The 69,319-nt window shown below is 45.5% G+C and overlaps 2 protein-coding genes across 5 annotated transcripts; one reads left to right on the top strand and one right to left on the bottom strand.

Moving 5' to 3' along the window:
• Positions 1 to 15,815: 15,815 nt before the first annotated feature.
• Positions 15,816 to 36,229, bottom strand: LURAP1 (leucine rich adaptor protein 1; the record flags this gene model as incomplete). Of its 2 annotated transcripts, none has more annotated exons than XM_083447828.1 (2): positions 15,816 to 19,919; positions 36,077 to 36,229. In XM_083447828.1, 2 exons carry the CDS (start codon positions 36,227 to 36,229, stop codon positions 19,218 to 19,220), a joined length of 855 nt encoding a protein of 284 aa, XP_083303954.1. In that variant the 3' UTR covers positions 15,816 to 19,217. The 2 variants fall into 2 exon arrangements, with proteins under 2 accessions (XP_083303954.1, XP_083303953.1); XM_083447827.1 differs by lacking the exon at positions 36,077 to 36,229 and adding an exon at positions 28,131 to 29,140.
• Positions 36,230 to 36,269: 40 nt separating this feature from the next.
• Positions 36,270 to 64,218, top strand: POMGNT1 (protein O-linked mannose N-acetylglucosaminyltransferase 1 (beta 1,2-)). 3 transcript variants are annotated; one of them, XM_083447792.1, is made up of 22 exons: positions 36,270 to 36,525; positions 38,819 to 39,021; positions 43,870 to 43,975; positions 44,563 to 44,678; positions 45,610 to 45,675; positions 46,608 to 46,721; positions 47,797 to 47,914; positions 48,377 to 48,475; positions 48,687 to 48,814; positions 49,875 to 49,945; positions 50,650 to 50,725; positions 51,715 to 51,798; positions 52,244 to 52,285; positions 52,702 to 52,760; positions 53,259 to 53,331; positions 53,512 to 53,640; positions 54,050 to 54,175; positions 55,480 to 55,544; positions 56,231 to 56,275; positions 57,392 to 57,527; positions 57,730 to 57,839; positions 58,848 to 64,218. In XM_083447792.1, the coding sequence occupies exons 2-22, from the start codon at positions 38,908 to 38,910 to the stop codon at positions 58,942 to 58,944; spliced, it is 1,974 nt and encodes a 657-aa protein (XP_083303918.1). In that variant the 5' UTR covers positions 36,270 to 36,525; positions 38,819 to 38,907; the 3' UTR covers positions 58,945 to 64,218. The 3 variants fall into 3 exon arrangements, 2 of the variants coding, with proteins under 2 accessions (XP_083303918.1, XP_083303917.1); XR_014512953.1 differs by having other exon boundaries at positions 36,293 to 36,525; positions 38,819 to 40,336; positions 40,777 to 43,975; positions 56,231 to 56,554; positions 56,920 to 57,527; XM_083447791.1 differs by having other exon boundaries at positions 36,293 to 36,525; positions 38,819 to 40,336; positions 40,777 to 43,975.
• The last annotated feature ends 5,101 nt before the right edge of the window (positions 64,219 to 69,319 follow it).

Genomic DNA, 69,319 nt, shown 5'->3' with positions numbered 1-69,319 from the left:
CTTGTCCCACTGCTTTCTCATGGGGGAAACTGCTCTTTAGCACTCAATCAGAACAAACGGCAAATTGGGTTTTCTCTAGATTGACATTTGCTCCCATTTGGCACTAAAGAATGGGCTTTCAATGGGGCAAGGGGGAAACTGGCCGGGCTCATGCCTAGAAAGCACAGATCAAGCAGAAAAACAGCTCAGACCAGCGCTTTCTAGGCACAGGAGGAGCAGAAGTGTGAACAAGCCACCTTTCTCTCTCTTTCTCTCTCTCTCTCTCTCTCCCAACTTACTAATGAGGTTTGTTAGGTCCCTGCTGATCATCTTCTTAAAGCATCCTGGTTCAGCAATCTAATCTTATAATTTTATTTCCACAATCTGGGATTACTGCAGCATCAGGTTAGTGACATGTGAAGTGGGCTAATTACTAGCAAAAGGGGAGAAAAGAGAGTGGAAAGCTGACGAACAATGGCCTGGACCGAAACATCTGAAGCAAAATACAAACTCCATCTAATCATGCCATGCAATTAAGATAACCCAGCGGTGCATTCCAACCAAGCATCAAACCCCTGCCACATCCTGCAAGTTTCATTACTCATACAATGAAAATATTGCATAGATACACTTCTTTTACTTGAGTCGGTGCCAGCCCTTAGCCCAGTTTAAAAGTTTAAACGGTCCAAGGTAACCAAGAAAGCTGCAGCTTCTTGCATCTCTCACCCCATTCCTCAACTAGTCCAGTGTGGTGTAGTGGTTAAGAATGGTAGACTTGTAATCTGGTGAACCGGGTTCGCATCCTTGCTCCTCCACATGCAGCTGCTGGGTGACCTTGGGCTAGTCACACTTCTCTGAAATCTCTCAGCCCCACTCACCTCACAGAGTGTTTGTTGTGGGGGAGGAAGGGAAAGGAGAATGTTAGCCGCTTTGAGACTCCTTCAGGTAGTGATAAAGTGGGATATCAAATCCAAACTCTCTTCTTCTTCTTTTATCCATTGTTCTTCCCCACTGCTGTAGACACCAGAAAGACCTAACCTTTGCTCCAATGTAAGGGTGGAAGGAAGGTAGCCCATGGAAGATCAGCATAGGAGGTGCAATGGTTGCATCCTTTCCTATTGCTGTAGAACATTTAGGTATTGGATAAAGTTGTACTTAGAGATGATCCATTGAAATGAATGGAGAAGTCACTTAAGTTCATAGGTTTCAATGGGTCTACTCTGAAGATAGGTATGGTTTCTGGGTATGGAAGATAGGTACGGTTTCTGGGTATGGAAGATAGGTACGGTTTCTGGGTGAAACCCTTACTGTAAACACTGGATTTTCTCGAGAACAAGGAATACTAAGATGCGAAGAGGTTTTCATTTTAAACTAAACAAAGCCTGGAAGCAATGTAAAGATCCCCTCGTTCTAGCTAAAGGGTGGAAATGGCTTCCATATGAAGGATGGACCTTCTGCTGTCAGTCTGGAAAGTTGCCACCAAGAGGACTTGACCTCCCTGCTGGATACAATTTGCTGATATAAACACTTCCTGCTTCTTGCTGTAGCCAAGCCAAGTTTCATACAGGGAATCAGAGAGGAGGGACACCCAATTGTGTGGGACTTTCATTGGGAACTCCCCCAAGCATTTGGAGATGGTGTTCCAAGAATCTGGAAGTGGTTTCATTCATTAACTCCTCCCCTCACCACAGAGTGTGTGCACACATGCAGGCAAGCAGACTCATGCACGAGCACATAAACAACACTCCTTCCTCCCACAATAGCTGCTATCCAGAGCCCAGTTGCTTTAAAATGGCCTAGACTCAGCCTGGCCAGGGGCAAGAAGCTTTGTGCACCATTTAATGGAAAAATTAATGCAACCATTAAGGGAAAGGGAAATTCCAGCAAACCAAAAATGGCAACTTATTTCATACAAAATGATTTTGTTTTGCCGGATGCTTCTCAAACAAAGAACATGACTGGGACCCTCCAAAAGCATACACATCTTTATGTAAATATGTTGTTGTTGTTTAGTCGTATAGTCGTGTCCGACTCTTCTTGACCCCATGGACCAGAGCACGCCAGGGGCTTCTGTCCTCCACTGCCTCCCGCAGTTTGGTCAAACTCATGCTGGTAGCTTCGAGAACACTGTCCAACCATCTCGTCCTCTGCCGTCCCCTTCTCCTTGTGCCCTCCATCTTTCCCAACATCAGGGTCTTTTCCAGGGAGTCTTCTCTTCTCATGAGGTGGCCAAAGTATTGGAGCCTCAGCTTCACGATCTGTCTTCCAGTGAGCACTCAGGGCTGATTTCCTTAAGAATGGAGAGGTTTGATCTTCTTGCAGTCCATGGGACTCTCAAGAGTCTCCTCCAGCACCATAATTCAAAAGCATCAATTCTTCGGCAATTAGCCTTCTTTATGGTCCAGCTCTCACTTCCATACATCACTACTGGGAAAACCTTAGCTTTTACTATACGGACCTTTGTTGGCAAGGTGATGTCTCTACTTTTTAAGATGCTGTCTAGGTTTGTCATTGCTTTTCTCCCAAGAAGCAGGCGTCTTTTAATTTCGTGACTGCTGTCATCATCTGCAGTGATCATGGAGCCCAAGAAAGTAAAATCTCTCACTGCCTCCATTTCTTCCCCTTCTATTTGCCAGGAGGTGATGGGACCAGTGGCCATGATCTTCGTTTTTTTTATGTTGAGCTTCAGACCATATTTTGCGCTCTTCCCTTTCACCCTCAGTAAAAGGTTCTTTAATTCCTCCTCACATCAAGGTTGTGTCATCAAGGTTGTGTTAGGATATATGTAAATATATCCTAAGCTAAATATGTTATATGGTTATTTCCCTACATTATTTCATTTAATCGTGCAACATACGTTTACTTGTGACATGTCCATTGAACATGATGTATAATAATATTTTTTTATTGACATACCCTCTTTTATTATTACTATTTGTTTCATAAAATTTATATACCTCTTGACTGTAAAGAAAAACCTCGAAACAGTTTATGTTTCTAATCCAAATGGTTGGCTTGGCATAATTATGCCTACATCTTTATGTAATGCTCCTTACATATAATTTTTTCTTTTGTGTTATTTCTTTATATTCCTACGGTATATCCATTTATTATATTCAACATTTTTCTGTGTATGCTGCATAGGTTTTGATGTAACCCATGATGCTTTATCCTGGATGACTTGTTGTCATCTATGTTATATCTTACTATACTGAAAAATTCCAATAAAAATTGGTTGAGTTAAAAAACAGAAAACCATGTACACCCTTGCTGCTATCCACAATGCAATCTCATGATAGTTTTTACTTGCCTGTACTTAGACACCTGCCTTTGGCAATTGGTATGGACTTGCTGTGTCTCTTCCTGCCACTTCTGGGGTTGCGGCGCTCATCTCGCTTTATTGGCCAAGGGAGCTGGCGTACAGCTTCCGGGTCATGTGGCCAGCATGACTAAGCTGCTTCTGGCGAACCAGAGCAGCACACGGAAATGCCGTTTACCTTCCCGCCGGAGCGGTACCTATTTATCTACTTGCACTTTGACATGCTTTCGAACTGCTAGGTTGGCAGGAGCAGGGACTGAGCAATGGGAGCTCACCCTGTCGCGGGGATTTGAACCGCCGACCTTCTGATTGGCAAGCCCTAGGCTCTGTGGTTTAACCCACAGCACCACCCGCATCCCACTGGGTACTTAGCCTTACCCCCCCCCAAAAAAAAGCCTTAAAAATCTTAATTCCTTTGAAAATATCATGCATACAGTGAGCCTTTTAGGAGCAAACTGGGATTAAAACTCTGTTCTATCCCCAAGTGTTTCCTCTGTCACTGATTAACTTAGATGTATCACTTTGTTTCCCGGAGTAGGAGGTCTCTGATCAAATTTACACACAATGTTTCTTTTACAAGCACCTTTTATTTGGGAAGTTTGTTTTTTCTTGGTGCTTTGTTTCCATATACAGTGGTACCTCGGGTTACATACACTTTAGGTTACAGACTCCGTTAACCCAGAAATAGTGCTTCAGGTTAAGAACTTTGCTCCAGGATGAGAACAAAAATCATGCTCCAGCAGCATAGCAGCATTAGCTAAAGTGGTGCTTCAGGTTAAGAACAGTTTCAGGTTAAGAACGGACCTCCGGAACGAATTAAGTACTTAACCCAAGGTACCACTGTATAAAATGAGAGCAATGTCTTTGGACCTGGTACTCCAGTCCCAAATACAAGAGAGATATCTTTGCAGTGAAGAAAGAGCACTCTAGTCTTCCCATAGTCAGACACATTCCCTTTTAATTATCACTTCACGTATTCCAAGTCACGGGCCTGGCATGTTCTGCAGCTAAGCGCTGGCTCAGATTAAGCCCCATGCTCTTCTAGGTCTCTCTCTGGCAGGGATTCATCTATGGAGAAGACTGCAGTGCTCGGTTACCCCATAAGCACGCAAAATTAATTTGGAACTCCATTTTTCTTGGCCAGGATGAACCCTCCCCACTTCATAGTCTCCTTTTCCCAGAAGCTCACCATCTGAATACATGGAGCAAAAAGAGGAGATGGAAGTCAGAAAGAAAAAGAGAGAGGCTCAAACCTATCCAGGGAAGCGGTGACTGGTGTGGCAACAGATCCTGCTGAGCCCATTAACACTTTATTGACAGCGGATTATGTGATGCACATCTCCTTCCTCCTTTGCTTTGTTAACCATTTCCTTTTCCACCCACTCCCCTTTTTCCTACTCAGGCTAAACCCTGAAACCACGAAGTATTTCAAAGAGCTGGGGATGTTGAACACAAAAGCAAACTCATGGAGTAATTAGTTGATTTTGAACTGTCTCTGCTGCCTCATTCAGCAGCTGCCTGCTCCTTTGCCAAAGTCCTGGGTGACTGTGCCAAGTTGGGCAGGCAAGCAGCTGCTGTGCCAACAAAGCAGCAAAAGAAAGGGGAAAAAGAAAAACCCAAGAGAGCAGCCGAGGCTGATGCCAGGGATCCCAGAAAGATCCCTTGAGATTTCCCACATTGGACTTCCGGTGTCTGTTCCACCAATGATGAGTACATGCACTCTATTCACTTGGAGGGAGGAGAAGGCTCCGGTTATATTTTGGTGCCTGTGTCCCAAAACACCTTCCAGTCATGCCTCAGGCAGAGCTTTGCATTGCTCTGCTTATAAAGCCCACTGGGGATTGCTAAGAAAACTTCTACCTACTATGCTGAAGAGAAGCTAAGGAGGTAGACAATAAACTGCTCATTCTTAATTAATCCCTAGGAGACAGTGAGCAGAAACAGGCTGCTTTTGTGAAGCTCCTGCAAAGGAAGAAGAAGATGTTGAAGCTGTGAAGGACAATGACATCTCACCCCAGATCCAACCCAGTAGAGTAGCTCACTAGCAATGGGTGGCTTGTCCTACTTATCTCCTCTTGCCACAACTTGCTTATCTGTGACCAAGGGCAAGGGGTGCAGGATTCCCCACTGCCAGTGGTCTGCTCAGGTGTAGCAGGGCTGCCAGCAAGGTCCGAGTCTCCTAACTGGCAACTTCAGCCTATCAAATCTCCTGATCTCCCAGGTACTTTAAGCCAGGAGCATACCACAAACAGCCCTCAAGTGTATACAGAAATCAGTACAGTCATTTAAGAGGTGTATAAAATAGGGGGGGGGGGACAGGAATTATTCATAATCAGAAGGAAAATAAAACACAAAACCAGATTATTGGTCTAACTAGTCATGTTTTGGGCAAACTGACATAGCAAAACTAGCAGTGTCACCTCTGACACTGGTTTACCTCTCAGCTGCCCTTACTCCTGGGTGACGTTTGCCCCCCAGTTCCCTTCCTCTGCATTCCAGCCGCAACCCCCTCCCTACCCCACACACCCATGTCCTCAGGCTCCTCTGCTGTCCCCCTCACAACTGCTGTCACCATCCACCTCACCCACTTGCCCACTGCCACCACTGTGCACTGAGCAGCCTGTCACAGGATCCCCCACCCACACACTTCCATGGTAACCATAGAGAGAGGGAAAGTGGCAGGCGAGCACCTGGGCACTGCCATGTTGATGGGGGCAGGGTGGGGAAAGTCTTTGTTGCCATTGGCAACGTCTTGTGAAAGATCCCTGGGCAAGGAGCATCTTTTGGTTCATGTGAGAGTGTGGGACCAAAAAATGGGACATTCCAGGATCCAATCAGAAACAGGGATGGTTTCTGTAATTCCACAGTTTCCCACTCAAATTGGGATGGTTGCAGGGTATGTGTGAGACTGTGTACAAACATTTAAAGGACATTTTGCCCCTCAAAGAATTCTGGGCAGAATATTGTAGTTTACCCTCACAGACTTACAGTTCACAGCAACCCTTAGCAAACTACAGTGCCCATAAATATTTGAGGGGGGAAATGCTTTGAATGTGCTTTAAGGGAATAATGTGTGAACAGTAGCCTGTCCACCTCAAGGAAATGGAAGCTGAGTGAGTAATGTGGTATTTAAAGGGGCAGTCTGAGGGTAGCCAGAGATGCAACACAGAAGCTGCTGCGTTGAGGAGAAAATGAGCATTGCTAGCCAAGGCTTTTATCTTATTGGCTCCTCTGGAGAAAGGTGAGGTGGCTCAAACAGATTATTATATTGACTCTGGGAAGCTTACCAAGACAAAGTTTGAGAGCCTGCTCTCACTTAATCACACAGGCAGGGAAGAAATGGAGCAATTCAAGATGGATTTGAGGCCTAGAAACTGCACTGAGGCTACTTAATGCTGGCACCAGAAGCAGAACTAGTAAATTACATGTGTAAGCCACCAATACTTCCATTATTTTCATTTTATAGTGTTCTCCAGGACAGCTCTGTGATGAAGCCTCAAGGGGGTAGGAATGTATAACACCCCTGACCCCCCTGCTTGTTTGCTTCACTAGTCCAGGCAGCCATCGAGTTGTTACTCACCTGGCTCCTGTACAGAGGTGTCTGCTAACCTTAGGCGTACTGAGATAGTGCTGCCCCTTGATGACAGCATCCATCTCAGTGCTAATCAGCTCTTCGGAAGGACAGCCCGAGCCTGTGAGACCAGGAATGCTGAACGAGCACACCTGACACTCCAATTGCTATGTGTTTCTCCAACAACCCAGAACACTTCCAGGACATCCCAAGTAATACTAATCCCTTCCAGTGAGTACTGTCAACCAACTCTAGGTTGGTCTGTTCTAAAGGTGCAATCTAGTCTAGCATGTAATGGTGGCATGAAACAAGGGCCCTCCCCTAATAACTGGTTTTCAAATATACATGGTGTGTCTATTTAGATATGGTGGCTGATAGCCCCAAGAGGCCTATACTTCCATGCAGTTTCTGTGCATTAATTCTAAGCATTAAAGTAGTTTTAAAGAAAAATCAGCTGCATTGCTAGACTGTGAGAAATGTTAATTGAACAAAATGTTTAATTGACTATAATGTGAGTATGAGAGCCTTGAGACAAATGCAGTGCTGGGATGGATGCTTTGGAAGGGGAGATAATCCCAGCAGCCCTGTGAACTGTCCCAAGGCTTTTAAAAAACGCCTTGACTCTGATAGAAGAATTAGGAAGGATTGGCTGGTCCCTTGCTATATACTGCTTGAGTTCCCCCCATGCCACAGAGAGCATGAGGTGCATTTGCTTGTTTTGAGAGTCGCTGCATTCTTCATTGCTATACGAGACCTCATCTCAACCCATCATAGTAAGGAGGGACAGTATCTATGTGGGTCAGGGAAGATTAAACGGAACAGGCAGTTGTGAGCTCACTGGAAGGGAATTCAAGTCAAGAGACTTGCGGGGGGGCGCCTCTGTTTTCCTGCTGCCAAGGTTCATGCACACACCCTGGACTAGAGAAGTGGGTGAGGTGGCAAAGATATGACCCATATGGTGAGCTGTTTAAAAAAACAACAACCCCACCAAACTCTGTCCCTGACAACTAGCATTTATTAAACACATGTTAGTGTTTAACCTTGTGCTGTCGTCTCAATAAAAGGGATAGGGGAAAAATTTGGCTCAGGTTACTTTGTTATGTGAAACTGCCTAATCTGTGGTTCGCAAAACAACGATCGACCCAAAACACAGCTCTCTGAATTTTGCAATGCTAAGTAATGTGTGCCAAAAATAGGTATATTAAAGAAAAGTGTGTTTAAACATTTGTTATACCAGTGAAAATATAACAGAGTCATTACGTTCAGGAAATTGCTTGGGGGGAAAATGTGTATAATAGGATAAATTGCATATAAAGATGTGCATACTGGGAGAAATGCACAGTAAAATGCTGACAAATTCTCACGATTTACAAATGATAATACTAACTGCAAACTAATCCCCAAAAGTGGACCATTGAATTTAGGTTGGGGGCAAATGATAAGCCAAAATTGACAGATTTGTCCAGCCTTACTCAGTAATCTTGGTTGTAATCCTGTTATCTGAGGCTGTACCTGAGCGATAGTAGCTTGCCTAAAGTGACCTAATGAACTTGTGGCTGAGGTGAGATTTCAGCTGGGATTCTTCTGGTTCACAGCTTACTCTAGCCCTCTGCAGGTGTACGGCTTGGATATGCAAGGGCGAAAATGTGCAGAGGGATACGGTATGTGCATGAGCCCCATTCCCAACGTCACCAGGCATGCCCCCTCCACTTCCATCCTTAGTTGGTGTAAGTTGGTGTTCCAGAACAGGAACTTACAAGAATCCCCTTGCAATTGGAAACTTTTCTCCAAGCAAGAATTAATGGGATAGTATTGTAAAAGTAGCCCACTTCAGGGTTTTACTGCAGGGGTATCTAACACTGTGCCCTCCAGTTGTTGGACTACAACTCACATCAGCCCCAGCCAGCATGATGGGAGTTGTAGTCCAGCAACACCTGAAGGACACAACATTGGCTACCCCTGCTGTCATCTCTTCTTACAGGAATGCTAGAAAATCCACATCAAGAGACAAAACCGAATTGTTTCCTCAAACTCTGAATTTATGCAGCTGATTCCCAGACTTAGGGGCCAAAGATCAGGGAGTTGTTTTGGTTGTGTATTCTTTAATTAAGCAGAATGATGAGTGTTTGTTTTAGAAATGAGACCTCGTGTTCTCATTGATGTAATAAAGGATTGGTAATGTCACAAACACAGTTTTACGATCCTGGACCCGATTCCTAGGTAACCATTGGGACATGTCCTTGAAAGTCCCCTGAGCATAAGGCCTACAATAACCTCGTAGTCCTTTTTATTTAAGCATTTAGACATATTCGATTGATAGGTGCTGTTGGAAAAGATGAGAACTGCTAAGGCACTAGGATGAGAAAATTATGTTTTCTGTTGGGGTGGCAGCGGAGGCTAAGAAACTGGAGATCATAATCTGTAGAGGGCAGGCTCTATCGCTGCTCCTTGCAACTATATTTTAAGAATTTCAAAGTGGATTAAGATTCTGCTCGCTTAAAAAATAATGAGGCAGCTGGGGACTTTAACCACAGCATGCAAACAATAAGCTCTGTTGGTGCTGCTAGATCAACACTTAAAATAAAAGTAAGAAGTGGAACCTGCAACAAAATGTTGCAATGTATTGTCACCTCTAAATCAAGTGCTCCTGTTCAGCGTTTGAGCTAGCTTTTCCTTCCAACCAGAGCTCATTTTCAATGGATTCTCAGCATTCCACAGCTACTGAGCATGCTCAGCTTTATTTGGGTTGGGGGGGATTTTTATGCCCTATGGGGTTGTTGTTGTTGTTGTTTTCAGTTGGCTAGTGCCAGTCCCTAATCTGGCCACCACATTCCACATCTGATTTCTAAATGTGTATCGCTTCTAATTGCTCCCACCTTTCCCAACATGATATAAATTGCCCAATATCCCATGGCTGTGCAGGTGTGTGTGGGTGTGTGAGTGTGTGTATACTGGCTTGGATTGCTGGAGCCTAGGAATCCATTCTCTGCATCAAGGATAATAAATCTGCAAAGCAGAAAGCCAAACAAATGCAGAGGTGATGGGCTGGAATGCTGCTAGGCAACTGCTAGGAACAAGCTTATGCTAGGTTTGGTTTACATTGGTTGCCACGGGCATCCCTGCTGTAGGCCTCTGCTGTGCCAGCCTCTTTTGCCCTATATTGATGTCTTGTCACAGATAAGCAAAGTGTGTTAGAGCCTAGGGAGAGACTGGGAGCTGCCAGAGTTGCACTTTGGTTGTAACTAAGACATATCTCACACCATGCACCCTGGCTACGGCTTGCTAGATGCTGCCATTAGTAATTCTTTGGGTAGTCTAGGAGCAACAGCACCCATCCATTGCCTTGAGGTTTCCTGGGGTGCTGAGGCAAGGAGAGGAGCCCCAAGGATGTTGCACAGCCCAAATAGAGAAGACCCCAAGAAGAGCCTGGAGCCATGCTCAGCCTCAGGCTTTGGTGAGTCCTCGGGGAAACAGAGTCCTACAAATGTGGGTCAGCTACTCTCTGCTTTCCCACTGCTCACACCCAAGCCCCTGCTGTCTTCCAGTTATCTGGTTGGGTGTCTTTCCTCACAGTCTCTCTTTCCTCTATTAGGGCTCTGTTTATAAGCACACTTGCTCCACTGACCTAAGCCCCAGGAGCACAGCCAAGAAGAGAACGGATGTATTCAAACACAAGACAATTGTCTCTTTTTTTCTTCTACTGGTTAACTCATGAGACAGGTGCCGAGCCAGGGGTGGCACAGATCCACGGGTGTGTGGGTGGCCACATATAATGCAATGCACAGCACCGCTTATCGCAAATGCCGATTGGACAATCCCTAGCAAGAAAAAAAAAAGAAATTTGAACTATTTGAGTGAGCAGGGGCGGATTAGATGGAATATTGGAGGAAGGGGGGAGGACAGTGTGGGTGTGTTTAGCATGCCAGCCTCTGCTTTTCTTTTGCTGAAAAGAGTTCTTTCAATTGCTTTTCATCCAATTAGCCAGAGACAAGGGGCTTCTGTACAGCAGCTAGGCTAATGCCCACACTGTCAGCACATTAGGGAGAGACTTGCTTCCAAATGTGCCCCCCTCCATTAATATCCCAGACAATTGTCCCTTTTTTATACACCCTGGCACCAGCTTGGACCCAATCATGCAAATGGGACCTTGTCTCATGGGAGGGGGAGACTGCATGCTCAAGAGAGTCACGGTCGGAGGTTGCTTGCCCTGCCTGGGCCTTGTCTCTTCCTTCCTCCCTGGCCAAGTAACAAACCCCTTAATGTTCCCCAGAGGCAGAGATGGCTACAAATGGAAGCAGAATGTGAAACACTCGGGCTGTGCCCACTTTGCTGGCTCAAAACGCAGCTAATTGTTCTTTTTCTTAGTCTGGATGAAAGCAGGTTTGGAGGAAAACACACCATAAGAAACAACAGATACAGGATAGATAGGGATTGTGGCGAATGTCGTGTACACAGCTCTTCCCAAACCAGTATTGGAGCACAGTGGCTGTAGAGTAACAGGTGTGTTTACACAGCCTCAGAGGCATTCACTGTGAGGAAGGTCCTTTCTCCCAGACTGCTTGTGACTCCGAGGTTCTGTGCCTTTGCACCTTCTCATTTGCTTGGGCTCTTTGGCCTTGAAACAATTTAGCAGCAAGTAAGATTTTGCTGAAATACATCTTAGATTGGGGGCCACTAGGGGGCGCATTGGAAGACGGCCGACAATACCATCTCTCCGACCCACACGGGGTAATTAAGAGGCTGTTATGGGAGTAGGCAGCCTCCCTTGTTGCCCCAAGGAAATGGGGAACACTGCCCTTGCCTGCTGTGCCCATAAATCACCCCCTAATTCGAAAGAAGGGGGTGAGGGCCCTAGGCAGAATGCCCCCGTGTGGACCTCGGCTCTCCTGGACGCTGTCTCTGATCGCGCTCTAGTTGCAGCAATTTGGAATAATTAATTACAAAAGAAGCAAATGCACATATTTCAAGTGAAGAAGGGGAGTGAAGTCTGCTAATTTAAGTGACCTCTGCGAAAGAAGACGACGGGCTGGAGAAACAGGAATATTTTACGATGAAGATACACCAAAGGCGGGGTATGTTGACAATGGGGCTGAATGGGGGGGGGACCTTTTTTACTTTCCTTCTATGTGATTTACAAGAACCCCTCCTCATTAGAATCGTCGGTTGAACTGACCCAAGCAGGATGATTAAGGTCTGTGTGGAGATAAACTTTAACCAAAAGTATGCTTTATGGAGACCGAGAAGCAATAAGAGCTTTTGGGAATGGTGCAGCAATTAATTCGGAGTTGCCATCTTGCCAAAGGATTTATAGCCAGGAGGAAGAACGGATTTGTTTTCAGACTGCATTCCTAGTGAATCTCCTCAGAGGTTTTGAGAAAGGAGGCAGATTGGTGAAGATTAATGACGCTAAGACTGTTTTGATGTATGGAAGTGATGTTATATGGAAAACATCTGGATATGGCTACAGGATAAAAAAAATAATATCCACGCAGGATTACAAACTGTTCTAACCAGCTTGCGGAGACTATCAGAGGTCACAAAGAGAAAGGAAAAATATATGAAAATAACAACAAGAGATGTGGAAAAATAATAAGAAAGGACTGGATAGTACTGTGAACATCATAAGGTTAGATTTGTGGACATTAAAACAGCAGTAAGAAGCAAGAAGTTGATAGGATCCCTTCGGAACTTGAAATATGGGTACCCCCAACAAAAATTTAAAATTCGGCTGTGTAATTTGGAATTTATGTAATTTGGTTTGATTTGATGTGATTGGTCGGTTAATAATTTTTTTTTCTTAAAAAAAAGAAATACATCTTAGATTGCTTGAATGCTTTTATTTTTGTTCAGTAATGCAGGTTCCCAACCACCAATGCTCCTGAACTTTGCCATTATTTTCAGGAAACTGGACTGTTTCTCTCCATTCTGATCAGCTGGCAAACCATTATGTGGTCTCCCAGTCATCCCATATCTATGGTCCCATGTCCAGCTGCAGCAGTAATTTAGCCCATCAGTAATGTAACTGACAACCATAGGCCCACAAGCAGCATTGCCTCTTTTTATTATTAAAAAAAAATCTTTTTATTAAATTTCCAAAAATAAAGAAAAACATTGCATCTTCCTTTCCCAGCTAGGCCCTGAGAACGTTTCCCTCTACTCTGAGGCTCCAGCTGTTTAGGAACAGGGCTCTGGGAGGAATATCCTGCCCTGTTCTGTATAGAAAAACATCTGAGGCTACCTCAGTGTTCATTTAACCATGAATACATTTCAGTTCCCCAAGGATATGTGGGCGGAATTATTTTTAGCTCCAAAGATAGCGAAGCAAGGCCCCCCCAAAAAGGGAAAAATAGAGCGAGGAATTGACTGCTTGAATGGATATTATGCTTTTGAAGAATAGATTCCACAAGGCTACACATCCAAGGAATGTGCTTGCCTGTGGTTAATGTGAATCTCCACCAGGCACCTTGAAGGCATTCCTTTTTCTGGTCAGCCCCTGTTATTATAGTGCACATGCTAGGAGCATATGAATGATCTGAAGTATGTGGTCAATTGCTATAGTCTCCTTACTATTACTTACTAGGGGTGTGCATTTGTTTTGGAGGAATCCTTAGCCAAATCAGGCACATATGTATGGGACAGCTACATATTCCTGCATTGCAGGGGTTGGACTAGATGATCCTTAGGGTCACTTTCAGCTCTACAATTCTATGACTCAGAGAGATTCAGCAGGGTGGGTATCCTCTGATGTGCCCTGCACACCAAACTGAGTGGCTCTCTAGGGATGCCTTGTTGCTCCTGAAATCCCAGAGCATTCAGACTGTCTGTCTCTTTAAAATCATTACATTTCCCCAAGTTCTCCATACAAGGGCAAGTCTATGGCCCATAAGCTGACCTGTATACAGTGGTACCACGGGTTAAGTACTTAATTCATTCCGGAGATCTGTTCTTAACCTGAAACTGTTCTTAACCTGAAGCACCACTTTAGCTAATGGGGCCTCCTGCTGCCACTCCACCACCACTGCACGATTTCTGTTCTCATCCTGAAGCAAAGTTCTTAACCCGAGGTACTATTTCTGGGTTAGCGGAGTCTGTAACCTGAAGCATCTGTAACCTGAAGCGTCTGTAACCCGAGGTACCACTGTACATGAGGCAACTGGTTGTTTTTATATTTGTCTGCCTTGCTTTTAACTTTGTATTTTGTTGCTATTTTATTGTATTTTATTATATGTTACCGTATTTGCATGGTTGCAGTTAGCCACCTTGAGCTCCATTTGTTGGAAAGGTGGAATACAAATTTAATAAAATAAACAAAGTCTTCCATCTCCGATCCGTGCTTGGGAGAAAGAACCCAAAAGGGTACTCTGAGCCAAGCCCTCATTGATGCTTGAGAAAGGGGTAATGCAACAGGCACACCTATAAAACCTCTCTCTGCCTTGCTGACTGTATGTTGCTAGTACAACACTGTCTCCTGCCCAGTTCTTAGTCTTTTGGTCTAGCTCTGACTCAGTGGCTGGACAGCTCCCCTGATGTTGTAGAAATATTGCTCCTTACTGTGCTGGACTCCTCACTGGTAAGTTGAGGAGCCCAAGGCACACAGCTCAGAGTTGGTGGGAACTGAATTAGGGAGGGGTGAAAACACAATTAAATACATTAGCAATTCAGAGTTTACTTAACATTTTATGGAGTAGTTGTCTTTGCATCCAAAAGGAAGTGGAAATCTCAGCTAATTCCACAAAATTTAATATGCTGGGCTCCATCTGCAAGTGATTGTGTCTATATAAGAAAGCAAGGAGACGTCACTGAAGGGAAGACTGGAAATTTTTATTTGATAATATGATTTGCATTATCCACTGGAATGCACTGGGATTTGTTTTTCTCATGCACAATTGTAATTTTAAGAATCAACCTCAAGAGGCCATCATTCCCAGCTATGCAAGAGAAATTTCATGAGTTATAAAATGCTTTGCTCTCTGCAAACAGCACAATGAATTCTCCTAGGTGAGAACACTGGAAAATCCCATCAATTTTGTTATGGGAATGAAAATATTTCAAAAAGGGCCAACATCCTTAAACTCCACCTAGTGATGTGTCCTGTAACAAGATGAACAATACATTAATATTCAAGGCAATTTACTCTGCATTCTAACAATTTGGAGAGAAGCTTCCTTCTGGTCATATTGCCCAGAGAACCTGGATTTCTTTATTTGCCTTATTCTGCAGCATATGGCTTTGTTCTCTGTTTTGAATCATTTGAGGCCATTTCCTGTGCTGGGTTTGGTTTTTCCCAGCCGTGCACCTGCTTGGGACATTCTGTGATCTGGATTGGGTATGTTGAAGCAGCTGCTTGGGCTGTCCAGTCTCTGGGCAGGAAGTTGGACCAGATGAACATTGTCCCCACCCAGTTTTCGAATTCTCAATTTCTGGGCATATTGTCCAAGTTTTACAGCAAGTAGGAGTGAACTATATATTTTAAGCAAACTCATCCCAAATGTGAAGTGTTCACATTGTAAGCATCTGTTTGTTCTTCAGTTGCTTTGAAAGCAAATGTTAATCTGCCACAGTTGTGTGCACTGATTTTGATTGCACATTTATTCGGATGAAATCAAATATGTACGAACTTGTTTTCGAAATGTCATTTTCAGGCTCTGAAGTCAAAGTTTGCCTTTATGAATTGTGACGTAGACTTTATACTGGGCTCTGATTTCTAGTGACAGATGAAATTGGCCATAGGCTGCCTATAAGTTTAACCAACATGGCCTGATAAAGGTGGAACAAAGAACAAGGTGCTTATCACATAACCAAAGTGGTGAATCCAATGAACTTTGCAAGGGCCCCTTTGTAGAACAGTATTTGTTGTTGTGTCACCATTGTAAAATGAATATGGCAGGAAATTAAACAAACCGAAGCAATTCCTGATTTCCAAGCAACCCATTGTTGAAACTTGGGGAAAGAAGCATAAAGGATTTTATTGTTCTTGGGGTTGGAAACATGGGCAGAGGCATTAGACAACATTGCTTGTGGAATCTATTCATAATCTCCACGTCATTCACTGACCCACACTACTGCTGAAAGCTGGCTTTTTGTCCTTTCAAGCCAAGGTGTATACTGACATGCATACAAAAAGCTTTAAGGGTGGATATAACTGACAGATGAAGCAATATAGGTCTCTTCACAGAGGGCAGCCACTGCTGCTACTGCTGCTACTGCTGCTCTCATTTCTGAGTTTGGATTCTTCAGGTTTTTAAGACCACTTAGTTTGTATCAACCCATAGCAGCTCAGAAGAGGATGGGGGGGGGAGAGAGGCATCGGGGGTCAAATTAGATTGGCCATCATCAATCGCATGATTGAAATAAATGTGTCTTGTTCTTTAAATGCATGTAGTTTGTCTTTAAACACGCTGTTTAAATAGCGCGTGCACACACACAGACACACAGTGGTGCAATCAGGATCGGGACTCAAGCATGTGGGGAAAGGACTAACCTTTTCCAGCCCCGTGTCACAGTTTGAATGAAAAATGCCTTCCTCTCTAAATTTTGCTCCCCACCCCCAAAAGTAGCAGTTTGGGAAGGAATAGTATCAGGGTGATAACATAGGGGGAAAGGATTAAAGTCCCCCTCCCCATAATTCAAAGTCGAATCCTTTTGTCTTTTTTTTTTTTTTAAGTGACAGTTGCTGTTATACAATTAAGGGTTCTGTGTAATTTCACCCTTTGCAATTCAGCATTACATGGGAAATCTGTGTGTCTTCCTAGCGGCCTGAGAAAAGAACAAGTCCTTAAGGTTGTTGATGCAACACTTTGTGGTGTTGTGTATGTGTGTGTTTTCCTCCTTAGAATTACGTTGAAACCTTCAGGAGAGGACCGTTGTGACTTCAAAACCAGAATTCAAATGCACAGTGAACTCTGTCACATGGCTGGACACATCTACCTTCATCACACGGCATGCATAACTGAGTGCTGAACGTTGTATTGCAGCTGAGGAACTGGCGCCTTTAAGAATGATGAGCATAACAGACACGGAAAATTTAAGTGAGCCTTCACAGAAAAGATGGTAAGACCAGATTGGCCGGTGTCATTTTGGCACGCAAGGTTCTGAAAGAAAATCTAGGGAGAAGATGGATGCTCCTCAAATACAAAACCATGTTTAAAAGGATTTCAAAGAAAATACCGTGAGGATTGAGAATGTAGCATGCTGTGCTGTGAAAAATGGTTTTGAAACTTGCAGGATGAACGTGCACAGTGGCTCAACAGAAGCACTGCAAAATTATGTAAGGCTGACAGATATCTGGTGTTACTGACAGCACCTGTCCACCCTGCTTTTATGAATTTGACATTGTCTACAATGCTGGCAGGTCAAAAATTGCAGCAATGTGGGGCATGGTGCAGCAGGGAGGAGGGAATAGCAAATGAATTGTCAAACCTTACAGGGAAGAGACTGGAGGATTTGCATCAGAGAGAGTCCAAAATTGGTCCTGTTTCAGTCTTAGCCAAAGTGGGTTAAAGGGACCATTAATTTAAACAAAGGGACCGTTAATTTAAACAAAGCCGAAACTACTTCAGCCTGCTCCTTTTATTCCCTTTCTCAAAAAAAAGGAAGATTAGATTTTTGCTTTAGCAGGAGTCAAACGTTGGCTTTATGACATCCCCACAAAATCAGGTAATTCCATCTCCCTCTTACTACAGGGTAAATTGCATGGGAGAAAAGCTAGTCAACTTCTTTGAATCCACACCAGAAACAAAGCACATGGGGTTGAGGAAAACCCAGGTCCCTGGATATCAGCCTGAAGGTAGTGACAAAAGCATATCTGTCTGTGTCCCTCTGCGGAGCTGACACCGGAAAACATGCTGGCTCCCGAACATTTGAGCACACCCTCAGTTCTTCTCCCCAGGATTTTCATTGATCAACTTCCCCCAATCTGGTGCCCTTCAAATGTTTCCACAACAACAACCCTGTTTGCTCAAGCCAGCATGTAGCAAGGGTCAGGGATGATGGGTGCTATAGTTCAGAAACATCTGAAGGGGAGCAGGCTGGTGAAGGCTGGCCTTGTAAAATGTGTGACCAGTAGAGAGAGGCAGTGTCCTGTCTCCAAGCATGATTCCTGCCCACCCCCCATTCAAGCTTGGAAAGAGATATGGGGCTTGTTTGTGCACCTCCAAGGTACTTAGGCTCCCTGAAAGCGTGGAACTGGGGACAGGGAAATAATCCCCAGAGACATGCTACACCTTCAGTGCAACAGAGGCACTTCTAGACAAACTTCTAGGGGCCACATCTCAGTGGAGGGAAGAGCCAGGGGTAGAAGTGGGCAGAGCAATAAATGTAAATGTTACCATTGTACAGAGTAGGCACAAATACACACACCTCTATCCTCCATCCAAGCAACCAAGAAGCATTTTCAGAGTTCAAGGACACATTCCAGCCAGACAAAAACACCCAAGGAGGATGCAAAGTAGGACTGGTGAGGGCTGTGGCCACAGAAGAATGTAGCTGGGGGAAAGCAGTCTGTAGGGGATCCCTACAGGCCAGACAGAGAAGTCTGGAGGGCTGCGCTTGTCCCCTGGATCTGAGTGTCCCCATTCCTGCTCTAGCCCTTCTCAAGTGCCTTTGATGCACGCCAGGACAGCAGGAATGGTTACTGCCCCCGCCCCCACTCCTCCCTGATTTTCCTCTGCTCCAGCTCAGGTGGAGGCAGCGAAGAGCAGAGAGGAATGCTCATCATGGTGAGTGCTGCAAACAAACCGGAATTTGTTTTCCCGTTCCTTTCTTAAACCTGGGACTTTGCTGAACTATTGAGCAAAGGAGGGATAATCTCCCCATCAAGGTGCATAATAATGAAACAGATGAGAAGGGGAAGGGGTGTCAAAGGCGTGACTCTGCTTCCCATCTGAAATCCACAAACAACTCTCCATTAACATGAACAGGAAGAAGAGGGGGCAGAGTTCTCCCAAGGAAAGCCATGTGGGTTGCATCAAGGTATGTGCGCCTCTTTGCTCTTAAGATGAAGATGTTTCTCCAAACCTCATGGATGCGTGGAAGCAGTGATGTGCCACACATGACAATGCAGCATCTCTCTCAGAGACTAGAAACATTATTGCACAAGACTGAAGGATGCCATGATGGAAGGCCAAGAACCCCTCCAACAGGTATCGCTCGACCCAAGAGCTGTTCCTAGAGGTGGTTAATGACAAGGAAGAACCATGCAACTCTATGTTGTGTCCACCAGCAAATGCAGCAAACAGAAGCAACCGTTTTGGCAAGGAAAACAGATGGTCTAATCCAAAGTGCAAACTACTGTAGCTGCATGAGGCCCTGAGCCCATAACCTGCTAGCCCAGGCAGCAAGTCTGGGATGCTACAAGAATGTCACATCGTCTTGAGACTGAACCCACTGCCAATGGGCATCATACTCCAAGTGCCTCCTGCTATTCAACTTGCAGTTCTCCATGTCAACTTTGCTGCTCCTCAAGGCCTTTGCTGCTGGGCTGCTCAACTGCTTGGCAGCTGCCAAGGGTAAATTAACCTCAATGCTTTGCTCCAGCCCTGGGACATTTCTGCCCAATATCCCATTGGCCATTGGTGGTGACTGCCCAGCAGCTCTGTTTTGTTCACTTGAACTCTGGCTTTTAACAGGGACCTTCTCAAGGCACATTTTGCTTTTCTCCAGCTCTTTCTCACCCTTGGCAGGAAAAGCCCTATCTAAGTCAGTCTTTGATCTTTCCAGCTCGGCTCTGGCCAGTGGCCTGCCTGGGGTGGAGGACATTATGGGTTCCATGGAAGAGCTTTGCCCATACTCGTCCATATCATCAGCAAGTGTGTCCAAATAGCTGCCAATGGAGATACTGTCCAACTTGTCATTGGGGTCTTGAAGGCTGTTCCAGCTGCCCCGCCGGGATGTCTCTTGGCTCTCCACCAGGCTATACTGGCTGCTGGTGAGGCTGCTGCAGCGGCTGGTCAGCGTCCCTTTCTCCTCCAGGAGCCACTTCACCGCCTCTATGCCCTCGTGCACTGCTACTAGCTGCTGTAGGATCTTGATGTCTATTGCTCTCAGGTAGGCCTGTGGGATAGGAAAGAAAATGCAGTATGAAACTATAAGCTGCAGGAGATATGGAATGGAAGACCTTCTGGAAGGTGAACTGGAGATACTTCATATATGTATGTATAGCACAGGAACATGAGAATCTAGCTCAGTCTTGTCTGCACTGACTGGTGGTGACTCCAGAGATTCAGGAAGGGGTTTCTCCTAGCATGATCCTAAGTGGAGATGCTGGGAACTGAAATTGTGGCATTCTGCATGCTATGGCCCTTCCCCTTGGCCACTCAGTGCAAGGGCCCTGCTTCCATGAAGAACCACCAAAGTCTGACGATGCAAATATAAATAAATACAGTAACAATGCCAACTGGCAAGGGGTGGTTCTTGGCACTGGACTTCTCTCAGTTCGGCCAGGAGCTTCTCATGTGTTCCATGTGGCAGGCAACAATGAAAATGAGGAAAAAACCCCAGGTGGCTGAAATGAAATGTAGGGACAACAGAGGTCTCACCAGAATGCCCCATGTATCGCATAAGAATTTACTGCCCCTCAGGAAGACAATTCCCCCCCCCCAAAAAAAACCCTGTTGGGCCTGCAATAAATTTCATTTAAGCTACCTAGAATCCCCCCTTTAAAAACAAAAAACAGCCATTACATCTTTCCTGGTTTTGTGGTTGGGTTTTTCCACAGAAACCATTTTTTCCTGTAGCTACCTCATTTCCACCAGCTCCCTCAAACCTTTCCCCCTCCCAATGCAGTGGCATGGTGAAGATCAGAGGCCTTTGTATATAAACCAGTGGCAAACAGCTCCTAACAAAAAGCATAATCCAGCATTCTTTGATTTAAAAAACACAGTTTATGAATCAGTCCCCAGGTTTCACAAGGAGAAGCTGAGTTCCGTCAAAGTTCTCCCAGTTGTACACAGCATTTGCTCTTGAATGCAGCCAGCACAAAACTCCACGATGCTGTCACAAACTCGGAAGAGAGGCAAGGATCTTGAAAAGCTAGCAAATGATTTGTTTAGAGAAGTTTTGATTTATTCGGCTAGATTCAAAGGCAGTGGTATTGGTAAATGATTCCAGCTGGACAAGATGCCATTGAACTAGCTGATGAGGCATGTGAGCACCATGGACAGAGGAGAAACAGTTCCAACAGCACATAGTGAAACGGGAAAACAAACAGCAGGCCTGTCTTCACCTAGAGACCAAGTGCACCACCGAAGGCCAATGAAGACCAACCCACAGAAAGCATGAAAGCCATCAACTAAAGGCAGCTTGACACATTATGATTTCTGCAGGCAACACCAGCATTACATTAGTGCTTCCCACAGCAGATGTCAAAAGTGCAGGTATAATGTTGACCTGCATCTTTGTGTACAGACGTCTAATCCAATCGGGGTGCATAGCATTTGAAATGTACAGAGTTACTGCAAGAAGCACCAGTGTGATACTTGTGTTTCCTGCAGCAACTCCAACACGAAGAGCTGCTCTGAAATGTATGTATAAACACTGAAACCCTCCTTTTCTTCATCTAAAAGAAAAAGAACTTTAACTAACTAATTGATACCAAAAATCAGTACTGGCGATGACCATTAGAGTGCCAGATTCCAATGTATTCAGTGGAGAATAATTAGTACTAGACCAGATCTGTTTCAGGTACAGATGACTTGAATAGATGTAGATATATTCTCACAGTTTCTGCTCATGAGCTCAGACATGGAATAAATCCTCCTTTTTTGGAGAGCAGAGTTACCGGTAATTGGCCAGGGCACTCATTTGGGCACTTAACAGGGAATGGCGAAGCGTTAATCGTGTCCACTTTTCCTTCGATAATACCCCTTAACTAGTTTTGGGTTACAGGTTTCAAGACATTTTGCATGGGCTTGAGGTGGAAAAATAATATTTACATACCAGCAGTTTTGCACTTCCATTGCAGCTGGTCTTGGAAAGGGGAAGTCTGAATGAACAGATGGAGGAACTGTGACTAAGGAAATACTTGTCCGGGAAGTGCTTTTTAAAAACCAGGAAAAGACCAGAGAACAAATGGCAGGTCTGCAGGACATGGATCCTATTGCACAAATGTATAGTTCTATTTTTGAATAAAGGCAAATAAACAGAACAGCAGCTGTTCTTTAAAGAGATGTGACTGCTTTGTAGTGGCAATTCCCAGTGGGCGGAATGAACGTGTTCAGTCTGAAATTGGATGGATGCAGGCAGTGAGCATAGGCTTCCGAATTGTTTTCCAGAGTCTCTGCTTCCATTGCATCTTTTAAAACATGTTAAGACCTAAATTGCTATAGGTTTAAAGAAAATACAGTGGTGATAGGGCCTACATCTCTGGACTGCACACTTAAATAAAAATGGCTCTGACTGTGGTGCAGATTGTTAGGGGAACAGTCTAAATATCCTACTGCATGTGGACCACAGGGATACTCTGGATATGTCCCCCTGGACCTTATAAAAACGTCTGTGCTGATGTTCCCATAGAGCAGCCTTCGTCAACCTGGTGCCCTTCAGTTGTTCTTAGGCTACACTTCCCAGCAGTCCCAGCCTGGATGGACAACAGTCAGGGTCAGGGATGATGGGAACTGGAGTCCACTAGGATCTGGAGGGCACCACAATGGCTACCCTAATGTGCTAGGAGCTAGAAATATATCTCCATGGTATATCTTCTATGCCCGGGGATGGTAAAATATGTAAGAATTCAATTTGATTGATTAACAAGGGACAGAAAACCACCACAAACTAAGAAGGAAGACAAATTCCTTTATGGGCCAATAATTATGTAAACACACCCAGTTTGATGCTGGCAGAAACATATAGGATGTTCCACTGAATGGGCCATCAGGGTCTTAACTGTGCAGCAGAAGAGTTCTTTGAAGTCCCTTTCCAGGACTGTGTCCAACCAATTCACAAAACAAAAAAACACTTGTTTATTTTTTAGTGTAAGGCCACAATTCATTTCAGTGGTATATTACTGGAAAAACCCTGCCTCTTAATGACTGCCAAGTGAATGATCAGTCGAAGTATAAGCTCACAGCATGTTTCTTAAACTTATTTGTTTACATTCATAACACACCTATCTTTCATCTAGAGCCCAAGCAGGAAGGCATGCAATTCCCAGCTAGTCACCCATCTAGGCATGGACCAGACCCAGATCTGTTTCATTTCAGCAAGGAGGTGGCCTCACGTGCCTTCGGAGTACAATGAGACATTGCATTATTAAGGACGCTAGGCATTGCAGCAAGTACAGGATTCAGGGCACTAAGGCCAGTATTCTAAATACCTTACTCTTAAGTGACTTACTTTTGAATAAACAGAGTAAGGTCTGGGCTGAAAGATTGCAGTGAAGTTATCTGATAGTGGTGGAGCTAGGGCTGTACAAAAAGCAAATTTTAACAACCAGCCACCGAACACGAAGTGGCTCCTTGAAATTGCTAAAACCATTGGGACCTGCAGCTTCTTGTTCCAATCATGTACAGATGACAAACTCCCACCCCATCTCTAAGAACTGCATTAATCCACATTTGGGTACATCTGTGTAACATATTTGCATGGCAAGCACAACATGGGTGGGGATACCATTGCCCTGAGCAAGCTTCCACCCACATATCCAAAGACAGATAAGGAGTCTCATGTGGAAACATGTTCTTCACACATGATTCCATTCTGCCGCTTTCTCTCTTACACACACACACAATTTAGGCTGAGTGGGGATTTCAACCCTGGCCTCACAGGTCCTGCACTCTAATCACTACACCACACTGGCACCAAACATGCAGAACCACATGTTATGTAAAGGTAAAGGACCCCTAACAGTTAAGTCCAGTCACGAACGACTATGGGGTTGCGGCGCTCATCTCGCTTTACTGGCCGAGTTTTTCTGGCTCATGTGGCCAGCATGACTAAGCCGCTTCTGGCGAAACCAGAGCAGCGCACAAAAACACTGTTTACCTTCCCGCTGGAGCAGTACCTATTTATCTACTTGGATGTACTTTCAAACTGTTAGGTTGGCAGGGGACATGTTATGTAGGACATATTATTTTTTGTCCTAAAAACAAGCACCTGTCTATCCCCCCGCCTAATAATCCAGGGCAACAGTAAAAAGGAAGAGGCTAACCCTCCTCCACCAGTATATTAATTATTATTATTATTATTATTATTATTATTATTATTCCACTCAAACACCCACCAGTCCTTGTCCCGTATGGTCATTTCCAATACCTGCCTGTAGGGTGTGTGTGATTCAAATCTCGGCACAACCATGAACTTACAAGTTGGCTTTGAGCCTCACATTTCAATGTAGGACACACCGTACAACATTCCTGTAAGGCAGGGGAGGGAAAATGGTGGCTATGGCTGATGGAAGTTGCAGTCCAGCCACTTGTGGAGGACCCAGGTTCCCCATCCCTACTCTAAGTACATTGAATACCCAAAAGGTACCATATATATAAGTATAAGGTTAAGTGCAAACAGTTACATTGTGTTGTTTCAGATCTAAAGCAATGCAGTGTAACTGTTTACACTTAACCTTAGCCTGAGAAAGAAAGGAAGAATACAGAAATTGAGACAACCCGGTGATTCTGAGTTCTGTGCGCCAAGGCCTCTCAGCTGTCGTATTTATGGGCATGCTAAGTTCCCCTGCTCTCTTACACAGACAAGTACCATATCTGCCTGCATATCTGTTCAAAAGCAAGATGCTAAGGAGAGCTTTAGCAAAATGGGTCATGATTTGCAAATAATGTTGAGTAGTACAAAGAATTGGTTGGGTGTTGTTTTTTTAAAAAACAGATACTGGGATTTCATTCCTCCCTGCTTGATATCTCTCAAGTGATGCTGCAGTGGCACAGTGTTCGCCCCAAAGGCACTTGGTATTAATATTAATTAGTGATTAATGGGGATCAAGCAGCACATTTTCTGGTTTGATCCAAATCCCAACTTTCCCAGGGATTAAGAACAGACACAAACTTCCTCTTTGTGTTTGCCGCTAGTAAAATCAGGTCCCTCTGTCTTTTAGGATTGTAACCAAATTGAGAAATCAGTTGTGCAAAGTACAATTAGAATCCAGCTGCACTGGCTGCAAATTAGTTTCTGAGCCCAACTCAAAGTGTTGATTTTGACCTATAAAGCTTTAAATGGCCCAGGAGCTGCCTCTGCCCATATGAACTGACCAGACCCTGCGATCATCATCTGAGATCTGGAGGATGGCAACATGAGAACAGGCCTTTTCTGCAGTGGCTCCCTGTCTGTGGAATGCTTTCCCTGGGAAGGTTTGGCTGGAGCCTTCATTATACACCTTTAGGCACTAGGCAAAAAAAAAAAATCCTCTTAAACAGACCTTTGGCTGATTAGCATCCAATGCCCTTTTAAATGTGTTGAGGGAGGGGAGATTATTGGTTTGTTTTGGTTCCTACTTATTATGTATTTTGTGCTTTTCATGTTGTAATTTTGTGTTTTGACTCGCCCTGAGATCTGTGGATGAAGGGCAGTATACAAATTTAATAAAATGAATGAATGAATGAATGAATGAATGAATGAAAAAATTGGCCTCATCGGCGTATGTGCAACAAACCCCTGACTTCAGTCTAAATAGAAAATATCCCACTTGTTTCAAAAAGACTTGATCCAATCCAGCAACTGGTCTAACTTAAGGGCGAAGAGCAGGAGTTTTGATGAGGCAAGAAGATCCCAGTGCAAGTTATATCTCAGCTATAGCTCACTAAGTGGTCACAGGTTACTGTCATCCTCTACCTTCATCTCAGTTAGAGGATAGTGAAACTGGGCCATCCACAAATCTTTGCAGAATTCACTACTGCAATTACAGCTAGCTACCCTCTCGCATTCCTGGGGTTAGTAATTGCCCTTTGGGGCAAGTAGCTTGCCAGACCCACTGCTTATTCCACTAAGAAACATCTAGGTATGTGCAAATGGATACAGGCAGGCTACACTGATATTTTATTTTATTTGCATTCATATGGAAGGGTGTGCCCAAGGCAATGGGACTTGCCATATTTGGAAATCAGTCTCCAAAGTTAGCATTAGCTCTGAGCTAATGTATCCCAACTGTTTTCTTCCCCCATTTCTCAGCAACCTTGCAAATAAAAAAACCTCAGCATTTGAAACTGAATGGATGATAAATGAAGCTGAATGCCGCCTTCAACCTCCTCCCCGCAGTCTTTCTACCAGTTCAGAGACCTCAAGAGCATCTTTCTCATGCTGTGGAGCAGATGTATCCCTTAGGCAAAGAGCCAGCCAATCTGTGGAGGACAAGAGGCTGTACCCTTGTATACTATTTTCTCCCTGAGGAAGCAATCCAACAATAAACCACATTTCTTATTGTTCTCTTTTTTTATGCTGATGCCTGGGAAAGGATCACTTCCATGCCAAGATCTAAGTGGAAGATAATAAAAGGCTAAGGATAATTTCATCAGCAATATCTATGGATTAGATTGATATTCCTGCCGTTTATTGCATTTTTGTCACATTAACAGGCAAGTTGGAAAAGGCTCCGGCAGTGGGTATTTGAACTCACCTGGAAGTAAGATCCACTGAAGACAATGAGACTCACTTCTCAGTAGGCATGTATATTGGATTGCATCAAAAGTTTGCAGACAACAACATTTAGCATTTGTACTGTGCATTTAAAGTGTTTGAAGCATTTCATAGTCATTATTTTTTAGCAATTCTCAAAACATTCCTGTAAGGTGGGCCACTGTTAGGATCCCCAATTGCAGAAGAGAGGCTGAGGCTAAGACTGAGTGACCTTAGTAAGCCCATGACTGAGATGAGATTTGAGCCATGAGCTTCTCCGTTCATAGTTCACAATCTCAGCAACAACACTTTGCCAGCCTCTACACACCCATTATATTTATATAGCATTTGTCTGTACATGTGTATATGTATATAGTGCAAACTGCACTCCTACGCATGCTTACTTGGGAGTATGTCCCACTGCATCCAATGGTGCTTTACTTACTCCATTTATCCCTAGCTCTTCAGCATCAGTCCATCACCAAATATCCCATTCTAGCCAATATCTCAAAAACAGACATTATAGAAAGAGCATGTGCTTAATCAGTCCAGATTTCCACGGAAATCAAATTTCCACTGAAACATTGGCTGAATTGACACCATGGGTCCCAAGACCCTCAGTTGGTCTGTGAAACGGGGACTCGGGACTTGAAACGCCTTCCTGCCTCCAGCATCTGAAATGCAGGGAAGCATTCCAGTTGTTGCTCAAACCCCATCGCTCCCAACCAGCATGGCCAGTGGTTGGGGATTATAGGAGTTGTAGACCAACAACATCTGGAGGGCCACAATCCCACAGCCACTCTCTCATGGCAGGAGATGGCAGGAAAAACATAGAAAGGGAAAGACTGGTTGATTATTGCTAGAAGCACCGTTCCAGCAGAGTCACTGACGACAGGCAATACATGGTTTGTGCGCATTAGAACTGGTTTGCTGTGACCTGAGGTTCAAGTGGAAGCAGCCACTTATCACAGATGCTCCAATACTGGAGTTCTTGCATCAGTAGGGGGTTGAGCTGGATGACCTCTGAGACCCCTTCCTATGATTCTAATAATCAGCTACTACATGAATTGGACTGAAAAGATGCACGTATAAATGGTTGGGGTGCAGTTAACAAATGTAATGTGATGCAAATGTAAAGTAACAGATCCTCTGGATAAATGGAGCTCCCTCCCCAGCAAAGAAATGATGCACACTTATTGTCTCCAAACATTTGGGTTTAGAAAACGCAGATTCTCAATCCCAAACTGGAAGGCACAGCAGAGGCAGAACTTGGACAGAGTTGCCCATCACTTCTCTCGCACGCAAAAGGAGGACTGTATGAAGAAGTGGATGGTGGCAAATCCTAGCAGTGAGGATGGGAAGGCACTGTCCACCTACCCCCGAAAGGCCATGTAGCCCAGTGGGTACAGCGTGCGTTTAGAAGGTCCCAGGATCTCTGCCAGAGCTGGGAGGAGACCTCTGCCAATCAGAGCAGGCATGCAGGGCTGGACGGACCAATGGTCTGAGTTCATGGGAAGGCTTTTTTTATATACCACTGAGCTGTTAGGATGGGAATGAATCGTTGCCCTGTTCCACGAGAGCAGGGAGGGCGTGCTTCTAGCTAAATGTAGATTTAGCTAGATAAAAAGAAAAGAGAGGGAGTTTCGAGTCGTGCTTTTCCCCTGTCACCCCACAGGTAACCCCAAAAATGGGGGCAGCAGAACTCACCAGCTCCAGCTTCAGTGCCTTGATCTTCTCTCCCAGGCCGTGGCGCAGACCCCGGCTGGGGCTGCTCCGGAGCAGATGAGCGGCGGGATCCTCCCTGAGCCAGCGGAGCAGCCCGTCCGGGGCCTTCTGCCCTACTTTGCTCTCCAGATCCTTCAGGTCGTGGGGCAGCGGGAGCTCGGCGCAACTCCCCGGGACCTCCATGCCCAGGAGACTGGAGCCGCCTTCAGATTGGGGCAAGGGGCCCTGCCTGGAGCAGTAGGAAGCCAAGGACCCCCCTCCCCAACTCCTTCCCAAAGTCAAAGCGGGCGGGCTCTACATGCGCTCGCAAGTAGCAACGCGCCTCGCTGCTTAACCAATAAATTGGCAGCCAGCGCCTCGGCCTGCACCCCAGCGCACCCCAAAGATCTGGGGCGGGGCCGGGGTGGCTCAGCAGGCGGCAAAGCCTCCCGCCCCAAGGATCCGGGGTTGGCCTCACTCTGCAAACCTCTCGGCTCCCAACTCTCCCCACTTTGCGATCTCTCTTTTATCACTGCTCCCCATCTGGGATTTGGCCAGTTATGAAACCCCCTTTGCTTCGCTCCCGCCTTCCCAAGGAGAGGCGGAGGGCAGCGGCCGCCCTTGCTTTCTCCTTCCAGGACCTTCGGGAGAGGCGGACACCCACTTCTGGCATGAGTTGACAGGGGGCTCCCTGCAAAAGTTGCCGCCCCACGCAGCAGCAGCGGGAGAGCGGGGAAAGGGCTGCCGCCCGAGCTGCGAAGCTGTCTTTTTTCCAGGCAGCCCCGAAGGACAAAAGAGATCCCTCGTCCCTTTAGAGAGTCTCCTCCCGAGCGGGGCCGTCCGGCAAAGGCAGGTCACCCAGTGACGTCCCACGCGGCTCCTGCTGCTGCTGCTGCTGCTGCTGCTGCTGCTGTTTCAGCCTCTCCCACCTGCCCGAGCAGGGATAGGAAAGCACAATGCAGAGAAACAAACTGCTACAAGCCCGGCTACCGTAATGCACCTCGGATAAGCGCATCATGACGCTGCTGCCTTATTTCCCCGCGTGGGGAGCCATACTAATAAATGACACTGGTAGGCAGAACGGTTTAAAAGCTGAACATCCCGTTTAGCCTTCTCGCTTCTCCGTGCTTCTCCGTTGCGCGCTCGCTCTCCACGCTGGTCTTTCTTTCTTTTATTATTACATTGATAGCCTGACTTTCTTCCAAAGTTGAAGGCAAGGTGGCTTGATCTCCCTGCCAAGCACTGACCAAACCTGCTTAGGGTCCGCAAAGTTGCTGTTGCATCATGCGCTGGTCGGGCTATGTCCAAGATGTCGTCCACAAAACCCATCTACTATGGTTTGGACAGAGACCGTGGCTGCAGACAGACAGCAGTTTCTAACAGGGAGTTTCGTGTTGCGTTGTGCACTTTCCATACTATCCTTTGCGCAAACGGAAGAGCGCTGAGTAGGAGGCACTGGAGCCTGGTGCCCGTAGGGCAAAAGACAGGGAGGCCAACAGCAGGGGGAGACAGAGCCAATGACTGGTGGAACTGGAGCCAATGACAAGCGGAGTCAGCTTCTCCTTTTGTCCACACTATTCTCTTTGCTGTGTTCTATTAATTAGGGCAACCCAAGGAGACAGAAGCCCCTGCCTAGACTGGACTTCTCTGTTGGCATGACTATCACCATCCTCAGTTGCTACAAGGAGGCAGAACCCCACTGCCCATTCTATGGTCCTGAGGGGCCTTAGTCATTCTCAATCCAAAGCCCACCAGCAGATTCTGCCTCACTGATTTATATGCAAGAAAGAGACCTGAAGGGACAAGGCTGGAGGTCTCTTTGTGATATTACTTTTCTCCGTGACAGCTGGAGACATTAATAATAAATCCGGGCAGATAGGCTTACTCCGATGGTTTTCAACCAATGTGCTGTGGCACCCTGGGGTGCCTTGAATGATGATCAGGGGTGCCGCAGGCAACACCAACCTCCTTCCCTCTTTCTTTCCTTCTCTCCCTCCTCGGATGCCCGCTCATGTCTCTGCCTCTGCATGCAAGGCTGTTTGCTGCAGCAGCCCTGGCTACAAGCTCGCTTGGCAAATGATGCCTCTGGGGCTGGCCAGGGGGTGCTGGTTGCCAGGAGCTGAGGTGGCCTCGGAGTAAGCAAGCAAGTGGACGAGGGAGCTCAGCCAGCCAGTCCACCAACCCTTGCAGTTGGGAATGGATGGACAAGTGGGAGGCTGGGCGGGCAGACAGGTGCTGTGCTAGCCTTTCTTGTGCCTGCTGTGTGCAATACCTGCCTGGGAGCTGAGTGCCAGGTGCTGAAGGGGTGCCCTTCTGCCATGCAGGCCTGGCAGCACCCACTGCTGCCTCTTTGGGGCAGGGCAGGAAGCCCAGAGGAACCCCAAGGATAGTGGAGGCTGAGGGAACACTCCACAAGGGAGAGTGTTCGAAAAAGGCTTGAGAGGCTGCCAGCTCTGCAGGCAAGGGGTGACATAACTGGGCTCCTGAATACTAGAAGTCAACCTAAATAGGTGAAAAGTGACTGGCAGGGGGAACAGTGGCTGGGGAAGTGTTACACTCCCATGACTCACATTTTTTTTGAGCATTAAATTGCATTTCACCCCTGCTTTATTCATGATTAGGGAAGCATAGTGTTTAAAGTCACTGGCGTACATTTGCCCCTTGTACGTACATAGAATAAAGGTGGTTATTTGGACAATAAGAGGTTTCTTTGAAACTTGTTGGAATATTTACCAATAAGCATTGTTTGCATCATTTTGGATTCTTTGTGATTGTTCTAGTGACACGACCCTCCAACACCGGGGGCCCCTTTGGGGAATGATCAACGTTGCCCTTGCAGGGAAATTGATTCAGTTTAGAATCTAGACCAGCAGGGGATTTCAGATCAATGAACCAAATCAGCTATCCCCTTTCATCATCCCTAAGCCAACTTCTTTGACAGGTTAAATAACAAGATTGAGCCATCAAGTGGGGAGTAAGGGAAGGAGGCGTTCTTACTTCTGCATAATTCTGCGCCTCCCAACACAGGAAGAATATAAAGCATTAAATTGGCGGCTTTCCCATAATGGATCGCTTTCTGCTCGCTGCACTCTGTGGCTTCATGCTCTGATGAAACCAGCTGGCACATGGCAAGGCACTGCAGTGCTAGCACATGGTTGCAATATCTCATTGATGCAATTTCTGTGGGAAGACATCTAAGCAGCCATGGCTCACCTTCTATCATGCAAACATCCCAGCACCTTTCAAGGCTCCAATTGTATCTGGCACCTTTTTCTGGAAAAATAGTGCTCTCTCTCTCTCTCTCTGTGTGTGTGTGTGTGTGTAATCTTCTGAACCGCCCTGAGATCTTTCAATGAAGGGTAGTATCATGTAAGTAGATAGATAGATGATAGATGGATTGCGCTTTAAGTTTGTTATTTCTCTCTTTGGAAGAAAGCAAAGCAGTTTCCCTCTGAATGCCACTGCTGAGAATCACAGATGGGCAGACTGTTGTCTCAAGTCACCTCCTAATATTCTGCCGGAATGCCTCTAGGGGCATTCAAAGTTTTGACATTCTCATTTGTTTGTTTGTACAGTATGGTGGGCACTTTCAAAATGCTGGTGCCATGATAGATGTTACTTCAGGGCAGCTTGTGTAGTGCAGACTTCAAAGCCTGGGCTGGTCTCACTCCAGGCACAGCAAAAGAGCCTGCATGCACTGGAGAAAGTGGGTGTTCACTAGATGGAGATCCTTCATTCTTCAATATAACTGTTCCAATAAAGGAGAGATATGGCACTGGAATCACATGAGCAGCTACATAGGACCCCTTCAGACATCCTTAATACTGTGCACTCATGATGACTTGTATTGAGGCAGCTATACACTGTCTTGCTTTTAATTCTGTTAGTGCTTGCAAGAGTTCTGGGGCAGACGTACTGCTTCGTTTCCAACCTGTGCATGTCCCATAACATCCTGCTGAAATCCTATAACAAATCCTGTAACATTTATAGCACAAATGTTGCAAGGTGTCCCACTTTTGTTGCAATGCTGTGATAACGTTGGAGAAGCAGCTAATAAAGCAGAATGATGTGTGAACAGTCCACTATAAGTCTACCACTAATGCACTATTAGGGACGCGGGTGGCGCTGTGGGTAAAACCTCAGCGCCTAGGACTTGCCGATCGCATGGTCGGCGGTTCGAATCCCTGCGGCGGGGTGCGCTCCCGTCGTTCGGTCCCAGCGCCTGCCAACCTAGCAGTTCGAAAGCACCTCCGGGTGCAAGTAGATGAATAGGGACCGCTTACCAGCGGGAAGGTAAACGGTGTTCCGTGTGCTGCGCTGGCTTGCCAGATGCAGCTTGTCACGCTGGCCACGTGACCCGGAAGTGTCTGCGGACAGCGCTGGCTCCTGGCCTATAGAGTGAGATGAGCGCACAACCCTAGAGTCTGGCAAGACTGGCCCGTACGGGCAGGGGTACCTTTACCTTTACCTTTAATGCACTATTATTGTATCAATGGCATTGTAATGACACCCTTGTATTAACTGTTTCCCTAACAACTATTATTGTATCAATGACATGTTGCAGAATATACAAAAAGCAAACAAAGAAATGCAGCCCCCACCAGTCTGGAGGGACCCTCAACCACATTGCATCCTACTCCTTTTTCATCATATATTGCTGTAGAAGCATCAAGCATGCAATTTCCTCCCCAGAGGAATGGGTGGTTACTAATCCTAAGAAGTGTCTAGGCACCTAGTACCAAGATGGGATACTGAGTTGGATGGAAGGACATGCTTGACCTGGTGAACCTGTTCATACTTTTTGACAGCTGTGGCCTCTTCTTTGTCCTGGAGTTTCTATTTGTCAATTACACCACTCTGAATGGCTAGTAATTAGCAGAGCGATCTGGCTTCCCTTCTGGGAAATCACCCTGCTTAATACAGCCAGACACAACAGGGCGATGCCTGGAGGAGCCAGCCAACCATTAAATTGTTAATCTGCTTCAGGGGGCCTAGCAGACTCCAGCCCACCCATGCACAGAGGAGAGGGGGGTCAGAAAGGACAGAGGAAGGTGATAAGGTGCAAAGGAGGCCAAGGATCTCCTGCGTTTAGAAGTTGTGTAGAGGCAGCAATTTCAACAGGAGCAGCTGCACCAGCCAAAATTCCATCTCCTAGCCCAAATGGGCAGGGGAAGAAGAAGAAGAAGAAGAAGAAGAAGAAGAAGAAGAAGAAGATGATATTACAGCCCCAGTCTGCCTTGGCATGTGCTCACCCTGGAAATGAATGCATCTATGACCCTGTGCCAAGCCTGGGGACGTGGGTGGCGCTGTGGGCTAAAGCCTCAGTGCCTAGGGCTTGCCGATCGAAAGGTCGGTGGTTCGAATCCCCGCGGCGGGGTGCGCGCCTGCTGTTCGGTCCCAGCGCCTGCCAACCTAGCAGTTCGAAAGCACCCCTGGGTGCAAGTAGATAAATAGGGACCGCTAACCAGCGGGAAGGTAAACGGCGTTCCGTGTGCGGCTCTGGCTCGCCAGAGCAGCGATGTCACGCTGGCCACGTGACCCGGAAGTGTCTTCGGACAGCGCTGGCCCTTGGCCTCTTTGAGTGAGATGGGCACACAACCCTAGAGTCTGTCAAGACTGGCCCGTACGGGCAGGGGTACCTTTACCTTTTTATGACCCTGTGCCAAGCCTGGCCAGATGCAAAGGGTGGTAAGGTGCCTCTACTTTTAATTTCTCCAGCCTTGTATTAACTGTTTCCCTCTTCTCAAGGGCTCAGGAGCAGCTGGCCACCCTACCTGTTCTCTGACACTGCTTGGAAACAGAATGAAGTATTCTGACCCCACACTCTGTAAGAGAGACTCTCGTACATGGGCAGCGTTCTAGTTACAGACAACTAAATAATGAAGCAGCTTCTCTGTGAACTAATGTAAAGGTCAGATTGAATGTTTAGCCATACCAATAAACTATACCTAAGATCAAATTCATTTTCATGTCTTGATAAGCACTACAGAGGGTGATTCAACAGAAAGTCATTGTGCTTCATTCATGCACTCATATACAGTACTGCCTTTCTGCTATGGCACCAAAAAGCGATTCACAATTTTTAAATATAAAAACAAGCAGAAGTTCTCTTTGGCTGGCTGGTCAGGAGCCAATTAAACTTTTTTCTATGGTATCTTGGATGAAGCAGAGAACAGACACAGACACTCAAACCTAACAGGGGGAAACGATTTCCATGCATCTGTAAATAAGCTGTAAGACACCAAAACAAAAACTAATGAAACTATTTAACTTTACCTTTGAAGATTTTTTTCCTTGAACAAGGCTGCTTTGCTTCTGTCCATGTTATTATGCCGCCACCCAGTGGCGTAATAATGCAATCTCCCCCTAATTGAAATTAGGACTGAATCCATATAGGCTCAACATGTGAAAGCAAGAGGAATGTGTCTGCTTTCCTTGCATCCCACCTCCACCAGTTGCAGTAGCCCTGGGTGCACAGAGCCTATAGCCCAATGCATGCATTATGTGCAGGGTATAGTTGCACAGAGAATGGAGCAGGGCTGCACTTTCAACCTACTTCCAATGCTGGGTCTTCCTTCTCCAACAACTAGGTGTGCAGAGTTAGCTGCAAGGAAAGCCCAGCATGGGAGCTCCTGCTGAATGGGACTTCTCTAAGTAAACTTGCGTAGGATTGGACAGTAGTGGTTTTTTGACAGCTCCAACATGGGAATTCTTCTGTCATTGGTTTCACTCTAAAAATGTCGGTACGACTATCATATTCTCAGGGTTAGCATTTTTCTTTCAAAGATAATGACTTAATAACTATTGAGTTCAATATTTTATTTTAGGAAATTCTAAAAGCTGAAATTATATATTGTGTTTCCCCAGAAGCCTCAATGGGGCTTGCTTCTCAGCAGGCACTTGTAGGACTGTGCTGAGAACCACCTGTAGCTGAAAAGGGCTCCAATGACAGAAGTTTAAACCAGCACTGCTACTAGATGGAGCAAGGCAAGGGAGCCTGTGGTGCTCCAAATACTGTTAGACTAAAAAACCCATTACCCCTGCCTATTGGCCATGCTGGCTGGGGCTGGTGAAGTCTAACAACAGTTACAGGACCACAGGTTCCACATCCCTGAATTAAGTTGGGTGGGACTTTTGTGTTGTCTAGATGGAAAAAAAGAAATAGGAGGGGCACTGTGTGAGAGAGGAAATTGGGTAGGAGTCCCCCCCCCCTTTGCATCTCCTTTCCTAATGTCATTTTAAAATAAGGTTACCAGACATCCCCGTTTCCTGGGGACAGTCCTCGCATTTACAAATCAGCTCCCATCTATTTAGTAGGAAGTTGGAAAGTGTCCCCAGATTCATTGAAAAAAAATCTGGTAACCTTTTTTTAAAAGTTCTATCCTTGAGGCAAGGGCACTCATACTTTTAATCCCTCTCCAACCTTATTCCTCTCTTTGAGCTCTTGGAATAGGACATCCTTAAAGCACTGCATAAACCTATGAGATACTAAACACTCGCCTAAGTGCCTAAGGGTGTAGGTAGCCTTCTGGCCAGCAGAAATGGCTGTGGCTACCGTCATCTTTTATCCCCCCCAACCCCTGCGCGCGCCACATTCATCCAGAAATGTAGCGCAATCGAGCCTCCCCTTCTAGCTGGGTGCGACTAACGATCCTATGGTGCGCGTTTTGAAGTCGCACCAGCCTCTGAAACTAACGTGTCGTGTTTCTCGGGATTTGCACCCACCCAGCAGAAGTCGACTCCAGGAAATCTGTCGCTGCCTTTTAGGTAACTCCTTAGTGTAGCAACTTGTTACGTGTGTGTGTGCGCGCGCGCCCTCTTTCTCTCTCCCTTTATACACGTGTCCCGGCGAAGATGCTGCAGAAAAAGCAGCTTGGCTTCGGATCGAGGTTTCTCTTTTTTAGCCAACCTTTGGGGTAACAGATCTTGGCACGCCTGCCTGCCCTCGCCTGCTCGGGGCTCCAGCCTGCGGCTTGGAAAGAAGACTCCTCGTCTTCCTCGCCTGTTGCGCTCCTTCGAGGAGGGGCCGGCGCTTGGATCGGCAGCCAAGGGGGCCAATGGCACTGCTGCGTCCCTGCCATGCGGCGCCTTCTTCCGCCCATCGACAGCCAAGCCGAGACCTCTGCGGCTGCTCCGCCCCTTCTCTCCGCCCGCTGGCTCGTCTCGTTCTTCTGCCGGAGCCACTGCCTCCGCCGTCTCCTTTAAGAGCAGCTTGCGAGCTATATATCCCGCGCCGGAAGCGGAGGAGCGCGTCGGGTTCATCCTCGCCGAGAAGGTCCCTGTGCCTGGTTCGCGACGGGGAGGAAAAGGAAGAGGAGACCAGCAGCTGCCGCCGCTGCACACTGTGAGCGGCTCCTGCTTATGGGGAGAGCGCCGGGCTCGACCCGCTGTCAAGGCCGTGAGTAGATCCACATTCCCTTGGAACTGCATGCAGCGTGCTGAAACGAGAGATCCCTTCTGGCAATCCGCTGACCCCCTTTTCCCCAGGCGCTGTGATCCATTTTGCACCATCACCATCCACCCGCCGCCTTTCCGTATGGTTCTTGTTTTGTGGAACCTGTCGTCGACCCCCTTCCGACGTTTACTCGGCCTGCCCTTCCTAGTAATGGTGGCAGCGAAATATGGGGGAACCTCCGTATTCCCAGAGTTTACTGCTTGAGGCTTGTTTTTAAGCCCCTTTCCCAGGATAGCCAACACAGACACCCCGCCCCCTCCAAATGTGTTGCACTCTGTTCATTTCAGGACACGCAATGCCGATTCGGGTTTGGTTTCCATTGAGGGAGCTGAACATGGAGCGTGGTGTTATAAAAGCTAACTAAAAATATCCTTTGTTTTGATGTAGTGTACCATAAACGATACCCTCTGTGTGAAAAGGAGTAGTCAATAGTGCCCTCCCTTATTCTTTTAATACTTGCCTGGAAGCCGGTCTTGCTGTTTTTGACTTATTTTCAAATGCATGTAGCTTTTGCCACTGAAATGCAGGTAAAGGGTCACTCGCTGCTCCCACTCCAAGAGCAAGTTTTTGTTAAAGAAGGCAAAGATAAGTAAGCACATAATTTGTTCAGCTTTTGGCAAGTAGTGACAGGCTTCCATCTTCCCAGAGGAACAGGAAGCTGGCTTATCTGGAATCAGGTCATCCAGATCAGCACACTAGTAGTTTCTTTCCAGGGTTTCGGAGTGGAGTCTCTCACAACCCTATCTGGAGCCCCCAGGAACAGAAGCTGGGACCTTCTGAATGCAAAACATATGGGAGCTACAGCCCCTCTCCGCTCCTTGCTAGCATTGGGAAAGGTGTGCACAGATTCTGGTTTTAGGCATATCATAGAGTTCAAAGAGGACCTCAAAATTAATCTAGTCAGGCCTTCTGCTAATACAGGAAATCTGCTGCTCATGGGTGGCTGTCCAGCCTCTAACAAAGGAGAGTGTCCCACTTTCTTAGGTGGGCTCTTCTGGTGTTGAAGAACTTGTGCAGTTGTAAAGTTTCCCCTAAGAGTCAGACTCCACTTATGAGTTATCTGTAACAGCTTTCATGTACAGTGGTACCTCGGGTTACAGACGCTTCAGATTACAGACTCCGCTAACCCAGAAATAGTACTTCAGGTTAAGAACTTTGCTTCAGGATGAGAACAGAAATTGCACGGCAGTAGCGGAAGGCCCCATTAGCTAAAGTGGTGCTTCAGGTTAAGAACAGTTTCAGGTTAAGAATGGACTAGGTTAAGAATGGACCTCCAGAACGAATTAAGTTCTTAACCCGAGGTACCACTGTATTTGATTAATCCACTGGTCAATGTAGTGAGGAGATGTTGCAAGGAAGTAGAGGTGTCAAGATGGTCAAGTGTGAGAAACTATGTCACCTCTAACACACACCCTTGCTATCCTTAGATGTTGTCCCATCCAAGTCTCTGTCCTGTCCACCTGCAGAAAGTGCTAAGGATCTCTGGTGATAATTGTTTTTTCTGCATCCTTTATCTTGCCATCTCTAAAACTGTGCCCCGTGAGCTGGTTCACATGTAGCGCTAAGCCAAATCATGACTTGGCACAAATCAGAGGGTCCCTGGAGAGGGGATTGTTGCAAACAAAGCCAAGGTTTAGCTTAGGGTGTTGCCCTCACCTGTGTTCATGCATCGCCTTGCTCCTGGCAAACCTTGGCTTGTGGTTTGTCTTAAGTGAAACAAACCATGATCCCAGGTTTGGACAACACACTAGGCCAAACCACAGTTTGGCTCACACCAGTGCAGCAACAGCAGGATGGGAGGAAGAGCAAAGCAGCAATAATGTACTCTCTGGGAAACCCCCCCTCCCCCACTTGGTGCTAAGTGGGAACCAGCTCACTGCAGCTCTAAAGACCATCTAAGTGGGGCTTGGGCCTGGAATAGGACCACTGGTCCTCCCCTTGGCCCTTTCCTTCCAGTGGTCCCTCATTCCTCTGCCCCACAGCTCCCCAACAAAGGAAGACTTCCTTCTATCCTGTTCCTTGCCAAACTATGACATTTTGACAGCTTTTAAGTGATGTAACAGAATAAATTATGTCAATGAAACACTTAATGCACACTTGCATTTTCTTTTAATTAATGGAGCAGATATTGTGCTGCCTTGACATAGAGATGGACCTTCAGACCTTTGGAGCAATATTGCACTTGACTCAGCCAATTTCACTCCTTCAACTTCTTCTGCTTTCTTTGCCCTGCCAGGTCTTGTTGGTGGTAGAATGCAACTCAGGGAGGCCAGATGCTGAGCGCTGCCTCATGTAGGTGTCCAGTTCCATCCGTTTTGCCCTACTATGATGGATGAGTGGAAGCCCAACCCACTAGCCAATCCACGGAAGAAGCGCAGCTGGTACCTGGCCTGGAAGTACAAGCTGACGAATCAGAGGGCTCTGAGGAGGCTCTGTCAGGTGAGAGAGCAGGTCCCTTGGACTCTTGGTTGTGTTCTGCTTGCTGGAGTAACGTGCTGCATCATGTGCAATTAGGGTTGGCATTATTATTAATAGAAGACTGTTGACTTTAAATGCTTTTGGGTGATGCGGTCTGCGCTTGAGGAAACCTACGAGTGGAGTGAAGAAGATAAAGTGATTCTTTATAGGTACCAAAGGATATTTCTGCATTGTTTCTATTAAAAGGGCAGGATCCTGTGGCATTTTGAAAGCTAGCTGATTTTATTGTAGCATGAGGTCTTGCTTACAAAAGCCCTGGCCTGTGAAAGCTCATATTACGATAAGTATTGGTCAAGAAGGTGCCATGGGATATCTCTGTTGCTTAGCTTGTAGCAGACAAGTGCAATTACCCTTGACCACCGTTCAGCAAATGGAAAGGGAGTTGCTCTTTCTCCCTCCCTCCCGCATCTAGCTATATCTCTACCTATAAACCAGTGGATTTACAGTGATGTTGAGAAAAGTTTTTTTCAGACTGTCAATTCTGCCTTTTTACTAGCGGCACTGAATGGGTTTCAGTTAAATGCTGCAACAGAAGGAGGAATGGAAAGAGTAGCTTCCAGAGACAGATCTTCATCCTGGATCATGTCTCTTTGCAATTTTTCTATCTTATTTCTTCCCCCACATATTTTTTTAGATGCACTGATTTGCTCCTTGTTCTCTGTAGTGCAGCTTTTTCAAGAGATCTGTTTATGCAAAAGAAGGTTGCTACTAAGTTGCCCCCCCCCCCCAAAGGACAATCTTGCGACAATTTGAGGAAGAAAATATTTTTGCAATTTTTTTATATACTAAGACGTAGAAGCTGAAGCAAAAGGTGGCAAGAGTTACGGCAAGGACAGTAAACAAAGGTGGGGGGATAAGCCTGAAGGAAAGTAGCTGATAACTTCTAGAGAGATGTTGAGGCTCAAGGCTACCTGAAAGAGGTTTGTGGTGCATATGGAAGTTTTGAAAGCATTTTCAGTGCTACTTCTTTATATGTTGTTGTTAAGCATTGAAAGCACAGCCCTTGCTTCCTAATTGCAGGTGACTAAGGATGGGTTGGGGTTGAATGGTGAAAGAAATGCATTCTGTTGAGTTCTCTGTTGAGAACTGCAACAAAATATTGCAGCATGGAATACTCCACCCATAGTTGCTTCCATTATATTCCACTCCATTCCCCACCCCAGAAGTCAGTCAGCGCTCTGTAGCCACTGAACATGGTCAATCCTGACTGGACTTTTTTGCAGGGCTCCCCCTTAATTTTTCTTTCTAAATAATTTTTGAACTTCTGCAAACCGTAGTGTCAGGGAACTGCCATCGGAGCGGGAGGCAGTGAGAGGGCTCCCAGATGATGGTGGAGAGGGCCCTAGTAGGAGGAGGGATAGCCCATTCGCTGGGGAAGGAAATCAGTGTAACACCAGTGGAGAATGGGAGGAGATAGAGGAAGCGGAGAGGTGGCTCCAGGACTCTTCGCAGGAGACCAGCGGAGAGGGGACAAGTGCTCCTTTGCCCACACCCACCCTGCGCAGAAAGCTTTCGCGCAGGTAACGGGGGAGGAGACTGGGCGTTAAGCAGCTTTTATGTTGGAAGCGGTTTAAGAAACGCCCACTGACGGATTCTGCCAGCGACTGAGGGAGCCACGGAATAGAGGCGGTCTTGTCAGAAAGGGTTCAACCATGCAACCTAGCCATGAGTAAAGGCAACTTACGCACAAGCAATCCCTAGAACCATTACATGTAGGCTTGTCCTCAAGCCTGTTCATACCTCCCTTCTTGTGCACAGAGAGTGCAGTTTTGCATATCTAGGGATCCACACTTGGAGAATGAGCTCAGTATTATAAGGTTATAATAATCAATGTCTATGGCATCTTGTAGTGCTTCATAAGCAAGAAAGAGGTGCCTGCCCCAAAGGAGCTTACAATCTAAACTTGAAAAGGGGGGAGAGGACTGGAGAAAATAGTGTGGAGGGGGATATAAATTTGGGCAAATGGAGGTCACCCATATTTTCAGGAAAAATTTCCAGTGTTATTACTTTTCCTCAGAAAATGTTTCCTGAATTCATTTGTTTACTAAATACAAGTAAAATGTTTACTAAATACAAGTAAAATAAGCATGCTAAAATAGATGACCCTCTAGGGTCCTACACATAATTCGCCGAGGAATTGTTTTTTGGAAGATGCACATCATAAAATGTGCTAAAACTGGGGGTGAGGATTAAGGGGGCCACATGGGAAGTGTGGACTTTGAGGAGGCATTTGAAGGGAGAGAGTGAGTTAGCACTGCAGGCAAGTTCAGCAACGGAGAGCAAGGACCTCAAAAACACTTACCGAAATTTTCAAGTGTTCTTGTTTCAAGAATTGCGCAACCTTCCAGCAGCCTTCAAGAAACGTGACATTGCAATAGGCAGAGAGGCATAGCAAATGTGTTCCAATACCTTGTCTGGATCCCATGTCTCCAAACAGCAAGCTTAATACAAAGCTGTCAGTGTTGAGGGGAAAGCTGACACCTTAATTGCACACAGACAGGGCTCTTCAGGTTCGGGTTCCCATAGAAACCCATGTTGCCCTGTATTCCTGCATCATCGGGGGATTGTTCATCATGGCACCCGCTGTGGCAATAGGCAATACTCTGTCAACCACAGTTCCATAACAAAGTAATGGAGGCAGTGGCATTGGGCCTCCTCAAAGGGATATCTAAAAATTGAAGGACCTGTCACTGACTGTTGAACAATCTGAGTCTTGGTATGGGAAAGTTGCTGTGTTCTGAAAACCCTTTGCTGTGTCCTGCAGGAGATTAGCAGAGTTAGAGGCTATGTAAGCATCTGAATTATGGGTCTTGTGGTGAGTGTATCTTCTGGGATGTTTTACCTATAAGGAAAGAGACAGCTGAAATTCTGCACTTCTGAGAGACACTAAAACTTGCAGCTATGGCAACCTCAGTTTCCACAAGTTAAATCATATTTGCAAATGAGGCTGTACTGAATACACTTAAATCTTACTGCCTGCCATGTGCTCCAGAGGATCACCGGGGAAAATTGGAGTGGTGGTGCAGAGACTGCAGAAGAGGGGAGAGGGATGGGAAGTCCCATTCATACAAGCTAACATCCGTTAGAAGGCTGTTTCATTTGGATATGGTCTAGGAAGCTGAAGCAAAGTTTATTTGCAAAAACTTGTGTGGCAAATGCTGCATAGCTCTGAGAACCTTTTCCAGGCCAAGGGGTCCTCTTTTCTGTCCTCTCCCTTTGGAGAGTTGGAGTCCTACATCATCTGGAGGTTCCCCATTCTTGATTTGGGGCTTTATCTTTGTGAATATGGGGTGGCATAATTTTTAACTATTTCTTATGGATATATCACATATTATTGCATAAATCAGCTTTCCAAGTTGTGCAACCTTTTGGTTCAGGGGCAATAGGCGAGCAGGGGCTACACATTTTATTTTTAAAAAATAATTAGTATTTCTTGAATATTTTCTTGAGTTACAAGACATATAAAAAAGGAAAAGTACATGTAGCACCTGCACTTTCAGTTCATAGCATTTTTTACAGTTCAGTATGAGACACTAATGTCATAGAAATCTTTCAGCTGGGGGGAAAGAAAGGGGAGAGGGAGGGGGAGAGATTTGGGCATTATTTTTTCATTCTGTTGCATAGTGTTAGTGTAGGCATTTGTGTCATCATCACAGGGGTAGGTCCTTTATTTTACACATTTATTCATATTCGTTGGCATTGCAACCGCTTTGCAACAATTTGTGGAGACAAAGTGGGTCCAGATTCCTTCCAAGCAGCTGGTTTTCACTGACCTGAAATGTGATGTCACTTATGTCAATCTAATGTCAACAGCAAGTCAACTTGATATTGGAGAATGGCCATCTGATATTAACTACAGATCATTGTACGACAGTGCTGCTACACCCTGTGCTTGAAAGCTAAAAACTGCCTGTAATTACAATGGATCATTTTTAACACCACCCATTTAAGAGGTGCCAGATGTTGGGGGTTGGGACTGTTTGTTTTTTAATTCTGCTTGAATGCCTTGCAAAGAGAATGTTCGTTCATAATGATCTAGCAATTCATTGTTACTTGGTGCCCTCTGGCTTATCTTCCTAGTTCTGTGGGCTAAACCAAGATTGAGAATTGTAGTAACAATAGCTATTTTTCTTGGATCAGAGTGAAGAGACCGGCAATTGCTAAGGAAGCTTCTGTTTGGAATACAAGGCTAGCAGACAAATGTTTCTGCAACAATCAAAATGTCAGAACAGGGTTTTGTTTATCTGCTACGTATTTTGTAGGTAACATTTGAAATCCTCCTTGCGGCATGCCACTTGGCCTTGGACTCTGCCGAGTGCAGTTTATTTAAAGAATTGTGTGCCACTTGACGATATTGCCATTATCAAATGTTGGAAGGCATGCAGTATCTGTCACATGACCCCAAACTGATTTCCATCTCCAAATGCCAGCAACTCAGTTCTAAGGAATTTAAATAATGTCTGGTTACTTTCGGGAGAAAACCAAATATATTTGCACCTTTATGCAAGGGAAAGGGAATTTGTGGTTATGGGTGACAAGCTTTAAGAAGGTAGGAGACCCCCATTGCCATATAAGACGCTGTAATTTTTTTCTGGGGAAAACAACTCCTTTTAGATGTGAATGGAAGTAGCAAGTAGAGGTATAGGTAAAAGGTACATCAAAATAATTCAAGAGCTGTGGTTCTGCTCTTTAGCCAACACTACATTTTTGCCTTCATGTCCTGCTATGCAGGAGATAGTTTTCAAGACAGAAGGACTTCCAAGGCATCAGATTAGTAATACTTATGGTCTAATGTTAATTGCTTTGCAGATGGGGGCTGTTCTCTTTTTGCTAGTGACTGTGATTGTGAATATAAAGCTGATATTGGACACTAGAAGAGCAGCCAACGAAGAGGAGGAATCTTCTCAGGATTATGGTGTGTATGGAGTGTTGTGTCTAGGTGATAGCAGTAGAATGTCCCTTACAGCAGAGGTCAAGCTGGTATCTCCCCTGCTCAGCATGCCCTGGCATGTGATATCTCCTGTCCAATGGGTAGCATGCAACATTCCTAGCTACAGTAGTGTTGTTCATGGTCTGCTGCGGCTTTACATGAAAAGTCCTTTAAAGTGTATTCTTCAGCTGGTTTGGAGAGAGAGAGAAGAAATTCCTTAGAGAAAGATGTATGGATGTAAGAGCTTAATGACACCTTCCAGTTATTCAGATCCATCCAAGGAGACCTCTAAGAACCTCAAACACATGGTCAAAGCAGGCACTTGGAGCATTTCTGTTAGATAATGAAACCTTTAAATGGAAGGAGAGAAATATTCAAGGGACATCAAGTGGGAGGCTGCCACTAAATATCTAGTTTCCCTGAACTTGGGGGTGAAAACATATGTTGTATTATGCTCCTCTTGGAATCTAGATCTTTGGATTATATTTTCTGGGAGTGAGTTGATTGTGGGGGTTTTTTTAAACCAGAGTTTATCAGTATCTTGAAGTAAATGGTTTTTTCCCCCTCCCTAGATGAAGGCTTGCAGAACCCAGAGATCCCTCGACGACCTGTCAACAGCAGGAAGGTTCTGGATATTGAGGTGTACTCCAGCCGCTCCAAAGTCTATGTGGCAGTGGATGGGACGACGGTGAGGGACTCCGCTGCAGCTATAAGGGGAGAAACTGGAAGTTCTCATATGCATGGCTTCAGAGCAAAGCACAGCACCTTTTGAAATGGAGAGGCTCGTTACACTTTGCAGCACAATCCCACATGTTGAAGATGGGGAACCTGTGCTCCTCCAGATGTTGGTGGACTATAAATTCCATCACCCCTAACCATTGGCCATGGTGGATGCAGCTGATGGGAGCTGGAATCCAACAGCATCTGGAGAGCTGAATGTTCCCCCATCCCTGCTGTATGTGTTTACTTGGAAGTAAATGCCACTGTGTTTAAGAGGGCTTACTCCTTGGTATGTGGATTTAAGATTACAGGGCTTACCTACTATTTCTTTCTGCCGGGGCAGGGAACTAATGGCTGATGTTGGACTCAAACGTCCTTCAGCCCCAGCCAGTATGGTCAGTAGCGAAGCATGGTGGAAGTTGTAGTCCAAAATCTGGATTATGGGAGGTGCAGTCCAGCATTAAGCTAACCATCTCTGTTTTTAGAACTGTATTTCACCAACCACTGTCATCTGATGTGGCATTTGCACCTCAGCTTTCAAGTTCTTCAGTGTAAAGCAGGCTTCCTCAAACTCAGCCCTCCAGATGTTTTGAGACTACAATTCCCATCATCCCTGACCACTGGTCCTGCTAGCTAGGGGTCATGGGAGTTGTAGGCCAAAAACATCTGGAGGGCCGAGTTTGAGGAAGCCTGGTGTAAAGCTTACTGTATCTCTTGTTTACACTTTGGGTGGTTTTCCTTAAGCAAGAAATGTGGTGGTAAGCAGTCAACTCTTTGGGGCCACAGGACTTCAGCAACTAGTGGGGGATGCTCCTGCAAGAAAGCTTATTTGTGCCAAAAGGGTGTGGTGGCAGCTAGAGGGATGGAGTATTACTATAGTTTCTTTTATCATAGTACAGGTTTTGGAAGATGAAGCCCGGGAGCAAGGCAGAGGCATCCACGTGATTGTGTTGAATCAGGCTACAGTAAGTGATTAAGCCATAGATTGATTTGCTGAAAGAAGCTACTTTGCATCTCAGAAGCCAGATGTATTTACAATTGTGTGGAAGTGACTGGTTAACTGTGGGGAAGTCGCTGAAACTAGAAATAGTTCTGATTGCATCATTGATTCTGAAGCCTCCTCTTCTAGAGTTGGGACCCAAATCCCACCCATTCTGCTTATCACTGGTGGCATCCTAGCAGGCAACAGCATGACAGCAATCTGCAACAGAGGCCTGCAAGCCACCTGTCTCTTTAACAACCCCACAATGCCCCATGTGGCGCTACATTTGGGCACCATGGGTATATCCAGAATGGCAGCTTCCTCTCCACCCTCTGCCGCTGCCTGGCAGACTTTAAGCCAAGAAACAGGGTTGCTGGGAAAACCAGGCTTAGTTGCCAAGGAGCCTTCCCAGATGCCCAGCCCTTGTTAGCCCCTTGACCGTGCCAGTTGCTGCTTCCTGTGGCTTGCTTTAAAAAAAATAAAATGGTGCATGAAGATACAGCACTCATGTTGGTGTGAGATAAAGACCAGCCTGTTTGCTCAGACACTAGAGGATGCCAACATTAGTCTGCTGCTGCAACGGGAAGCTGCAAGTGGCTCTGTGGAGGACTTGTTCTACTTGCTCTTTCCTTTTAACCAACATAATTTTAACAGGATAGCAACCCACCCTGGAATCCTATGATGAAATGTGTGTGAAAAAATATACTTTAAAGTGTGCGTAGAAGTCCCACCGTGTGTTTATATAGAACATGAGGAAGATGCACATTGGCTTCAGTTTTTGTTTGACTCTGTTTCCAAAGAAGCAGCTGGTTGTGTTTAAAACTCTTGTCATTAGTGGATCTCAGCAGTTGAGCAGGACTCATCCATCCACTGAGGCCACCATCTAATCTGCTTTTGTGTATGAATGCTTAATAGGGTCATGTGATGGCGAAGAGAGTCTTCGACACCTACTCTCCACATGAGGATGAAGCCATGGTCCTCTTCCTTAACATGGTAGCTAGAGGCCGCATTCTTATCTTCACAATTAAGGTAGGTGGGGAGGCTGGAGTTTTGGTTCTTTCTTTTTTTTCTCTGCTCCATAGAGATAAAAAGTGCAGATGTGCTCAGTAGCTTTTTATTTTCTTTCAAGTCATGTGAAATGAAACGCCTCAAAATATTCGGAGTAGGCAGACTTGGACTAACGTTAACTTTGCAGCTACTGATTTATTTACTTTCTTGTGGCTATAACATAATATGGACTTCTATTTTATGCAGTTGCTGTACATTTACTATTGTGAATGGTATTGTTTTGTATTCTGTTTACTTAATGAATGATATGCTGGGTGGTTCACACAGAGCAGCAAAAAACTAAAGAAAGTCTAAGGTTTAAATATATTTCTTGATGAAATAATTGGAATTGTATCCTAATCAGAGTACACCCACTGAAAATAATGGACCTAAGATAGTTGTGCCCATTCATTTCAGTGGCCCTTCTCTGAGTAGGACTAATGTTTGATGCAACCTCTTATTCACAAAATATTGCTCTGCAGGTGTTCTTGAGCCAAACGATTAAGTGACTGTGGTGGTACCTACTAACTTGTTCTCAGCCGAGAAAACAAATGCTGTCATGAGCAATGGGCTGCTGGAGTTGGCTCCACCTTATGGTTGCATCCCTGTTGCTCCTTAGAAATCAGGAGGCAACAAAGGGAAAAATGAGATAACATTAAAGGGTTGGCCTAGCTGCTAACATCTGTCTTGGGTGGCTGAACTAACTAGTTCCAATTGCAGAACCCATCCTTATTGACATTCTTGTCTGGAGAAATCTAAATACTGCTGTTATTCTTGCAGCACCCATTTATGGATGCTCTTAATGCTTTTATCTTTCTGTATAAATAATACACTGTTTTTAACTAAAATGGTAAAGTTGTGCTGAGAAAAGGCTCTGAAACTCTGGAAATTTATCAAGCACAGATTTTTGACCTTAACTTTTTTTTTTTAAAGTGACATTAGTTGTGCCTCTGTTACCAACTCAGGAAAGTTGTTGTGTCAGGCTAAAAATTGATATTACAAAAAATAGAGGGGAAATACTATGTAATTACAGCCTAGTTTTTCTTCCATTTTTCAGGATGAGGGCTCCTTCCACCTTAAAGACACAGCGAAGAATCTCCTGAAGAGTTTAGGGAGTCAGATTGCGGCTTCCCTCAACTGGAGGGACATGTGGACATTTGTGGGGAAGAAAGGAGGTCAGAATCTGTTTTTCCCCCTGACCCAAATCTGCATGGGAGAATGTGGGAAAGGAGTTCCTTCTTCTACACCACAATAAAAGCAGAGGTGTCTCCATTCCTCCAGTGCCACTTGGTCACCCTAGATGGGTGTTTAGCTAATGCTGCCTTGAGCAGCAGTCCCAATGGGGCACAGAAAGAGGGCAGGCTTGGCTTCATTTCCTTGCTGAGGGTCATGGATCTTGCATAGAAATGGGGAACGTGTGTCCTTCCAGACCTTGCTGGGCTCCGTCCCACCATCTCTGACCATTGGCCATGCTAGCTACGGCTTTGGGGAGCTGGGAGTTGAATAGCATGTGGAGGCCCGAAGGTTCCCTACCTGTTCAACAAGATGCATGTTGTTGCAGCAGCGGCAGCCTAGTGCCAGCCTTGTTCAAGTGGTAATTATATTCTGCAGACCCTGACATGCATTCTTCTCTCTAGGTGAGGTTTATGGTGAAAAATACGCCAAGTCCCCAGTGCTTTCCTCTTGGGGAGAGCCTGTCTTGCTGAAGACTGAAGTCCAGCTAACTTCTGTGGAAGGTATGGCCTGCTGATTCTTCATCACCGTTCCCTGAGCATCATCTTAAGGGTGGAGTTGCAGAGACAAGGGTTTGGATGACCCAGTGACACCATCCATTTAAAGGGTTCTTTGCCCCTCCTCTAAAGCATCTGTAGTGAGAACCTGGTAGAGGCTTGTCTAGCTCATAATTGCCTTTGTGTCTCAAAATACCCTCCTTTGTTGTACTCTCAGATGCCGAATGCCACTGGCCTGACACGGAGCTCAACCGGCGGAGGAAGCGGTTCTGCAGTAAGGTGGAAGGGTATGGCAGTGTCTGCAGCTGCAAGGACCCCACACCTATAGAGTTCAATCCGGACCCAGTGAGTAGGCCTGAGCGAGAGCCCCCTTCTTCCCCAACCTCTTCCAGGAATGGAAGTTGATGAGGAAGCACAAAGGCCTTCCTGGGTTCTCCTTAACTAAGCAGCCAGCTGAGAGCTCTGTAAGACTATGGATGGAAGTCACCAAGTGACCTGTGAAGACTCTCAAATATGTAAAGGCCTACTGCCCATCATGCTCTGCCCAGTTCTCAGCCACTTCTTCCGCATTATTTCTAATTCTCAAAGTGATATCTCTCAGTTCCTTTTGCTTGCATATCTGCACCTTAAATCCAGTTCTGCTGGATCTCTGCCTTTGATACCATCGACCATGACACCCTTCTGGAGGAGCTGGGGACACTGTTATACAGTGATTCCGCTCCTTCCTCCTGGGCTGTGTTCAGAAAGTGGTGGTGGGAGATGAGTGTTCAGACCATGGGCTCTCACTTGTGGGGTGCCTCAGGGTTCTGTCCTCTCCCCCTTGCTTTTTAACATCTATATGAAGCCGCTGGGAGGGGGTTTGGGCTGGGTGTTCATCAGTATGTGGATGATACCCAGCTCTACCTCTTTTTTAAATCAGAACCAGTGAGGGCGGTGAAGTTCCTGTGTGAGTGTCTGGAGGTGGTTGGAGGATGGATGGCGGCTAACAGATTGAGGTTGAATTGGGAAATTTTTAATGCCTAGTGTTTTACAATTTTTTATGTGCTGTATGCTGCCCAGAGTGATGGGGTATAAATTATTATTATTATTATTATTATTATTATTATTATTATTATTATCAAAAATTAATCCAAGTTGTGAGGGTATTTTCCCAGTTCTAGGCTGCTTAATTTGTAAGGTGGATTTCAAGAGCAAATGGGAAACAGTGGAAGGGTACCTGGCTGATGAAAGTGCTTTATTTGGCATGTCATAAGAAAATCTGTGCTATGCTAACTTAGTTTACCCTTATAAATGTTCCAGAGCAGGAAATTATATGGGTGTGAATAGGAAGAGGGAATGGGTTTGGGGGACAACTTGTGCTTTTCCTCTGAAACATCTGCTTTAAGGATCTTTCTTCCACTTTTAGCTCAAAGACAACAAAGTTTTTGATGTGCCCGTTGCTGTCATTGCAGGAAACAGACCTAACTACCTGTACAGGTGAGTTGAGATTGCCTTGGGCCCATTGACAGGGCACTTGGCTGAGGTTTCTAAGCACAGCAGTCGGAAATTGAAAATTCAGCTTCAGCCCTTGCACATTTATTGATAAGTGTAGGAACCTCAAGTTTCCAAGTTCCTTTATAAAGACCCATATTCCTGGCATGCATCACCATGTACCCTTTAGCAAGCAGAAAACAATGAGCCACAGAACTGACTGCAGAATATCACCTAGGACAGCTTTGTTGGGTTTGGAATGTGGGAGCCTTGGCTTGTAGCCCTCTTCAAGTGTTGCAATTAGGGTTGAGTAAATGCACAGGCAGGATAACAGGGACAAGCAAACTAGCTCCATCCCCTCTCTGCCACTGTGTAAGGTGATTATCTGATACAGGGAAACTTCTGTACTCATGGAGGATGCCTGTTCATATTCCTCCGTATTCCTCCATTTTCCTGTTCAGAACCCTGATGTTCACCAGCTATACTGCTTCAGAATAGTGGTTCTGCCTCATTGTCTCCCTGCAGGCAGAAAACTAGCAGATGGGGAGAAATATTCCAGCTAGCTTTCCATGTGCAAGACTTTGGAGAGGGGGAGACATGCCCTCCTGCTGTGCAACATTTACTCTTGTTTTTATTAAATCATTTGTTCCTCTAAATTATACAACAGGAAAGATAATTAAAGAATAAAAAAATGTTCCTCTTTCCCATAGGATGCTGCGATCGCTGCTGTCGGCACAAGGAGTTAATCCTCAGATGATAACAGTCTTCATTGATGGATATTATGAGGTGAGTCCCTTCTTCCATTTCAAGAACTTTGCATCCTTTCTGATCACAGAATAATGTGCTTTTAAAAATCCCTCAGGGCTGACCCAGGAATTGAGCTTGCACCTTCTACATCCACCTATCGACAAAATATCCCGTCTCGTTCTGTTGAGGTGCTACTGCTGATTTGCTGAGATCTTCTTTTCCCCTTCAGGCCCTACCACTTGAGAGAAGCAAGCAAGCATCTCTTCTATCCTCACCCCACCCACCCCCCGCACGCACACACCCAATGAGAAAGGCAAAATGCAGCTGTGGAGCATCAAGTTGACTGCCTTTTAAAACTTCTTCTGAAACCCCAGCTGCTCTGGAATGCAGCAGCCAAATTAAAATATGAAGCATCTGGTTCATTTCTGGGCACAGTGCACAGTGCTCACATTAGTTTTTAAAGCCCTAAATGACATAGGCCCCAAATATATGAAAGCCCGCCCCCTCGCCATAGACCCTCTTGGATGTTGAGATAAGCAGAGAGGGGCCCTTTTGGTCCTTCTGCCACCCTCTTGCTGTAACCCACCCTGGTATCTTACTGTGAAAGACGGGTAAGAAAACTAATGAAAATAACTTGAGGTGCCAACTTTACCTGGGGAATAAGCTGTGCTAGGAGTTCACTGGAACTTACTAGGGAGTAAATGACAGAGGAGTGCAGCTTTTACTGCAATTACATCAGACAGCTTGAGGTAAACCTTCACCTTAACTTCTTCCTGCTGCTTCTCGTGAATGCTGACCATAGACTCTGGCTTACTAAAAGCACTTGGGAACCTTTCTTTCATTTCAAGGGCAATAAACACCGGTTGTCTTCCTGTACCTTTCTGGTAGCAATACGTTATCGATCTTTGAAGTCTGTTGTGCTCCTCTTTAAGAAGTCAAAAATATGTCTAGCCATGCTTGCCTTGCCCTGATAAAAAGGAACCAGGGTTATGGGAGTGTGAATCTCATATGTTTCCTTTCCTTTCTAGGAGCCTATGGATGTGGTGGAACTATTTGGCCTGAAGGGAATCCAGCACACACCCATCAGCATAAAAAATGCCCGAGTCTCCCAGGTGAGGGACCCGTTTTTCTCTTCTCCCCTTGGAAACCATGCCCATGCATTGGGGCAGCCATCTTGCTTGCCTACGAGCCCCATTACAAATGATTGCCCTGAGTAACCATGCTTGGCAGCTGTGAAGCAACTGGACCACACAGAACTTTTAGCTCAAGTGTACCAGTCTTTGTTCTCCAGCAATGTGCCTGTGTCTGGGACTGAGCTTAAAAAACCAACCTAGTCCAGATGAAAGTTGCATGAAACTCCTGCTGCTATGCCTAAGTGTAATAGAGGTGACCTGCTCTCTGGCTGAGGTTACCACCCTAGATGGACCACACTTGTCAGGCAGGGTAGAGACATATGACTTCTGTAAAGTAGTATTTCAGTAGCAAGTCCGAGTCACTGATCTGAATCAGTCAAATTCTGAATAGTGTTGTAACAGATGGCATCGTTTCTTCTCACAGCACTACAAGGCCAGCTTGACAGCAACATTCAACTTGCACCCGGTATGTGATCTCCACCACATTTCCCTACTTTCCCCTTCTGAGAGTGACTTAGAAAATTCTACCTTTGATTATATCCTTGTATGCAATCACTGGGGAGGATATTCTGTCCTGAATAAATGATTCTAATGATCACCTGTCATAGAACATGATGTAGCAGAGGCTTTTTTAGTTCAGCAGGCAGTTAACAAACATGCACAGTGACATAACTGTCTCTTATATAGTACTTGTTGAGGGGGTGGTACCTTCATGAACTGATCAAGTTGACATAGTTCTGAAACTGAACTGTTGCTGGGACCACCTGGTCCCCCAAAATTCCTGCATCCCTTGGCTGAGAATGTTGCTTCTGAACTTTGTATCTCATTGGCCTTGCTCACCACCTTCACTTTTCTCTCTTTGTGCTCCACCTTTTTTTGTAGGATGCCAAATTTGCCGTGGTTCTAGAAGAGGACTTGGACATCTCCATTGACTTCTTCAGGTATTATCTAAACCCATCAATGAGCCCTAGCTGGGTCGTGATGTCTTTGCTCATTCTGACCAAAGTCACTTTGGGTCAACTTGCTGCATGACTTAGAGAATGCAACACCATTGTAAAGGGAGTATGAGACTGGTTTCACAAACCAGCCCATCAGGAAGGATTCTGAAGGGCTGGAAACTAGCCATAATTCAGACCAACCCTTTATGTCAACCTCTCCAGAAATGTGTGCATTAGATTAAAGGGTAAGGTATAAAATAAATAAAACCCTTGTGGTCATACTTAGTATTTATTCAGATCGATCCTTTCGCACCACTGGATTTGACCCTCTTGCCTGACTTGCAAATCATGACTTTGCTCCATGTGTGATACTTTTGTAAAAGAATGTCACTGACCTTAGGTTGATCAATGATCAAAAAACCTCTTTCATCAACCTGATTAAGGTTGGCTTAAACAATGTTTCTTCTAACTGTTTTTGAATTGTTGTCTTTTGATGTATAGCTTTCTAAGCCAGTCCATCTATCTGCTGGAGGAAGACGACAGCTTGTACTGCATCTCTGCCTGGAATGACCAGGTGGGTCTTGCTTTTGATTCTTCATTGCACTTTCCTGCCTCTTCCCTTTTTTCTGTATCACCCTCCTGTGATCAACATACTACTTCCTTCCCTCCCGCCACCTCAAATCAGGGTGAAGGACTTCATGATATGCTCTTGTTACGGAAGTTTGCTTAGGTGCTTCTCTTTTTGGAAAATTAGGGATATGAGCACACAGCAGAGGACCCCTCACTCTTGTACCGTGTGGAGACCATGCCAGGCCTGGGCTGGGTGTTGAGGAAGACTCTCTACAAGGATGAGCTGGAGCCCAAATGGCCAACACCAGAGAAGGTCAGTGTCCTCTCGCTTTGTCTTTCCTTGTAGATCAAGGCCTTCTCTTTCTATTGCCAAGTGGCTAACCTTTGCAATAGCCATAAACACTAGAGATATCCCTTCTTAAGAGCATCAGGGCTGTAGACCTTCAGTTTTTATCAGCCTTTAAAAATATTTTTAAAGGGCAAGATATACTTGTTCACATTTTCTAACTTTCAATATGGAAATAAAGTAGAATGTCCCCCAAAATGCTGTTAAATTTTGTAAAGTTGAACAAATGGAGCAGGTAGGAAAATGATCAGTACTGAAATGTTTGGAATTTTTGGAACCTAGACAACTGTCAAATCCCCTGACCATGTGACTAGGTCCTTTCCAAGAAGCTCTTTCCCACAATGGGCTCAACTCCTTTGTTCTCTCTTCCCTCCAGCTGTGGGACTGGGACATGTGGATGCGGATGCCAGAGCAGCGGAAAGGCCGCGAATGCCTCATTCCGGACGTGTCGCGCTCCTACCATTTTGGCATTGTTGGCCTCAACATGAACGGCTACTTCCATGTGAGTATCAGTCTGCACAGAGAAGCATCAGGCAATGTGTGCTTCTGCCTAGGGAACCCCCTTGCTGGCTGCCTTCTGCTTCCACACCCACTGGTTGTGATCTCTGCTAGCTTCCCCTTCTTTGTTCTTCTCAAGGAGGTCATGACATGTGTGTTACTCGTTGAGAAGGACAGTTGGAGCAGTCTGCATTTCCCCAGCTGCAGTTCAACCTTGGAGGAAAGAAGCTGCTACTTTTCATCATTGTGCATATTGACCTCCCATGCACCTATGCAAGCATTTGTAGGCCATGAGAACTCAGCAAAAGCTTCATGTGCAGAGGAGGTCTGTCATAGGAACATAGGACTGATTCAGACCATGGGTCTCTCTAGCTCAGTGTTGTCTACACTGATTGGCACATGCTTTACCACTGAGCGATGACTCCCATCCTTGGAACCAATAGGAGAAGGCTGAGCCTTCATGCCTAGCTTGGCAGCCTCAAGAGAACTCAGGGGTCACCACTTTCAAGAAACAGAGTGTAGGGCTAGATCATCTTTCATCTGAGCCAGTACAGCAGTTCCATCCTGTTCTGATGTTGAAAGCACAGAGCTATCATCATGTGGGGCATGAGAGGAGGTTGCCTTCTGCCCAACACTCTCCATCTTTGGAAGGATGTCTGCAGCAGGACTGCCTGCCAGTACAAAGGGGCTATCCCAGCAAGTGGGAACCCTGATTGCTCCGGGTTTCATCTCATGGGGGGCCACTTGCTTGGCTTTGGGAGGCTGCCCTGCTGCAGACATCCTCCCAAGGCTGTGGACAATGCTGGGGAGGGGAGACTGCACCTGGCCCTGCTCTGTGATAATCATGTGTCCTAAATGCCCACATAGGGCAAATGGCTTGTGTCCAAATAACTTTTCCTGAAAGTCAATTCATGGAAAATAATGGAACCTCAGTTAGTCAATGTGGTGACTCTGCTCTGAGTAGGTCTAGCATTGGATACAACTCTTATGTGTTCTTATGTCAATTTGTATGCTAGCTCCCAAGTTGCCAGGCTAGTCCAGAGGCCCAAAATGAACTGATGCCTTCTGTTTATTCACTTAACACAGCTGCTTTGACTACTCCCTGTGGCCATTCCCATGCAACAAATCATTTATAGATAGTTGTCTGCCATGGTGCAGTGTGTTTTTTGATGTGGAGACTCAGTATCTGTGCATCAAGCTAGATTCCCTCCCGAGTGTGCTCCAGGGATATGTGGAAATAAGGGGTTATACGTACATGAAAGGTGACTGATGACCCCTAAATATGTGTTTGCCTCTTGGTTTTTCTAGGAAGCCTATTTCAAAAAGCACAAGTTCAACACTGTCCCCAGCGTCCAAATAAAGAATGTGGAGAGGTGAGTGCAGTCTGTCCAGCCTCTGCAGAATGAGCCCTAATACACCCTGGGGCACCTGGGACTGACTTTCTGAGCCAGGCCTGGGGCTTCCTGGCTTATGCACCTCTCCAGCTGAGACTCACTGCTTTACCTGCACCAGAATGCCCTAAAAGTTGATAATAACATGTTGCCTCTTTTGTGGGGGGCCTTTAAAAATCATAGAGTGGTAGTCAGCTAAGCTTTACTCAGAGTAGATGGATTGAAATCAATGAAGATTGCTAAGGTAGGCCTATTAGTTCCAGTAGGTGTACTCTGAGTAAAACTTACTTGACTATTACTTCTAGCGGATTAATACTAGCAGGAAGGTGGTTTCTTCATAAATAGAAAAAAAACACACATTTATTTTCCTGTCCAGCTGATGAGTTGTGTTTCCTGGGGTATACTATCTTCTTCCCCGTTTTCTAGTTTTTACCCCAACCCACATCAGTGTTCCTATAATAGGGTCAAAAAGCTGATGGCTATCCTAGAATGTCTTTCATAGTAGCAAAGGTGGACTGTGGAATTAAATAGTGGTTTTATTGCAGTGGATTTACTAAGCAAGATGCTGACACCCAACAAACTGCCTCTAAGGTGTTAAGCATCAATATTTCTCTTCCCCCCCAACCCCCCCCCCTCTGACTGACTGTCTTTATGTTTCCATCGCCCAGCTTAAGGAAAGATGCATATGAAATTGAAATCCACCGGCTGCTCAGGTAACTTGAATGCTAGGAAATCGGACACATGTTGATGGTAAATGATGATATTTTGCAAAGTTTTAAAGAGTGTATGTGTAGGAACTGTTTCATGTTGGAGATGAATGCTTGTTTGTCTGTTGTTCGGGAGGGTATTATGTTTTTATTCAGTTTTACAGAAGGAAGCATCAAAATTACACTGATACATCTATACAGCTCTTAGAGTTGTTTGGATCACGGGCAAGGCTGTGTCTGCTGTCGTTGCGTGGATTGATTTTGCTAGCATGCCATGCCTACAAGGCAGGACGCGGGTGGCACTGTGGGTAAAACCTCAGCGCCTAGGACTTGCCGATTGTCAAATCCCCGCGGCGGGGTGCGCACCCGTTGCTCGGTCCCAGTGCCTGCCAACCTAGCATTTCGAAAGCACCCCCGGGTGCAAGTAGATAAATAGGGACCGCTTACTGGCGGGAAGGTAAACGGCGTTTCCGTGTGCTGCGCTGGCTCGCCAGATGCAGCTTGTCACGCTGGCCACGTGACCCGGAAGTGTCTTCGGACAGCGCTGGCCCCTGGCCTCTTAAGCGAGATGGGCGCACAACCCCAGAGTCGGACACGACTGGCCCATACGGGCAGGGGTACCTTTACCTTTACCTTTACATGCCTACAAGAGAGGTATTCTAGTGTCCCCATTTGTGGAAGGTGTGGCATCTTGTGTATGTGCTGCAGCATCAACTGTAAGAGGAAAAACAATAAGTGGTAGCCAGGAATTTTGCACAATTGAATCATAATGTTATCAGTTAATCTCTGAAGTGGGTGGGTGGATTTTAACCAATGTCATTGTGAAGGGCTGGAAGCGTCCCATCTAATACGCGAAGGGGAAGGGTCCCAAAGAACAATGTAGTCACTTTGAATGTTTTGTCTGATGTATGACTACAAAGCTTCAACAATAGGAGCAATGTGAGCCCTTCCCACAAACCTACGGCCTTTTCTTTTTTACTTTTCCCCACAGACTAATTGGCACTTTAAAAAAAATTGCTGGAAACCCCTGTGTGTGTTCATACATGTGTGTCTTACGGCTTTTATCTCTTCACTTTTTTGTCTGTCCTCACGGTCCCGGATTTATTTTAATTCCTCCTTCAGTGAGGCAGAAGTTCTGGATCACAGCAAGAACCCCTGTGAGGATTCCTTTGTACCTGACACTGAAGGGAAGATCTACGTTATGTACATCAAGATGGAGCAGGAGGCAGATTTCACCACCTGGACTCAGCTTGCAAAGGTAACTTCCAACTTTTTTGCCTGCCCAGCCTGTGACATAAGATGGACAGGGTGGGGTTTCTGTAGGCCTCTAAATCCAAAGCCAGTGCAGAATGGGAATTGGAAGGCAGCCCATTGACTTAGATTCTGGAGCTTCCATCACATGGCTGATTCAACCTTGATGGCATGTTGCTTGTATGATGTCCTCTCTCCACTGTCATTAGTGCCTCCACATCTGGGATCTAGATGTCCGTGGGAACCATAAAGGACTGTGGCGCCTCTTCCGGAAGAAGAACCACTTCCTGGTAGTGGGAGTGCCTGCCTCTCCTTATTCGTAAGTTTCCTTCGTGGGCAGGGGAAACTCCCCCTGGTCCCCATGTTAGTGCCAGGCTGCTTAGTCTCTGCATGTTTCTCCCAGCATATCCCCAGCTAGCTAGCAATCAAATCAGATCCTGCTCCCCAAGCAAGCTACAGTAGTTGAGCCTGTCCAGTCACATGTTTTAAGGAACACCAAGGTTGCAGGTTCGATCCCTGTATGGGACAGCTGCACATTCCTGCATTGCAGAGGGTTGCACTAGATGAACCTCAGGATCCCTTCCAATTCTATAATTCTGTGTTTTCATAACTCGCTGCTGCTGCTGCTGCTGCTGCCACCTGGCGCATGGAACAAAAATTGCAAGGAACTTGGAAAGAAGCAGAGGCAACGCCATTCTTCGCCACGGTTGCTTGGTGGCTATGTGCACCAGGTAGCTGCACCAGAAGGGCTGCAAGAATAGCTGACTCTGATTTTGGGAGACCATAGCAAGGTGACTGAGAAGGGATTGGAGGCAGCTCCAATCCCTTGGGGGGGCGTGTATTGTGTGTAGTCATGAAGCAGACATGAAAGGCCTGAATTCCTCTCCAGGCAATTATTAAGAGGGGGGGCCTTGACTCAGTGGCAGAGCACGTGCTTTGCTCACAGACAATCCCTAGCATCTCCATCTATAGAAAGGATTAAGTCAGGCTTCTTCAACCTCAGCCCTCCAGATGTTTTTGGCCTACAACTCTCATGATCGCTAGCTAGCAGGACCAGTGGTCAGGGATGAAGGGAATTGTAGTCTCAAAACATCTGGAGGGCCAAGGTTGAGGAAGCCTGGATTAAGTGGAATGGGGATGCCTGAAGCCTAGCAATGCTGCCTCCAGATGGACAACACTGGCCTAGATGGACAAATGGGCTTATCTGGTGCAAGGCAGCTTCTTATTTTCCTCTCCATGCTGCCCTCTCTGGCCCGAGACACTTCTGTAGCTCCCCCACCCCTTCCCTTTTTCGTAGCCAGCTCTTTTTTTCTCCTTCTCCTCCTAGATCCAAGAAGCCCTCCTCAGTGACCCCCATTTACATGGAGCCCCAAGCCAAGGATGAAGCGGTGGGAGCCGTGGGAGCAGGAGCGGAGCAAACTTGAAGCAGGGCTGGGGACTGTTGTCCGTGTTGCCTTCACATCCTGCTGGGAAAGGGGGCTCAAGACGCCATGGAGCTTCGTGGGAGATTTGTGTGCCGCTTTCTCTGAAGGACTTGGGAAGAGGGGCAAAGACAAAGGGGGGAGGGCTCCCCGCTGCCCCAAGGGAGTGAATATGTTGCACTGGAAAGGCAGGAGCAGGAGCCTTTAATATTTTTCTAAGCCACTGCAACAGTACAATTTTGTGGGGTGGGGAGGGGGTCGGTCTCATTTTTAACACTGACGCTTTACTAACGGTGGCCACCCTTTCCCCCAAATTGTGGGTTAGGCCAGAGGGAGCTGTTTGGAAAGGTGATTGGTTCCCCTTTTAGGGAGCTCTTCTCAGACCGCTACTTCAGGATATATACATTTGTTGTTGTTATTTATTAACTCTGTGTGTTGGTCAACATCCTTCAAAAGGCAGCTGTCCTGCTTATGTTTCTGGTGGTTTCCAGTTTAGGGTGGGATTGTGATGGGACTCTTAAGCCCTGGAAAGCATGTGGAGCCATTCATTCTCCAGGCAGAGGAACCATCCTGCACATGGCTTGGATTGGTGGCTACAGAGCAGACAGCTCGCCTGAATTTGGAGAATGGCTTTGTGCCAGAGGATGAAGAAATAGGCCATGGCCTTCATCGTCGGGACTTAAGGACACAAACCACAAATGGAACTGCATGTATCGGTACTGTGGGCAACCCAGCTTGGATGCTCAGGCTCAGAATTCCTTTCCTCCTGTCTCTGCTCCCAGTGGATTGTGATGCAAGAAGGGAAACATCAAAATCTCTGGCATTTTATCTACCTAGCAAGTTCTCCTGGCTCTAACTGAGGCACCTCTTCTTGACTGAAATGCTCAATAAGAGCCAGACAGGCAACAACAGGTAGAGGCCCAAGGCTGTGAGGCTTGGTGGAGTTGCTCTTCTGTACAATACCCACAGAAAAGAGCCAAGAAGTGGTGAAGGTGTGTGTGTGTACAAAAAGTGCCTTGAGGGAGTATGTGCTGGCCTAGAAAGCCTGCTCAGAAAGGGAGAGTTGAAGTGAATGGATCAAGCCGAACCTCAATTATGTTTGCTCCATTGGAACAAAGCTTCTGTGAGCTCAAAGATCCAAATGCAGGAACACTTGTTAGTCTGCAGTGTGGATGACCTGTGGCAATGGCCACCGTTAGTACCACTAAGCAAGGCCAAGCTCACTCCTGTCCTCCATCCTGTGGAGCTGATAGGCTTTGTGTCCTACCCTGCTCAGTTCAAGCCAGTCTTGCTCTTTTTGAGGCCTAGGTTGCTGAAGCATGTTGCTTGGAAAGGAGGAGCTCATAGGACCTCAAGGAAGTTCTGAAGAGACTTCTTGGGGAAGTAGGTTCTTCTGGAGTCTGTGTTGGCTGGGCAGAGGTAACGGGGAAGGGAAAGGGCAGAAATTCAGGGACAAAGAGGGAATAGTGGTTTTCCTCTTCCACATCTGGTGCCTTATGAGGTGAACGAAGTCCTTGGGGTCTAGAATGTAACTTTCTGTACAATGATTCAGTGAACAGCTAAAGGAAAGGGAGCACCACCTACGAGCAGATGGCCAGGTTCTAGTTTAATGTAATCCTTTCCCTTCCATTTGGTGGTGAGCTGTCTTTTTGTTTTGTGTTTCCTCTTCTTTCTCCACACCGCCAAGCTAACCATACATAGCTGATGCTGCCCGAGTCTTTAAGAAAACAAACGAATTAGGGTGTAGAGGACTAGAAAAGGGGAAAGATAGGCATTACAGCATTTAAGATGTCCATAAGGCAACTGTGGCCTCCATCAATAAGGTACCATCTTCAGCCAACTCCTGAACCTAAGAGTGTCTTGCTTCACCTCACTTGGTCTGTACATTTTCCAAAAAGAAACCCTTTGGCTTCTATCCACGTTAGAGTCTAGTGACTGAGGGGAGACCATAGGGAATTTTGGATGGATGACTTTGGTACAGTCACTCATTGAATGCCACTGATTTATGGGTTAGTGATGCTTTACTGCAGGGAACCAAGACATCTTGTCAGTTCAGTCCATACCATCTCAGGGGAAACTGGTGGGTGTGTCTGCCTCTGGAAGGTGGGCTTCTCTTGGCCCTGCCTGTTGGCCTTGATGCAGATACACTCAGCATATTGCAGCTGCAAGGGGAGCGTAACCCAGAGCTGAGAGTGCAGCAGTTCCTACCAGAGATGAAAAGGAACGCTTTGGCTGCTGCTTTCCTTGATTGCATCGCTTGCCATCACATTGCCAGTGCATCATGTTTCACTGGAGGTAAATGTGGACACAGCTGCTATTTCCCCCAACAGCTTTTGCAGGTACGGTAGAGCTAAAAGTTAGAGCTGTGCTGCATTTTTGCAAAAGGATAATTTTTCTGTTATGCCTTCCTTGTCTCTCCTTAGCAAGTATTGATGCAGAAAGGGAATCTGTTCCTGTAAACAGGCACCTGAAGGTTCCTGGATACAACTTTAGCATGCGTTTGCATTTTTAGAAACACACATACAAGTTTTGCTGCGGAGTCTTACTACTGATGACATATGGAATGATCCTCATAGTGAAGCAGCTAGTACTTTCGCCATTTTTGTGGCAACATGGTATGGAGCATGGTTTTTTATGTTGTTGGGTTTTTTGTTTGGTTTTATTTAAGGCGCACAGCACCCTTAATAAGGGGAAGGAGCAACTTCTAAGCAGAGTTCAGCAACCTTTGCCCTCCATAAGCACATTACGTTCCTTTTCCTTATTTATTTGATAACCAGAATAGGGGATGTTTTGAAGCCGCCAAATCTCCAAGGCCCTATTACACTTGGCACAAAGTGCAAAGAGTTGGGGCTTCTGCAAATGCACAGCAGCAGCAGCAACCCTGAAGGCTTTTTTAGTGATGGCTAACGGCAGCAATGCTGAATTAGCTAATGTGCTTCTTATTAATTTAGAGAAGCCATTTCTCCCCCTTCAGAACCAGTCATGGGATTTCAGGGGCATGGCAAGTGGAGATCTCAGGAAGCCTAATGCCTAGACCAGCCTTCTCCAACCTGGTGCCTTCCAGATGTTTTGAATGACAATTCCAGTCAGCTGCAGCCATCACAACAGTGCTGGCTGTGGCTGATGGGAGTTCAAAGCACCTGGAGGGGCACCAAGTTGGGGAAAGGTGGCCTGGATCTACAAATACCTTTGTCCTTGATGGAGAGCAGAGCACAGGCCTCTCCAGACTTCATCTATATGTTTGGCGTGAGTGTTTAGTTGTGGGCAGAGGGAGGGGCTAGTTGCTTTTTGCAGCAGAAAGGCATTTCCTACCTATCAGGTGTGTAAAATCAGGTCACTTTGTGTAGTCATGATCAAAGTTCAGAGCACACTTTTGAAGGGGCTACATCTACCTTAAAAGGTGTCTACCTTAAAAGGACATCTACCATGAGGTGTCTTCTGAAAGGAATGGTGTTCTGCTCTTGGCACTGGCAATAGACACAGCTCCTGCCCCACCTGACCAAGTGCAAAATATTTTATGGTGAGGACATCCCAAGATCCCACGGTAACAGCATCGTTGCAAGAAGATTGTAGTTTGTGACTTTGTGAGGAGGCAAGAAAAGCAGAGATTGGTTGGGGTGGTTTCCCCTGTTCAGCCTTGCAAGCTTCCACTTGTGAAACAACTGGAATATGTCAGAGGGTAGCTGGAACAGTTGCTCTAAGCCACTACAGTGGTACCTTGGTTTAAGAAGAGCTTAGTTTATGAACAACTTGGATTAAGAACGCTGCAAAGCTGGAAGTAGGTGTTTTGGTTTGTGAACTTTGCCTTGGAAGCAGAACATGTTCCGCTTCCTGTTGAGTGTGTTCCATTTGTAAATTGAGGCCCCCGCTGCTGTAGGAAAGCACGCCTTGGTTTAAGTATGCTTTGGTTTAAGGACGGACTTCAGGAATGGATTAAGTTTGTAAACCAAGGTACTACTGTACTTGCCCCTGGCAATATGCCAGGGGGAGCGGGAAGAAAAATAGCATGGATATAAATTTAATTCAGTTTTCACTGTGTGTGACTTTTAAAATAACAAGTTTCCCCTTGCCAAAAGTTTGTCTTCATAAGGTTACCTGTACTACAAGTGCTGCTTCTAAAACAACCGTTTAGGGATGGGAAATGTTTGATCTAAAGCATTTTAATCTTTAAAATATAGTCCAGCACCATGGACATGAGACTTTTGACTGAAATGGAAGCTAAATGGCCATATGGGGGTTGTGTATCTTGCTGGCATTGGATTTCAGTGGGGTAAGCATGCCTTTCTCTGGATTACACCCAGCAGCTGCAATCCTATGCTTGTTCTAAAACCTCTTGGCTTCTAGGTAACCAGGGACTGCTTATGAGTAAACCTCCTTGGGATTGACCCAAGTGTGAAACAACTGGAATAAAATGTGTTCACATTCAGCTTCAAATTCCCATTTAAATACAAACAGTATTTAATCCCTTTGATTGCAGTGACTTATTCTCGTCAAACTTTGCAAACAAGTCCAAGGATCATAACCCCTGACCTTGCTCTTTGCAAACTATGCAGGAAAGGATAGCTAAATGTTCATCAACTGTTCCTCTCCCAGTTTATTTTAGCCAGAATCTTTCTGGTTGTTAGTGACAGCATGCCTGATACTTTGTCTGATCTATCATGGAAATTACTATTTTCTTGTAGCTTCTGGAGGGTTTGGGGGTTATTTTGATGGTGGTGGGAAGTTGGAGAGGAGATGGTTCTGTTGCAAAGCAGCTAACATTTTTCCGACCAACAGATGCCTAGGTAACATGCCATCATTTGCCATCAGTTTTTCTTGTTTCTGCTGTTCCCCAAACTATCCATTGATAATGCACGACGACATCAGAATGTAAAGCTGTCACACCCTGTGGATGTTGGTACCATATGTTAGGCTGCTTGGTGCCAGGTGCTTCAAACTGGTGTAACTGTCCTCTTAAATGATACCATCTAGGACTGAATTTGACATTCTTGCCACTATTTGGTTTCCACTTGCTCTTCTATCTCATTCTTTATTCCTTGCCACCACCAGCACTCTTGTTTTCCTGTAGTTGTCTTTAACTTAATGCAAAGGGCAATGCAGTTTCCTGGGCTGGGTGCACCTTATTCCCTGGACAGACTTAGATTTCATTTGCATGCAGCAACAGGCAAGAACAGAGGCTGATGTGTGCAGGGTGACCGACTGCTTTTGGGAATCCAGTTTTGTGTGTGTTAGTTGTTTTTTTTTTGTTTTCCGAAAATAAAGGTGGTGGAACTACTAGCCTATCCTTTCTTTTCCCTACTTCCACGGATGGTCATACCTTGCACCATAGAAAAGTCTGTATATTTTAAAATGTTGCTCAGGAAAAATGCCGCCTTCACCTGTAACCAGTGGGCACAAATGATAAAACGCTTCCCCAGTTATATAAGGTTTCCTGGCTGATCATCTCAAGGCAAAACTTTGAAGTGGGACCAGGTGCATCTGTTTAATGGCAGCTACCCATAAGCATATTTTGAGAGGAGAGAAAAGCCAGTTACACACAAACCATGGTTAACTTCTTTTTAGAGTCCTGCATTAACCACAGAGCCTAGGACTTGCCAATCAGAAGGTCGGCGGTTCGAATCCCCATGGCGGGGTGAGCTCCCGTTGCTCGGTCCCTGCTCCTGCCAACCTAGCAGTTCAAAAGCACGTCAAAGTGCAAGTAGATAAATAGGTACCGCTCCAGCAGGAAGGTAAATGGCGTTTCCGTGCGCTGCTCTGGTTCACCAGAAGCAGCTTGGTCATGCTGGCCACATGACCCGGAAGCTGTACGCCGGCTCCCTTGGCCAATAAAGCAAGATGAGCACCGCAACCCCAGAGTCGGCCATGACTGGACCTAATGGTCGGGGTCCTTTTACCTTTACCTTATTAAAAGGCCTTTAGTATTGAGAGCGCAGTTGAGCGTCAAGAACATTGGCCTTGAAACGGGAAACGCCTGTTCCAATTTCACCTTGCACACAGTCTCACTTGGTGGCTTCTACAAAGGAAGAACACACTTAAGATTTATAAAGTCCCTGGAACTCTCTGCATGGTTAATAGATAAAAATGAGCTTAAAACAAGGAGATCCTTTAAAGTAGAACATGGGGAACCCTTTTCAGCCTGAGGGTTGCATTTCCTCCTAGGCAACCTTCCCAGGACCACAAGCACTCTTTACTTCTAAAAATAAAAGAAATGCAGCCCTATATCTTTGCCATCTTCTCATTTCTAACAAAAAAACCTTTGGTTCCTCCAACTTTGCCCTGTGATGCAAAATCAGGCAATTACTGTGTGGCTCCACTAGAGGTACTCAGTCTTGCATAATGTCCAAAAGATAAACTTGAAAAAGTACCATCTATTTGTGTAAACAGGAGAAGGAAGCAACTCCTGCTTTTAAAAGACTGACTTCTTTTTTAACTACCAGGAAATGCCACTATACTGCATCATGGTCAAAGGCTTATCAGTGGGATGTGACCATGGCATCAGCTGTATGGTCTTTGATCTTCCTGCTTTCCTATCCTTGCCTGCAATACACCAAGAATATGTGTTGTGAGTCTGGCTGAAGGCAAAATGGATTGATGGCAAACTTCAGTGCAGTTCTTGGAAGTAGATAGAGTAAATGTATCCAAGTGTCTGTGAAAAGTCTCTCTCCTATCAGTCTTGTGGACTACAAATCCTGGCCATTGGCCATGCTGGCTGGAAGTGATGGGTGTTGTAGTGCAGCTACAACTATTAGGATATGAGTGTTGCTTATGTTCATATTATGGTGCAACATGGTCCCCTTTGCATTGTTTATCCGGTCAGCAAACACAGCTGTGCTCAAGTTGATTTCAAAGGGATTTGCTTTGGAATAATTTAGTGCAGAGATCATATATTTTGGTCCAGGTGGCACATTTTAAATTCTGAGAGAGTGTCGGGGGTGCCAGCCACAACATGGCTGCCATGAGGGGCATGGCATAACACAAAATTAGATAAGAATACAATAGCTCTGAAGCATGGAATCAGAGTTGGAAGGGATCCCGAGGCTCATTTAGTCCAACTCCCAGTTTTTCCCCTAGTTGTAGTTACATCTGAGAAGAGGCTTAACCTGTTTCTGCCAAGAAAATTAGAATCAAAATGTCAGGTGCATAAAAAGGGAGCAAGGAAGTGCAGCTCTTTAGGACCCATAGGATTCCTATTGCCTGGTGCCCAAACTCGCTCATCAATCACAGCTCCTGGCTTCAATCATTGGCAAAAAAAACTACCGACTGGCAAGAGCAGCTAGACTGGCTTATTTCACATAAATCTCTTAGAAAGCTATCTACCCCTTTCAACAATGGATAGCATCCCTTTGCTTCTATCCACTGATCTGACATCTTGGCACGACTCAGCCATAGTGCCTTGCATGACACAATGTAAGGCAATTATAAGGAAAATATTATTTTGATCATATGACAAGTCACCATTAGGGACTTAGGGAAGGGAGGGTGGGAATGGGGCTTCACTTGTTGGTGTTTTCGGTTTGTATTTTTCATATACCGTATATTCCATTAACTCTCTCTCTCTCTCTCTCTCTCTGTGTGTGTGTGTGTGTGTGTGTGTGTGTGTGTGTGTAATATAAGAGGACTAGAGACCTTTTTTCAAAAAAATGACAGCTCAGAGTCTGGGGCACTGGGTTCCTGCTTTAGCACTTTCTTGACCATGCATATTGCCCCTTTATGGGTTTGTACTAGATGCGACTGGTAAAATTTGCCTACGACAAACAATTATTCTGCCTAGGTGCCCATTCTTATGCATGTCTCTTATTTGTGCCTTCTCAGAAGTAAGGCTTGCTTAGTTTAATGGGACTTATTCCCAGGTGCATAGGATTGCAGCCTTTGTGCTCTTAGGGTTATGACAATGGTCTTAAAGTCCATGTAAATTAGAAACTGGAACAATCTACAGGAAATTCTTGAAGGGGTCATAGAAACCAACACCCATTTGCTGCGTGTTTCCTTTTAGAACATTTTATTATGAACTTCCTGAGTTTCTGCTTGTCCCTCACTCGAATGCTATAGCTTCCTTATTGTACAAGGGAGTTGCAGTTTCTACTGACACAGTTCTCCAGCCGCTGCCCAGAATAAACATGTCAAAAAGTGACAGAAAATTCCTGTGGACCAAGGAAGTATACCAGTGATTTACTGAAGAAATCCCCATGTAATGGATGTCCCTTGGGGCTGCTGCAATCCCACAAAGGCTGAATTAACAAAAGTATTCAGGTGCCTTTTGTGGCCCTCCATATATTTCTATAAGTGTTTAAATGGTAATACGGTAACTTCTCTTGTCGTTATAGATGCAGTCTGGAAAAGGGGTTGAAATTAGTACCTGATGTCAATATCAGATTTGACAAATCCCCCCTCACTCTCCTAATTCTGCATGACCACAAGCAAGAGAGTAAAAGTGCTTGTTTCCTTTAAAAAATTAAAAATTAACTGCAGCTTGTCCTTTTGCCTGTACCGTCATTAATTACAGTTTGAAACTAGCCAAGTTAAAACCATGGGTTACAAAGCTGGCTTGTTTCAACAAACCATAGTGAAAATTGCCCCACCTTTTAGGATTCAGATATAATACTAAACCACAGTTATACAGAAATGAAAGCAAACTTTGATTCACCTCCTTCTGCATTTGAGATCCGCTGTGCCTTGCTCCTGTCAAGATAAGCCATTGTTGTGATGCTCAAACTGTCCCATAGTGTGCAGTCAACTTGTAGGTACAGACGATTGTGTAGGTAAAGTACCGTATTTTTCCGAGTGTAAGACTAGGTTTTCCTCTTAAAAAATAATGTACAAAATTTGGGGGCATCTTATACACAGATAGATCTCCCCCCCCCCATTTCCTTAAATCGGAATCCCCCAAAATAGGGGGCGTCTTATACATGGGGGAATCTTATAAACAGTAAAATATGGTATATCTGCTTACTGTGGCGTCACGGAGTTGGTTGGGTAGTTAATTAGTTTAGGCCATTCATTTCATTTCATATGTTATTCAGTTTCTCAGTCCAAGGGTGTGTTCTTTTTCCCACAAACACTATCAATACCATTTTTTCCTGTTGTATTTTCTCTCCTACCGTTATTACATTAACCAGTGCAAAGCGGCATTAAGAAGCAAGAACTGTGGGTGAAAAAGGTGATAAGGAGTAGAAAAATCAATATATTGTGAGCTAATGGCACTAGGAGCAAACACCTAAGGGCACTTACAACTGATGCCTGGATAAGATTGGCTTTTGACGGGTGACGTAGCTCAAGGGCACAGCAGCTGGATTTGGTACCGGGTGGCATTTTCTACTAGGCTGCAAGAGCCTGTGGTGTATGATGCATAAATTGCTATCTATAGCAGGAACCCAAACTTTTGCTCTGGTGAATTGGGTTTGCAAATTGGCTAGGTCTGACGCAGGTAATTCAAGCTGGTTTGCATCTATGATAAATATACATAGATAGGTTAATTTATCACAGGCCCAAAGCAGGTAATGTCATTGTAAATGAAGGGGGGAAACTACACTAGAAACAACACCATAATACAACTAAAATAGGTCCAATCTATGGTTAATCCAAGTACAAATAGAGAAGTCTTAATCACGTCTGGAAAATGATGTGTAGATTGGGCTTTGGGCTTTCAAGAAGGAAGTTTGAACCAGCGCCACTACATTTTGGGGGGTTGGTGGAGGAGAAATGATGGGGGAAGTGTTGGAAACTTCCATGCAAATACAAAGCACCCCAAAATTTTTGAGCTTCCATTTAAAAAGCAAGGTTGGCTCCAGCTCTCTCTGAGTTTATACAATTGGATCCCTAACATAGGAAGCAACTTTTGAACTATGAGGAAATCAGTTTATCCATTCCACTGTACCTTTGGGGAGCCTTTCAGGAGATTATAAACATCTATAAACCCAACCTTACTTAAATAAAAAAAAGTCAGCAAACTACATTAATGTGATGTATTAGCTTCTCTATAGTAAATAACTCCCAGACATTTTGTCTTTACTACTGGGCTTTAGTAGGCAATAAGGAACAGTTCCCTTTACACAATATAGCTATGTACTTCTCTGTTTACAAAAGCAGTGAATAATTATCAATCTTATTTTTCAAAAGGAACACTAAAGGCAGAATTCAAGGAGCTGTACACTGTATTTATTGATTGCCTTGCCTTGCCTTGCCTTGCCTTGCCTTGCCTTGCCTTGCCTTGCCTTGCCTTGCCTTTCCATCCCATCTTTCCACCAAGGAGCTCAAGGTAGTATGCATAGTTTCTCCTCATTTTATCCTTGCAACAACCCTGTGAGGCAGGTTAGGAAGGCTTAGAGTGAGTGGCCGGCCCAAGATCACTCAGTGAGCTTCATGGGGATTTAAACCCTGG

The sequence above is a fragment of the Podarcis tiliguerta genome (genome assembly GCF_965153285.1).
Source record: "Podarcis tiliguerta genome assembly, chromosome: 6".
Classification (NCBI taxonomy): domain Eukaryota; kingdom Metazoa; phylum Chordata; class Lepidosauria; order Squamata; family Lacertidae; genus Podarcis; species Podarcis tiliguerta.
The sequence above is the reverse complement of the archived record's forward strand: the minus strand, read 5'-3'. Positions and strand labels throughout refer to the sequence as shown.

What these genes read in the sequence shown, in the direction of transcription:
- POMGNT1 (XM_083447791.1), top strand. Translation starts at nt 43,681, where the DNA reads ATGGAAGTAGCAAGTAGAGGTATAGGTAAAAGGTACATCAAAATAATT. An exon ending in ACATGAACGGCTACTTCCAT is followed by an intron (nt 54,176 to 55,479) that starts GTGAGTATCAGT and finishes TGGTTTTTCTAG; the next exon opens with GAAGCCTATTTCAAAAAGCA. An exon ending in CCTGGACTCAGCTTGCAAAG is followed by an intron (nt 57,528 to 57,729) that starts GTAACTTCCAAC and finishes CACTGTCATTAG; the next exon opens with TGCCTCCACATCTGGGATCT.